Genomic DNA, 69205 nt, shown 5'->3' on the forward strand with positions numbered 1-69205 from the left:
TTCTTTCGGAAACTAAACTGGTGAGTAGTGCGGCCGAACGAGTTCGTATATTGTTGGGTTTTGACAATTGTTTCGCGGTGGACCGAGTAGGCCGAAGTGGGGGACTCATGCTACTTTGGAGGAATACGATCCGCTTCTCCCTTGGGTCGTATTCTCTGTTTCACATTAGCGGTGGGGTGGAGGATGACGACGGATGAGTTTGGGGCTTCTTGGGTCTCTACGGGGATCCGATGGCGTTCAACAGGAAATTTACATGGGAACTTGTGAGGCGTGTTATGGCCTCCTACAACGGGCCATGGCTTGTTGACGGAGACCTAAACGAGGTGCTTGAGGATCGGGAGCTTAGCGATGGAAGGGTCCGGGAGGCGTATCTTCTTAACTCCTTTCGGCACATGCTTGAAGATTGTGAGCTTGAGGATCTAGGCTACGAGGGGGCGGATTTTACATGGCGTCGCAGCTCGTCCCCGGATAGTATCGAGGAGAGGATCGACCGGTGCCTTGCCAACTCGGAGTGGAAGACTATTGTCCCGTTGGCGAAAGTCTTTCACCTTGAGTATTGGAGATCGGATCATAGGCCCCTTCTTCTCACGTCCTTCGGGACTAAGAGGGTGGCCAACCCGAGTAGGCCCCGGAGGTTCTTTTTTGAGGAGGCGTGGTGCGATGAAGAGGAATGCAGGGCCATCATCCGAGAAGCGTGGCCGGTCTCGGGAGAAGCTAGAGGAGCCCGTGGCCTCCTCGACTCCCTCCATAGGTGTTGCGTGAACCTCTCGGGGTGGAGCAAAGGGAAGTGGGCTGAGTTGAAGCATGAGATCGAGAGGCAAAAATTGGTGGTGGAACGTGCCGGAGATCGGAGGTAATCGGGGTGACTTGGGCCGGGAGCAACGCAAACTCGACTACCTTATTGAGAAAGATGAGGTGTATTGGCGGCAAAGGAGCCGGATGGCTTGGATGAAGTGCGGGGACAAGAACTCGAAACTTTTCCATCGCAAGGCCACCACGAGGAAGAAGAGGAATGAAATCCGGGGCCTTTTCGATGAGTCCGGTTCTTGGAGAGGCGATGAAAAGGGTATCGAGGAGGTGATCTCCACCTACTTTGAGGACATCTTCCGGTCTTCGAAGCCCGATCCTACTCGTATCGCGGAAGTTCTTGCGGGTTTGGAGGAAAGAGTCACGCCGGAGATGAATAGGGACCTCCTAAGGCCCTTTGACGAGGACGAGGTGAAGACGGCCCTTTTCTCTATGGATCCTATAAAGGCCCCGGGTTTGGACGGTTTTCCGGCCCTCTTCTACCAGAAGAACTGGGAGGTGGTGGGAGAACGCGTGACCGAGGTGTGCGTGGGTGTTCTAAACGACGGACAATCGATCACGGAGCTCAACGATACCCTTATCACTTTGATCCCATTAGTCTTTGTAACGTTGCTTATAAAGTTATCTCTAAATGCCTCGTATCTCGTCTAAAGGGCCACATGGAGAAGGTGATCTCGGAAAACCAATGGGCTTTCGTTGGGGGGTGCCAAATTTTTGACAATGTAATGGTGTGCTTTGAGGGGATCCATACCATGAAGCGTGGTCGGTTCGGGAACGGAGATTACGCCGCCTTAAAGATCGATATGGCTAAGGCCTATGACCCAGTGGAATGAGTTTTCTTAGAAGCGGTGATGTTGAAGTTGGGCTTTGATCGCGTATGGGTCGAGAAGGTCATGAGGTGCGTGACCTCGGTTCGGTTTGCCGTCAACATCAACGGGGCACCCCGGGGTCTTATCAAGCCGGAGAGAGGGTTACGCCAAGGGGACCCGCTCTCCCCTTTCATCTTCCTTTTTTGTTCGGAGGGGCTTTCATGGCTCCTTTTGGACAAGGAAAGAAGAGGACTCATCTCGGGAGTCAAGTTCGAGCGAGGCGAGCTCCGTGTCTCTCACCTCCTCTTTGCCGACGATAGCCTTATTTTCTTACGGGCCTGCGTTGAAGAGAGTGAAGAAGTTGCCCGGTGTCTCTCCATCTACTCCTCGGTTTCGGGGCAAGCCATTAACTTCACCAAGTCCGATGTTTGCTTTGGCCGATCGGTATCGGAAGAGTCCAAGCAAGCGGTCGCCGCTAGCCTCGGAGTGTCCATCACCCATTTCCACAAGAAGTACCTAGGGCTGCCCACCTTCACCGGCCTCCGTACTTGCGAGTTATTTGCCTTTGCGCGTGATCGGGTGTGGGAAAAAATAAATGCGTGGAGGGGGATTTGGTTTAGTCAAGCGGGTCGCGAGGTGCTCATTAAGGCGGTCCTCCAAGCCATCCCCGGGTACGTCGCGAGTTGCTTTCGCTTACCGAAGACTCTCATCGGAAATATCCACTAGGTCATCACTAAATTTTGGTGGGGGAATAGCGGAGACGAAAAGAAAGTCCATTGGTGCAAATGGTCGGAGTTAACGGCGCACAAGTCGGAGGGGGGTTTGGGTTTCCGGGATTTGGAGCGTTTTAATCAAGCCCTTGTGGCTAAAAATGTGTGGAGACTTTGTCGGAACCGGGGCAGCCTCGTGGAGAGAGTTTTTGAGGCTAGCTACTACCCTAACGGGTCTCTTTTGGAGGCTAGCTGTACTTCCGATAGCTCGTCAATGTGGCGCGGTTTGATGTGGGGGAAAGAGATCATCGATAAGGGTTGGAGGTGGAAGGTAGAGGATGGAGAAAGTACCTTTGTTATCGGTAGCTGGTGGATCCCCCGCTCCCCCTACTTTTCTCTCGCCGACCCTCCCCCGATCCCCGAGGATATGCGCGTTGCCGAACTCAAGCACCATAACGGAGAGTGGAATGAAGCCTTGGTCCGAGCAATGTTCGTTAGGCGTGACGCGGAAGATATCCTTGCCATTCCTACTCCCGAAGAGGGGCTGCCCGATACCATCCGGTGGCACTTCTCTAAGGACGGGGAATACTCGGTCAAAAGTGGCTATCGATTGGCCTCTAACCCGGCTCGGCGCGCCATTGCCTCCGCGTCCACGCCGGGGAGTACCGAAACGTGGTGGAAGACCCTTTGGAAGCTCTCGATCCCGCCTAAAGTCAAGCTTTTTGTGTGGAGAGTGTGTAAAGGATGGGTCCCGGTGAACTCGATTCTTCTTCGGCGGAAAGTTACTCTCGATGCCAAGTGCCCGGTTTGTCACGGCGGCCCGGAGTCGATCGGCCACGCTTTTTGGGGTTGCCGGTGGGCCCGGAAAGTTTGGAAGCTCACTAACTTTGACAACTTGGTTTGTTCTTTCCGGGGAGACGACATTACCTCGTTCTTCATATCCACCATGGAGTCCTTTGAGGTTAGTAACTTGGAGTTGTTTCTTGTTCTTGTTTGGGAAATTTGGAATCATAGGAACAACGTCTTGACGGGGAAGGATAAGTGGACTCCGGAGGAACTTGTGGAATGGACCGGGGGTTTTCTTGATGCTTACCGGAGAGCTAACCCCCCTAGGCCGCTGCCCCCCGAGAACCGAGTGCCACCGGCGTCGGATTGGCAGCCCCCGGAACCCGGTATGGTGAGTGTTTGTGTTGATGCGGCCATTGACTCTCCCGATGGAAAAATTGGGACCGGATGTGTGATTAGGGACCACCGAGGGTGGGTTATTGCGTCGGAGATTTTGGTAAAGAACGCCGGTTTCTCTCCGGCTCTTGCGGAGGCCTTTGCGATGCGGGGAGGCCTTCGGTTGGCGGCGGAGCTTGGGTATGACCGAGTGGTGGTGCAATCGGATTGTCTTGAAGTTGTTCAAGTCGTGAAGAGAATTGCTACCCCGGCTACGGAGCTTGGCACTATCATTGGGGATATCAAGGATTGTAAGTCCCTTTTTTATCTTATTGAGGTTGTCTATCTCCCCCGATCTAGTAATGTTGTGGCCCATTCTTTGGCACGTTTTGCGCTTAATTTTTCTTCGGCGTCGCGGTGGTTGGAGTTTGTCCCGCCATGCGCGATGAACGAGGTTCTCAATGATATTTCCCGTTGTAACCACGGTATTCCTCCGCCATAAGTGAGGCTTGCTAATGAATTTCGCCGTGGTACCGACCACGTTTACTAAAAAAAAAAAAAAAATTACATGTTAAGGAATACGTCTAAGACCACGCAACGTTCTAAGGATAGAAGTTATAATAACCTTAAAATTACAACTCAATGGTATTTTTATAATAACCTCAATTCTAAGGTGAATACATAGTTCCTTTTTTTGATTTCTTAGAATGTTTGATTTTTCAATGGGTAAGGTTTCAAGCTGAGGTTGATAACAACTCCATGGTTTAGTGGTATAAATATTCGTATAGAATTATGGGAAGCTATATCGTATTTGTATAATTTATCACACTAATTCGGCTCGCTTTGTTCATGTGAGTCTATTAATTTGGTCTAAAAGGACAATAATATGGTCGATAAACAACACAAAAAAGGACTAAAAAATGTCTTGGGCAAGATTGAAATAGGTTCGTGACATCAATTATATAACTTTTACACTTAGTTTTTAGCGACAATTTCTTGGTTTTTTTAAATAAAAAAAATACAATTTCTTTGTTTTGTTAGCAGTGACTAGTTGCCGCTAAAATAGAAGGAAAAAAAAAGTTTTTAAGTTACATGTTATTATTTAAAGTATTAGAGGTGGTGATAACTCGCCACTAATTAACACAATTATAACCGCGAGTACTCACTGCTAATTTTAGGTTTGCCCCCCAATTATATAGTCATCCACTAAGGTATAATAAAAAGCAACTAATTCGTCTCCAATCCAAAATAAAACAACTATTACATATAATAAAGCACTGACAAACACAAAAAAAAATTGAAATTGAAATTGAAAGAAATAATATAAAAATTGACACCAATATGACAAACTTATCGAGAGACGAGAGACAAGAGACGAAGACCACCAAGGAGACGAAGACTACTCAGCAACCACAAAAGATCCAAAGCTTCAGTATAATCTCCTACAGCAAATGATGACTAAACTGTTGGGGTAGCAACCCAAGTCCCACATCGAAAAAGTAGGCAAGAATTGCTTTGGATATAAGAGTCACGCCAACTCCATTAGTATGAGGTCTTTGGGAAGGTGCCCAAAGACAAAACCGTGCGGGCTTGAGCCCAAAACGGACAATATCATATTAATGTGGAGTTATGGTGGGTTGGCAGCCCAACACGATGGAGAACGAGGGTCCTACAAGTGGTATCAGCGCCAAAGGTTCAGGAGCACTGGGAGTTTGGGCTGTGTTTGCGATGTGGAAAAAGAAGCCCTCAATGTGATGACCTCGCGATGAGAGTGCCTTGTGTCGAAAGTCTTCCTGACAATGATGATGGTCAGGCGGCGTGTCCCGTTGGTGCCAAACGGCGGTACAAGATGATTTCGCTAGAGGGGAGGCCATGTGTATGTGGTTCTTGGTTTGAGGGGAAGATTGTTAGGGTAGCAACCCAAGTCCCACATCGAAAGAGTAGGCAAGAATTGCCTTGGATATAAGAGTCACACCAACTCCATTAGTATGAGGTCTTTTGGGAAGGTGCCCATAGACAAAACCGTGCGGGCTTGGGCCCAAAGCGGACAATATCATACTATTGTGGAATTATGGTGGGGTGGCAGCCCAACACGATGGAGAACGGGGACCCTACATAAACCCGAGCCATCAGACCAACCTATTTCTCTCGAGTAAAAATCTCTCTACTACCATTGTCCATGCCAAGGCTTGCCGCCCCAGCCACGACGGACACATTTATACAAGACCGATGACCGCCCCCATATTAAGTCGACCTCCATTGTCACAAAGGAAAAGGGTTAGAGAGTTACAAAGGAGCTAGTTTTTTTTTCCACTAAAAAAAACCTCCTTAGTTTATAACTCGTGTACTTATACATAATCACACTTTTATGTATATAGACCTGCTTAATATAAAGTGGAACAAATTAGGAAAATAGCATTTTTAGCGTCATTTTCAAAATAACGGCTATTTGAAATATTTTTTTAAAAAAATTGTTGCAACTAGTCAATTCTTTAGATTCGTTTAAGTTTATAGCAAAAAATTCATTTTATTAAGAAAATAGTCTACCAGACCGAAGTAAATTGATCAACTGTTTAGATTAATGTAATTTACTTTAGCCTGGTGAGCTAGCTATTTTTCTAAGTAAATTAAATTAAGCTAATCAGCACTTAATTAATTTTCTTCGATCTAGTGAGATATTTTCTTAATAAAATGAAATTTGACTATTTTTATAAACAGGGTGGGCTATCGAATTATTGGCCTAATAATTACAAAAAAAAAAAAAAAAAGTGTTTTTACAAGCAGTAAATAGTTATTCTCCTGAAAAATGACATTGTAAACAATTAAATAGAGATCAAAACAGCAAACGAACTAAAAAAAAAATTTATAAAAAAAAAACAAGAAAAATATATGTTTACAAGTTAAAAATGCTATTTTTGCAATAAACTTAAGCACACTACTCTAGAGATGAAGTACAAAAAACCATTATCAGAAGCAATCATTAGTAATATATATGAGACTACTCAAGAAATTCAAAGGAAAAAAAGTGCTAGAAAAACGATCACGGTAAACTCATAATAATGCTACTACTACTAATAATAATGATGATACCTTGTTAAAAAAAAGTAATAATAATGATGATACCTGCTTAAACATTATCTTGCGTTTCCTTGCAACGATTAATATATGAGTATATCAATGAAGCAGCATACGATCTTGTGTATATGGTGGTACACGTACAAAAGTAAATATTGATTGGTGGGCATGTTTTGTACGAGCGAGAGTTGGGAGAGACAGGGATTACAAGGCTTTTTCTGCTATTTAATAAAACATGAATAACACCATTCATATCATCAAACAAGGAAGGTCGATCGAAAAAAAGTACATAGACATTTTGGTGTTATATCATCAAACATAAACAGAAGAAGAGAGAGTGCATATTTCACACCATCCATATATATATATATATATATATATATATATATATATATATATATGTATATGTATATATAGATATGTATGTGTATGTATATATAGATATGTATGTATATGTATATATAGATATGTATGTATGATGAAAAGTAAGGAATATTGCGATCAACAAAAGGGTACACATACATAAATAAATATTGTGCGAGAGAGAGAGAATCTACCCCTTTTTGGTGTGTTAGAAAGAGAGATTCAAGTCTTTCAATTGGTGTTATTTCATCAGAGACAAATAGAAGAAGAGAGAGGGTACAGCTTTACACCATTCATGATCGAAAAATCGGAATTGATCGGCGAAAGCTGTACTCTCTCTCTTCTCCCACTGGTCTTGATGATGATGAATGAGACTCCACCGCAGTTTCTGCATATATATATATATAAGGATTCTCTCCCATAAGTATCGACGAAACATAATCACTTTTACACAATGTTACACATTTTTCATATTATATATATATACACACACAGAAGACAACATAACATTTAACATTATAAATCGAGAGATCAAATACAACCTGGTGTTTGAAAAGAAAACAAGGGCCATATATAGCAACAAAATAAGCTATATATTTTGTTTATCAAATAATTAGAAAATTAGTCATACTTACAAAAATTAGTTAACTTTTATTATGATTACAACTAATATTTACACTATTATTTCCAACTATTATTTACGACTGATTATTACAAAAATTAGATATTCATCAAATATTTACTAAAAATTAACTAAATAACAAATCATATATGTAAATATATTATATTTATTAGCGATAATTAAACTTTGATCTAGGGTTAGATTTATAAATATTTTTCTTTTTCAGATATAGTAGTTAGTTTAGAGTAGGTACGTACAATGCAAGGGATAGTCAACAAATCTGGGCCATGCTGTACACGCAAAACGACATCAACCAGTAAATAATTCAATGCCAGACGCAGTGCAACTTGAAGACTTTCTACGAGATGTCCTTGGGTCCCTGCAGACATACATCTATTATTGCACATATATACATACAGGGACACGAGGTCAGGAATATAATTTGACGGATATATATGAAAAAGAAAAAAGAAAAAGTTTAGGTGGGTGTAGGCCTGGCTTGGCGGGAGGTACCGCGACTCCCGCTCCCGCCAAGCCCGGACTCCCGTTACCGGGACTAACGGGAGTCCCGCCTAACGGGATTCGGACCCCGTTAGGCGTAAAAAAAAAAGAAAAAATATTAAAAAAAAATTTGAATGAAGTTAAATAATTAAATAAAAGGATGTAATTGAAAAGATTTTAAATTAAGTGGGTAGAAATGAAGATTTAAATTAAGTTAAATAATTATATACAAGGACTTAATTGAAAAGATTTTGAAGTAAATGGGCAGAAAAAATAATAAAAAAGAATGTGAAATTAAAAATGGGCCTCCTAAAAAACCTCACCGACCCCTAAAAAGGTGCGGCGGCGAGGAAAAAGAGCACCCCTTTCCTCGTTAATTATTTGAAAATTTATCCCGGACAAGGGCCGGGATATCCCTTAGTTATACAAGTTAGTCTAACCATTTATGTTTACATTTGCGAAATCAACTTCAAAATCGTCAAGGATATCGAAGCACATGAATGTTTCTTGTGCTCGATTTCTATGTTGAATCCAATCCTTACCGCACGTCAATGCTTCGACCATCTCCGGTTTCAAGCTACATCTTCTATCGTCGATGATACGGCCCGCGCTACTAAAAGCCGCCTCAGATGACACGGTTGAAACTGGGATGGTGAGGATGTCTTGTGCCATAGATGAAGACCGGGAACCTCCTCGCATTCTGTCTCCACCAAACCAAGAGGTCGATGGCTTCGTCATCCGACCTGACCCAATCATTCCGATCGTACTCTTGGATCTCCGGATGGGACCGTGCGTCGGTTGCGCTCGACCTCGTCTGACTTGTCCCAGCTTCTTGTTGTTGAGGCGATGGGCTGTAAGCGGGCGCGTTGACGAAGACTTTCGTGTATTGGTGTCTTCTCGGATACTGCGTCTGTGATGGAGATGGTTGTGCTCGATATTGCGGTAGGAGTTTCGCCTCGTATACCTTGAAAAGATAAAAAAAAAAAAAGCTTGCACGATCCTCGCGAGATCAAGTGCAATGTAATCTTGGTCCACGAAATGGTTTCTAATGTACTTCAGAAAAATTTTTAAACCACCAATTTTACATCGGACGTCTAGAATGGCTCCAAAACCGTATAATAATGGAACCTTTCCAGCCCCCCAATATTTTAAAAACTTGGCTGTCATTGCTTGAATATAATCTTGAAAAATTGGTTCGTTTTTATATTTATCAAGATGCACAGCAATTGCGGTTATAGTATGAAGACCAAGAAAAGAAGTAGGAGTGTAATAACAGCAGAGAGATAACAAGTTTCTTTGTAAAAAATGTCGAGAAAAGAAACAAATGATTCAGCCATCCTAATATCATATTCGGATATAGCATTTTTGCCATGTTCACTGTTAATGTAAGAAACAATAACATTGACCTAATGCTCGGATAAGAAGTTGGTCAACATGAGAAAGGTAGAATTCCATCTAATTTTGTTATCTAGGTCAAGGTGCGTTTTGGAGACCGTTTAGTCTAAGGCGTCTCTTAAGCTCATCTACTCTAGAGGTTGAACTATTTATCCAACTAATGTAATTCCTAATCTTGTTGATCGAATGGTCATAACTAGCGGCTCCGGCTTGAACTATGAGGTTTATGATATGTGTAGCACAACGTTGATGCAAAAGGGTATCGTCAACGTTAAGTTTCTCCTTTAACTCCATAATCATGGCGTTGTTGCTTGTGGCATTATCTAAGGTTACAGATATAATCCTATTGGTCAAACCCCACTCACCTATAACACTAACTATGATGTCTAAGATGTTTTCACCAGTGTGAGAACCTTCTATCCTCCTAAAGGCTATGATACGTTTGTTTAGGTTCCAATCGTCGTCTATATTGTGCACTAGAATGCTCATGAAATCCATCTTAGATTGACCAGTCCATATATCCGAGGTTAAGGAAACTCTATATCTACCAGATGATATTGTTTGTTTCCTTTGTTCCTTTTCTCCTTAAAACCATTTTAGGATATCGGATCTCAAGGCTTTCCTAGACATAATTTGAACGTTTGGAATTATTGTACTCATGAATCTAACGAAGCCTTGAGATTCGATATGACTAAAAGATTGATCGGTGGATACAAAATATTCTACTAAATCACGTCTAAAGCTTACAGGATCGATGTTACTTACCTGGGTTGACGAGGCTCCAGATTGATTCCCCTGGCAGTGCATGTGATGACTCCACAATAGCGACGTCCCGACTCTTGTGTTGTGAGCGCTGAAGATTTTGCCACAACTGTGACATTTTCCGGCTTTTTCGCCGTTCACAATCACCTCTTCAAAGAAGGTCCACACAACGGACCTAGCACGACGTCGTGGTGGTTGTTGTTGTTGAGGTGGTTGTTGTTGTTGTTGTTCTTGTCGTGCTCGTCGTTGTCGTCGTTGTCGGGTCTCCTCTTGTTGTTCACGTTGTCGAGGTCGTGGAACTTGACTTCGAAGTTGAGGTGGTGGTGGTGGTGGTAGGTCTTCTTCTTCTTCCTCCTCCTCCTCCCCCTCCTCCTCCTCTTCTTCATTTGGATTTTGGGTTTCATCGTCATCTTCTTCTTCATTTGGATTTTGGGATTCACGATAATGTTGCTCGAATTGTTGAAATTCTTGAAAAGCCACTTCGGATGGCGGAATTTGAGCTTGATAGGCTTGCTCGGGATCCATTTGAGGGTAGTATGGCACTTGGGTGTTTGGAATTTCGGTGAATTATGAATGGTTGAAAGTAGGAGCAACATAATTTGGATCGAAAGAGTATTCGGTATTTGGGTCAGGGGCGTTTTGAGACAAGTGCAACCAATTTTCTTCAAAACGGTGCATTCGTTCACCTCGGGAAGCTCTTCCCCTTCGACCTACTTGGTTGTGGGATGAGGATGCCATGAAAAATTGAAAGCATTTGAGAGAATTTCAGATTAAAATCGAGAGAGATTGAGAGAATTTGAGATTGAAATTGAGAGAGTTTGAAGGAAAGGTGTGAAGAAAATGAATGAAATGGGGGGGGGGGGGGGAGGGGGGGTATTTATAGATTTTAGAAATAAGTGGGAAAAAAAATTAAAAAACTCGGCCGAAATGGTTGTAACGGCCATATTCAAACGGCTATAAAAAAAAACGGCTCTTGATCCAACGGCCGAGATTTTAAAAAAAAAACGGGATCATCGGATCCCGTTAGCCAACTCTATTTCATTGCTATCTCCATCCCGCCGAGCGATTGAATTTGCAATATAACATATGTTGAGCAACCTTTCCAAAAAAAAAAATTGCTGAGCAGCCAACCAGAAACCAAGCTCATCATGAAATATGTATTTAATTACAAACAAATTCACACGTAAGGAGTTAAGAAGTGAGGTCACTTAATGTGATGTCACTCACTCATCACAAATCAATTGTTTTTTTTTTCAACATAGTCCAACTTTCTAACTTATTCAAATTTTAAAGCCAATTATTATTAATCTATTCATCTGCTTTATTTGAAATTTTGAATACCATACTAACCAGTAACCACGTTATCAAATCAATATAGCAGCTATACAATTGCCAGCTTTCCATTAACTTCAAGACTATATCTCACAAACCAACCCAAACTGTCTCATTTTAGGATATCTTGAATAACAGGTATCCAACGCCCTAAAATAATTGGCAACTACACCTTTAAATACATTAAATGAACTTTACATCATTCTTAAGCTGTTGAATGTCTATAAATTTTTTGACAAGGTCATTTGATGACTCAATAACACTCAGCCATGACTTGATCATTGGGCCTTGTGGATTAATTTCATTTCATAAGAATTTTATTGAAAATTCTTAATGGGCTTTTTCCATGTTGTCATGAACAAATGAATGAGCTTCTAGAAGCCCCTTCTAGAATGAACATGGGCGCCTACTACCCAAGGGAAAAGAGAGAATATTTTGTGCATAAATGTATCAAGATATTTGCCAAAAGGAAAAGAGGAAACAAATTTCCTATGCATGTCATAAGGGAAATTCGGCCATAAGGGTCAAGGGAGAAGCAAAATAAAAGAGGAAACAAATCCAAGGACTTGCTTGGCAAGTCTTGGCCGTGTGACTCTATGAAGGAAAAAGGGAAATTGGCTCATGAATATGTGATATTCTATAGAAGAGGAAACTACCTTATTGAAGGTGAGACCTCTCCTATAAATAGGAGTCTTATTCTTCTCATTTCATTCATAAAAAGTTTTAGAGATTGAGAGCTTCTCTCTCTAGACTTGGCCGACTCCTCTATCTCTCTCTCTATTCAATTTCGTTTTTGTTTTGTCACCTAGGTCCTCATTTGACCTAGAGTTTAGCTCTTCGACTTCAAGAATCGTTCTTAAGTCGTAGTGTTTAAAAGTGCCCACACACTAATTCTTTTTTCTCTCGAGTGATTTAGTGATAGAAACTTTCGTGGTTGCTCGAGTTGCCGAGGAAGGAAGAGAGACGTGCTGCGAGGGGAGACGAACGTTGCAACCTTTTCCAAAAGCTTCTCAACGTTCAAGCTTCTAAAAAGGTTAGTAATCTTTTATGCTCATATTAGTTTTTATTTATATGTGCTTGCTCTTTGTCTAGGTTAGAAAAAACTGTTTTACTTGTAAAAGAAAATTTTTAAAATTCCGCCGCTTACCGAAGCGTTAAACTTTTTTTTAAACCCTAGATCAATTCCAAAAGACGTCATATCTTAGCCGCGGCGAGATGCTTCTACAACGGATAATTATGCGTTGTAGAAATGTCATGAATTTTTTTAAAAAAACTTGCCGTGGCGACGAAAAAATATCGCCGCGGCGAGAGTAAGATTTCTAATTTGCCTGCTCTCGGTATCTTTTCTCGCCGCGGCGAGAATAATTTTTTTTTAATCCAAAATCTGTTTTTACACGGTACTGAAACCCGTTGTAAAAAACTGGCACCTGAAAATAACCTTCAATCCAAAAAATAATATATTCATCTTCAAAACATTCAAAAGCAAATATTTACATCTACAACCAATCCAAAATTCAATAAAAAAAACTATCTAATCATCACAGTTAATAAATGTTTGTACATTATTTACCCATTCTCATCTAACTCTCTCTAAATCCTCCTTTGTATAGGATTTATTATTTTCTAATTTTTCTACACCTCCTACGACTATATCGCGCATATAAAAAATCACAAAATACCCGCATTCCGTGTTTCCGGTTTGTCTCGGAGTATCCCAAGCCTTGATGTACGTTGATTGCCCGTTACTATGGGCGTTTTGGTGCTCGAGCTTGAAATCCACAAGAACCCTATATAACACGGAGATTATAAGAGAAAAAACCACTAGAACGATTTATAATAAAAAATTATTTAAGAAATCAAAATATTACCTTTTTATCAATCGAGTTAAATCGATTGGGATTTTATTTCTCAATGGGTCAAAGAACATAGCGCTATCTCTCCAAAGGTCAAGGACAACGAGCATCAAATGATTATCTTTGTTATACGGCATCAAAACTAGTTCACAAAATTTGCATTGTCGTACCACATTTCCAACGTCCTTGACTCGTTTTGACAAATAAGCGTCCTCGTCGTCATTTACAATGTACAAACTTAAGCTCGGATTTATAAAACAATAGTTTCGAGTCTTCTTCGCCTTTTCTAGCCTTGAGCGTAGATAGCTATGACAAACAAATATTTAGTTGATCAAAACACTAAATATTGAATATTGATATTAAAAAATGCATATAAAGAAAACTCTTACTCCATATAAACCGTTATGCTCCCCGCGCCAATTTCCAAGTATTGCAAAAAATCGGAAACATCTTCAAACGACACCGGAATCGGCATAGCTGCGAGACTTGGACTAACATTGACCATAATCACATCCCCTTACGGTAACATTACTTTGTTGGCATGTTGAGCGAGCAATCGATACTTGGGATTATAATCACCTTGTACGAAATCTTCTTAGCATCATCGATGCTAGCTTCACTCTCAAAACCGAGCTTTGAGAGTTGTTTGACAATCGGACCGCGACTCTCTATTCCCGTGTCCATTTCTATGAGTCTCTTTGGCCACGAGACAAACCCCCCTATAGCATCTTCAATGGTTTGAGCTTCTTCGGTGGGAATTGGCAATTTAGCTTTTTTAATCAAAACCCCCAAAAAGGTCACGCGTAAATTTCCTTCCTCCAAAGGTGAGAAGTGAACTACGCCTCCATTCATGTACGCTCGCCCATTTGCAACATGAATTGTGCCTCCTTTCACAACATCATCAATGAAAAGAAGACACTCGACGCTTTCATCTGAACTCGGTGTCACCGGCGTGGTTGGATTCAATGAGCAACTAGCACGAACACTATTGGGTTTTTCCACAACGATAGGATCGATCTTCGGACGATCATCAACGACGTTAGGATCAATCTTCGGACGATCTCCATCATCGTCGTGTTCTAAGCAAATCTCGAATAAATATCAATATCTTAATACCAAAATATTTAGCTTTATAGATAAAAAAAAATGAACATACCTAAAGAGACCGCTTCATTGACGTGTTCTTCAACATTTGCCATCTCTTCATCATCAACAACCTTGTCCTTGAGATTCTCTTCCACACGCTCGACACTAGGTGACTCAATATTAGCATCTCCGACATTAATGCTACCATTTCCACCGAAGGCTTTCATCACCAAAGATTTCAACTCGCTCATCTCCCGACGCATCCTAATTAATTCTTCGTTCGGCGTTGGAGGAACAAAATACATGAAACGCGAAGTGTATTTGGATTGACCGTAAACTCGCGACGTTCCCAAAGTTTTTTGCAAAATGCTCTTTCCCGATTCCGGCACCCATGTCCCTTGCGTTGCTTGTTGTGATAACGTTTTCTACACACAAAATTATTTGCAAATAAAATTACAAGATTAATTGTTATAACAAATGTAAAGTACTTATGATTTTTACTCCCATTAGTTTGTCTTTCTCATCCTTGTAGTTATCTACGTCTTTCATTCGCGAGTCAATCCAAAGTTCCTCTTTCGTAGGCCATTCCTCCGTTTTGTCGTGCTAGTAAGAAGTAATTATACAATAATTAAAAAACAATGACAAATTTGGAATAACTAAAAAAAAAATGAACCTAACCTTTTTCTTGATCAAGCTTTCGATATCCATTTCGTCCCGTTCGAGATTTGTACACACTTTTTCCGGTATTTGCTTTCACATGTTCCTATGTTTGTTTGAACACTTTGGTTCGTCTATACTCAACAAATGCTATCCAATCTTCTTCGGTGACACTTGTGTAGAATTTCAAAACACAAGCCGGTCTCTTTAAGGCGATTGGATCGTTGATGATGTCTTTGAGTAGATCGTTGTATAAATCATGACGAAATAACGCTGCCGCTTCTCCGACTCTCATAAGGCAATTGTGCTTTTGTTCAATAGGAATCGTAAATCCTTCTAACATTTCGTTCCAAATCCGTTCTTTAATTTGATTATTATCTTTACATCTCCAATCGCGCATCGAAAGTGGAACGTATTCTCTAGCTAGCACACCAAAGTAACTCGACAACTCGTCACCCTCCTTACCCATTGGTTGTCCCTTATCATCAAATTGTACCGGAATTTTTTTACCTAGAGTTTTGACCTTATTAACCCGACTCATAAGAGTGTTTCTTCTTTTTCCTTTTTCATCGGAATTTAGTGCTAGTTGTCTTCTAATTTTTCTTTTACCACTATCGCTAGAAGTAGTAGTAGTGGACGACATTGAATCTAATAAACGAAATTCAAAAGATAATTTCAATTTTCAACTCAAATGTAATCAAAATTTCAACTCAAACCCTAAACAAAAACATAATTTGAAACTTAATTCAATCTAATGTAAAAGAAATATTCCTAACTTCAAATCAATATCAAACTCAAATGCAATCACAATATAAACTCAAATCCAATCCGATTCTAAACAAAAACACAATTCCAATCTCAATTCAATCTAATATCAAATATCTTTCTCAAATCAAATCAATATCAAACTTAAATTCAATAAACTCAAATCCAATACAATATCTTCCTAATTTCAAATCAATACCGAATTCACACTAAATAAGTCCATGTAAAAATGTTCAAAAACATTACCCGGAGTTGGACGAGCACAAGGGCGGCGAAGAGAGGGCGGTGAGATGAGGGCCGGAGAGGTGATGGCCGAATGCGGCGAGGTGAGGGCCGGAGGGCGGCGAGGGAGGGCACGAGTGCGACGAGGGTGGGCGCGCGGAGAGGTGAGGGAGGAGGCGGGGGCGCCGAGAGAGATGAGTGAGGGACGGCCCGCGGCAAGGTTAGGGCCTGAGGGCGGCGAGAGAGGGGTGGGGCGGCGAGAGAGATGAGTGGAGAGAGAGATGAGAAGAATGAAGTAGAAGATGAATGAGAATGAGGGAAAATTGAAAAAAAAAACGCTAAGTATAGAAAATGAAATGGACAGGTAGTTTAAAAAAATTGAAATTTTTAGATTTCAAAACGCTTATCATAAGCGTTGTAGGAGCTCGCCGCGGCGAGGTTGATTTCTCGCCGCGGCGAGATGCTTCTACAACGCTTAGAATAAGCGTTGTAGGAGCTTCGCCGCGGCGACAACAAATTCTCGCCGAGGTGATACTTACCCAGAAAACTCTTGCCGCGGCGAAAACGTGCCTTCGCCGCGGCGATGCTAACCCTAGATGTCCTCGCCGCAGCGATTTACAAATCTCGCCGCGGCGTGACTCTTCTACAACGCTTACCTAAAGCGTTGTAGGATCCTCGCTGCGGCTAAAGAGATTTGTCGCCGTGGCGAGTAATATTGTCGCCGCGGCAGACAATGTATGTTGCCGCGGCGAGACCATTTGTCTGAAACATGGTGCTCTCGGTATGAGGCCTGCCGTGGCGAGATGTGTACCTCACCGTGGCGGTATTGTCTCGCCGCGGCGACCGAATTTTTTCGCCGCTGCGAGGAGATTCTACAACGCTTATGGAAGCGTTATAGAATGTCCTTGCCGCGGCGAAGTATAAATGTCGCCGCGGCGAGTGACACGAGACTGATGATATAAATTCTTATTTCTCATCTTTTTCACTTATAACTCTCATAACCTCACTCGAAAAAAGATTTCCAGTGCCTTTTCGACTCATTCTATCGCGTCCTCATTTACTAGTCTCATATACACATTCATATCTTGTAAGTTCTTCTTTAACTTGTTGTAAATGTTGTTCTCTTGATAGATTACTAATTAGAATGGGCAATTTTTGGTATAATTAGGGTTTTTCTATGAAGATGAGAAAATGGATGTGGGAGAATAGATTGAACGAGATATATCGTAAAGGTATAGATGAGTTTTGTGATTTTGCTAGAGAGAACATGGTAGATGTGAAATCTATTCGTTGTCCTTGTATTAAATGTGGAAATCATAGACATTTTTCGATTGATGTCGTTCGGACCCATTTGTTTGCATATGGAATAATGACCTCGTATCAAGATGGTTCTACCATGGTGAGGTTTTTCGTTCTACGGCAAACAAGGATGATGTTGAAGATGATATTGATGATATGTGCGGAATGATGAACGATTTGGAGGACGATTTTGTTGAGCGACCAGAATATTGTTTGAGTCCATGATGAATGATGCGGAGACACCATTATATGAAGGGTGTACAAGCTATTCGAAGTTGTCATTTTTAGTTACATTATTTCATTTGAAGGCGTCGGGCGGTTGGACAAACACTAGTTTTACTCTATTATTGGAAACACTGAAAGAAGCCTTTCCAAAAGACAATTAAGTACCTTTAAGTATGTATGAAGCAAAGAAGACTTTGGGTACATTAGGCATGAAGTACGAGAAATTTCATCCGTGCCCAAATGATTGTGTTTTGTATAGACACGAGTATGAAGATCTAGATGAATGTCCGACGTGCAAAGGAGTCGCGGTGGAAGAAGGGTAAAATTCCATGTAACGAGGTTAAAGGAGTTCCAATCAAGGTACGTACATTTTCATCACTTGATTATGAAATACATGTAGCTCACACTACTAGAAATATTATATTTTAAGACAAAAAATATGACTTAAAAAATATTTAAAGTCGTACAAAAAAACGACCTTTATGTGAGTGACTTAAAAAGTCCATATATTTTAAGATATTTAATAAACGTCTTCAAATCACTAAAAAAAAGGACTTCAAATCTATAATAAAATACTTAAAAAAGGGTCCACGTAGGCAAACGTTGCTTATGTGGAAACAGTTATTATGACATTTAAAAAATGTCACTAAATCTCTAAGAAAAATGTCTCCAAATTTAATTAAAAACGACTTCAAATAAAAGTCCATATAGGCATAAAATTATTGACGTGGACGTCTATTTAATGTCTTATGACTCGTATAAATAAATGATTATGCAATATCAAAATAATATGATGACGTGGGCGCTAATAAGCGCCAAAATAACAGTAAACATAAAAAACCAAATTTTGAAATACTTATACAATTTGAATTTACAGGAATAATAAAGAAATTTACATAGTAATAATATAAAAAGAAATTATTGAATTCTATAGGAACATCTATGTCTTCTGACCCAATTTACGAAGTAAATTTTTTCTTTAATCTTTAGACCCAACGGAAGCCCCCGACATGAAGTAATTTCGTAGCACAAATGAAGCGCCAGTGATTGTCATTAACAAAATTGAAGCCGCAACCAATTCCTTTGATTTTATCAATCACCTGCCACAATATACAAAGTGATCATATATTTTATTCCAAAGTGCTCCCCACATCAGAATATGTCACAAATCTTGTCCATAAAAATTAAAAAAATGAGTTATTACCTTTTGATGATTCTCAACAGTATTCACCATAGCCGTGCGCACTGTAACGGAAACAAAACGACATCGTTGCTGTCGCTCATCCACATGTCCTGCTTGTGCTTAAGTGGGTACTTGTCAGAATTGGAAACTATATGTTATGTGGGGGGAAATTTTTTTTTTTTATAAAAAAAGTTCCAGACAAACGAAAGTTAACTCGTCTATCGACTATAGCTAGAGAGTGGAATCCGATAATAAAAATCACCACAACCTAACCTGCTATACCTCATTATCTAGAGAGAGGAATCCGATAATAAAAATCACCACAACGAGTCGGGATGTTGAACGAACGGTGGCATTGTCAGCCGCAGTATTTCACTCCCTCATCATCCGATTAGTAATAGAATAAGAATTGTTCCTCTATATTTTCCTCGATTCGATTGGCAAGGAGGTAGCCAGACAAGAATAATGGCATATCCTTGCTAGGGTTTCCAAATCTTCTCTTCCTTCACCTAGAACTCGTATCTTCTGGATTTATTGGCTTTTGACCGACTCTTCTACTAGGAAAGAAGATAATTAAAGAAATAAAAAAAATGTTTGACGGTTTCAACATTAATAACACTATTTTACGGTTTATAAACAAATCGGTTTAGGTTTATTTAAAATAAATATGAGTAAAATACATATAATTATAATATTTTAAATTATGCCTTAAAATCAACTTTCTTAAAAGAAAAAAAAAAGTTATGGAAGAAAGAAAATTAGTTTGTCCACGTACATGTTATAAATACGTGTTAAAGTCGTCATAAAAAAAGACTTCATATAATATATTATTAGATACATTTTTTATTGGGTAATTAAGCTAAATAGCCTCCTGAAAATAGCCAATTTATTTTTAGCCAACGTTCTGTAAATAAGTGGTAAATAGCCCGGATGATTTATTAACAGCCAAAATTTGACTAGACTACCCTTTTCTTTTTGCCGCCCAGTTTCTATCAGCTTAGTCAACGTAATCAGCTCAAATATTTCGTTATTAATGCTCGTGAAAATTAAGGAAGTAATTAAAACCGCCCACATTAATACTTTCCATAAAAAAAAAGAAGAACCCAAAAAAAAACGCGAGAACGCAGCTGTCCAAATTTGAACCGAAATTAAAATCCAACCCCTTTATTTACAAACAAAATCGAAGCCCGGACAAGAAAGCATCAAAAACAGCGACGAAGAAATTGGATGAACCGAGGTTAGTAAATAAATCGAATACCTAGAATCGTATTGTTCTTCTTTTTTTTAATTTTCTTTGCATGGTTAAAAAACCGTCTCCTTCATCTCCTTCTCCTATCTTCTTTTTCATTCCTTGCGCGCCATCAATGGCCGAGACCGAGCACCACCCGCGCGTGTTCCAGCCGAGAAAACGAGGACAGCCACGAGCCGCCAAGGATGCCGGACTGAGAGGAGACACCGGGAAACGATGCAGAGAGCACCGGAGAGTTGATTTCACGACCACCACTAATAATCACGACCACCATCACGTCACCACCGCCGTCAAAGCGTTCACTTCGTCCTCGTCTCCGCGATCTGCGTCCAAGGTCCCGATCTGCGACACCGCGAAGAACAGTTTTTTTTTTTTGGTTGGTGTTCATAGAAAACATATTTACAGTATATTCGTGTAAATAAGAAGCCTATTTACAGTATATTCATTGTAAATACAAAAACATATTCAGTATATTCATTGTAAATAAGAAGCATATTTACAGTATATTTACAGTATATTTGAACTGAAAAAAAATTCTGGAAATATTTTGAGCACGAAAATTCTGGAAATTATGAATATATGGAAGACAAAATAATAAATATAAATGAAGAATATATTTACAGAGTTTAACCACGAAAATAGATACTAATTACCTAAAGTCAACGCTAAAAACTTCCAAAAACATAACAATAAATGGGCTATTAATTATTAACAGATTTTCAGAATATATTTTGTAACAAAATTAGAAACTAATTTCCTAAAAATATGCGTTCATAAATAACTACATGCACGAATTCAAATTCAAAATTTTGAATCAAAACTTTCTACAATCTCGCCAAATTGAATATTGAATAATTAAAACTTGCCGAAATTTTTTTCAAATTTCAAACAAAAGAATTGCCTAAAAAAGAATTAACAAAATCGGTCAAATAAGGGCAAATAAGTAAAAAAAATCCTTCTTAAATGAGCTGCCACGTAATCATCTAGGCTATTTACAGCATATTAACGAAAGGTTGGCCAATTTTAAATTGCTACACGTTACGTGGCTTAAGCAGCCAATTTTTTGTTTTTTATTAATGTTGCTATTTTTGAAGACATTTATAAAAATGACCTAAAACAAATATTTTGAAGACATTTATAAAATAACTTCAAAAGATATAAAAGGACATTCATAAAATGACTTAAATGTAAATACCTGTTTATATAGTTGTTTTGAAAAAAGACTTAGAATATTATTTAAAGTCAAAATTTAAACATCTTGAAATCATGTAAGTATTTGAAGTCATTTTTTAATTGACTTAAAATATTTTATATAGACGTTTTTAAGTCATTATTCTAACAACTTGTTGGAGTCATTTTTTATACGACTTACCAAATCATTTGATAATTTGGACTATTGAAGTCGTGCATTTTATTGAACGTCTTAAATTTCATGACTTTCTAATGTAGTATATGCAGTAGTGTCATATTCATTATTTATTATTGATTTTATTTCAATATATTTCAGTCGTTATGGTACATTCCTCCAATGCCGTGCTTTCGTCGAATGTTTAATAGTGTCAAACACGTGAAGAACATGGTTTGGCACTTCGAAAAGCATATCGATGATGGTATGTTGAGACATCCTGCTGATGCTACACAGTGGAAATCATTCGATTTAGAGTATAAGGATTTCATTGTTGATACTCGAAATTTGCGTCTTGGTCTAGCTTCTGATGATATGAACCCGTTCAGCATGATGAGCAGTAAATACAGTGTTTGGTCGGTTATACTTGTGAACTACAATCTCCCTCCAAAGTTGTGTATGAAGAGAAAGTTCTTGATGTTAACGCTTTTGATTTCAGGACCGAATCAACCAGGAAATGATATTGATGTCTATTTGGCACCGTTGGTCGATGATTTGAAGATGTTATGGGAGAAAAGGACGGAAGTCAAAGACGCTTACCGTGGAGATTCGTTCAACTTAAGGGAAATGTTAATGTGGACTATTAACGATTTTTCGGCCTATGGAAACTTGTCAGGATACTCTGTGAAATGCTCGATTGGTTGTCCGATTTGCATGAAAGACACATCTTCCATCCTTTTGAAGCATGGTAAGAAAACTGTTTTTCTTGGTCATAGAAGATATTTACCAAGAGATCACTCGTATAGAAGATTGAAACAGGCATTTGATGGAAATTCAGAAGAACGACCCCCTCCTAGAATTTTTTCTGGTGAAGATGTCTATGAGATGGTTAAAAACGTCAATGAAGTGCTTGAGAAAAGAAAGCGGAGTGCTAGTACTAAAGAATCGTTCAAAGAGAATCCTTGGAAGAAGAAATCGATTTTCTACGACCTTCCTTATTGGAAGACACACTACGTCCGGCATTGTCTGGATGTTATGCACATCGAGAAAAATGTTTGCGAATCGCTTATTGGTACACTTCTTGATGATCCAAATAAATCGAAAGACGGAATAAAATCTCGATTGGATCTCAAAGAGATTAATATAAGAAGCATTTTGCATCCCGAGGAGAGGGGTGGGAAAAGAACAAAATTACCACCGGCAAAGTACACTCTAGATCGAAAGGAGAAAAAGAAAATGTGTAACTGGTTTGCTTCTATTAAAGTCCCCGAAGGTCATTCGTCAAACTATAAGAGGTTCGTGTCTTTGAAAGATTTGAGACTTATTTGAATGAAAACGCACGACTGTCATGTGCTGCTACAACAAATGTTGATTCTTGCTTTGCGAGAAATTGTGCCAAAAGATGTGAGATTCGCAATATCAAATATATGTGTATTCTTTAACTCGATTTGCTCGAAGGTCATCGATCCAACTCGATTGGATTTAATGCAGTCAGAATTGGTGAAAACTCTATGCTTGCTCGAAAAGTTCTTTCCACCTTCATTTTTCGACATCATGATCCACTTAACCGTCCACTTGGTACGTGAAGTGAAATTAGGAGGGCCTGTGTTTTTACGGTGGATGTATCAAATCGAACGTTATATGAAAGTATTGAAAAGCTACGTGAAGAACTACAATAGGCCGGAAGGAAGCATAATTGAAAATTACATAGCAGAAGAGTCGATTGAGTTTTGTTCAGAGTATTTAGCTAAAACAGATGAAATTGGGGAACCCAAGAACACCAATTTTGATTCAAAAGCTCTATCTACAGGTATTTTTTTTTACACTTTATTTGTTTATTTAAATTATATATGAACATTCTTTTAAAGTATTTGTTTCTTTATAGGTACTTATTCGAGCGTCAACCGAAAAGAATGGGAGCAAGCCAACGACCTAATCATTCATTTTTTTCCCATATTAAACCTGTTCTCCAACTAAAAATGATCATTCAAATAAAATTTCTACAATCAATGAAACAAACCAAACGAGTCTTAAACATAACATCAAGTTTCAAACACACATGAAATAAAACACACCAAACGAGTCTCAAACATAGAATCAAGTTTCAAACACACATTAAACAAACCATACTTGTCTGAAACTTAAAACAAATCAACTTAAGTCAAACAAATTTGTCTTAAAATTTTACTCGTCATTCGGTAGTGGTGGTGGTGGTGGTGGTGGTGATGAGTGCGCCGGATAGTGAGGAGGTGCCATATACGGTGGCCACTGTGGTGGTGGGTACGGATACTCAGAGTACTGAGGATATGGAGGAAATAACACCTGATTCTCCTGGTTGATGTCCCACCGAGAGTAGAGATCGTTCAATTGATTGATGTGAGAGGCGCCATACTCCGCTTATTGGTGCATGTATTGTTGCGTGTGTTGGAACCCGCCGACGAGATAGTTAGAGCAATGAGCAATGTAGTCAATGGTGACGGAGTCGACTACCGGAGGTGCTGGTAAGCGCAATAGGGGCTCGTTGAGTGGTGGTTCCTCTTCCCCTCTTCCTCCGCTTCCTCCGCTTGTGGTTCCTCCCTAATCTTGTACCGATCGATAATGGAATCCGTAATATGCCCCATTGGACTCTTGATCGTATCCCTTTTCGAGTGTGGTACCCCCGCATTTGTACAAAGGCCGGTAATGATCGACGGATATGGCAAACCGTGTCGTTCATTAGTATAGTCGAGTTTCTTCATCCAAGTATAGATGAATCGACCGACGTTAATAGAATGGCCTTTAACAATGCAGAACAACACCTGGATATGATCCTCGTCGAGAGTGGTGAAGTGCTTGATCGGATAGAGACGAGCGCAAACAAAGTAAATCCACGCTTTAGCAATCCTGGTGAGTTGGTCACGCTTGAGTACCCTTTTTCCTTTTTTAGTGACCCAATCCTCTCCCGGAATGCACAACACCTGCGACATCTCCTCATGGCTGCCACTTCTTAGCCATTCTCGATAGCCCTCGTTCTCGAAAGGCACGTTTGGGGTCCCAAGAAAATCGTTGATAGCTTCGACACTCACATCGACCGGTTTCCCACGGACCGTCACAACATCACGTTTGGAGTCCGACAAGTTTGCGTAGAATTCATACACGAAGTTGACGTTCGCATCGAACTCGAGTACAGCACAGTACCTCCCCCAATCATGACCAACTATGCTGTTGCGGATTAGCTTTCCTATATCCGACGTATTGCTCACATTGAATCCTCTCTCAAGGATCACGTTACGCGGCAAGATTTTATCGTAGCGTTCCTCCGCGACCTTGCTAGTAAAGATACTCGAGTTGTATTCCTCTTCGGGAGACTATTGACGAGGTCGCTTACTTTTTCCTTTACTCTAACCTCTGGAAGAGCTCGGAGCCGTGGAGCCCGCCGTATTTTTAGCTCGACGCATTTTCAAGCTCCTACAAAACATAATCATAAACAATTCTACAATTAACATAACCATTTTAAATACTAACTATGTCACACATATAACAAATTATATATCAATTCCAACTATATATATTTAAACATGAAAAATTCATAAAACAATTCCAACAATCACAAATTCATAAACAATTCGACTAATCACAAATTCATAAACAATTCGATCAATCACAAATTCCTAAACAATTCAATCTCAACATTAATCAACATAACCATTTTAACCACTAACCTATGTCACAATATGTCAAACTACAATCCGGATATTTCAATCTAACTCAAATTCTCATTCAAATTCATTCTAACATAAATTCATTCATAATATGTCAAACAAAATCCTAATTTCGTGTTCTAAACAGAGAAAATCAAACAAAACCCTAAATTTGTGAATTAAAAAAATCAAACAATATGCAATTCGGGTAAACAACACGAAATCCATATCAAAAACACGAAATTAAATCAATAACCGCCTTAAAAAACTTTGAAAAGCATACCTAACAATGTTTAAAAGAGAGAGAGGCGGCAAGAGAGAGAGGTGCAAGAGAGACGGTTGGCGAGGACTTGGCGAGAGAGAGATGGCGGCGAGGACAAGGCGACGGCGAGATTTGGGGCGGCGAGGGATTTTGGAAGAAAAAAACTGGATAGATGCGGCCGAAAATGGTTGTCTCACGTGTGGGTATCGGAAAAAATGAGAAACAAAACTGAAAAACGGCATTTTTTAGTGAAAACCTAAAACGCCTCGCCGCGGCGAAAATATGTCTTCGCCGCGGCGAGATGCTCCTACAACGGATATTATAACCGTTGTAGGAGATTCTCGCCGCGGCGAGTTTCCTTCCTCACCGCGGCAAGACAGTTTCTTAAAAAACTGCTTGGCCACAGTATCCTCCTCGCCGCGACGGAGAATATTTCTAGCCGCGGCAAGATATTGTCGCCGCGGCGAGATTTATACCTCGCCGTGGCGATTGGTTTCTACAACGCTTTTATTAAGCGTTGTAGAAACCAGTCGCCACGGCGAGGTATAAATCTCGCCGCGGCGTATTACATCCTTCTACAACGCTTTCACTATGCGTTGTAGAAAGTTCTCGCCGCGGCATAAAACACGTGGCGCCGCGGCGAGGATTCTACAACTGATTGTCTAAGCGTTGTGGGAAATCTGAAATATATTTAATTCTACAACGCTTAGCCAAAAGCGTTGTTGAGTGTTTCTACAACGCTTATCCATAAGCGTTGTAGAAACACCAAGTTTCTACAACACTTGTGATAAGCGTTGTAGAATCCCTAGTTTCTACAACACTTATTTTAAGCGTTGTAGAAAGTGAGTTGTATAATCCAACATTTGTAGTAGTGATTGATCTAATTATGTTTACTGGATGGCACAAATGAGTGCAATTATCAATTCCATCAACCACGAGACTTGGAAAGCAGTCATTCATGGATGAACAAACCTGAGAAGGATTAAGATCCCACAACAGATTAAGCTTCCCTTGCAAACTCTAAAGCCTTGAATGCCATATACAAGGGAGTTGACAAGAATGTATTCAGGCTCATCAACACTTGTGTCAGTACCAAAGATGCTTAGAAAATTATGGAAACCTCCAATGATGGAACCTCTAAAGTGAAGACATATCGTCTTTAACTGATGACTAAAAAATTCGAGAACCTCAAGATGCATGAGGAAGAAACTATCAACAAATTCTATGTTCATCTTTGTGATTTCTTTAACGAATCACATTCTCTGGGTGAACCTTTGTCATAAGAAAAAAACTTGTGAGAAAAATTCTCAGAGCTCTTCCAGAACTCGGAACGGAATTTCGACGTTACGACGGCAAAAAATATAGCATCAGGATTTCCGTTCCGGTGACACGTTGGAACGGAATTACGTTAACGAGCAGATATGTTTTTTCTTTGGAACGGATTTCTGATACCATCAGTATGCCCGGGATTAGTTATAGTTAAGGTAGCAATTCCTATTCAATTATTCTTAAGTTCAACATTTACATTTTTTTTTTTTTTTTTTTACTGCTGACTCAAAAATGCAATATATATCCGTCATTACAGCACCTTAATCCTTGTACTGTATCAGTTTACATTTACTTTTCTAAAAATTAAAATAAAAATATCGCGCTCCTGTATTGTCACAAGATATATTTCCATTACCAAACAAAAGAGCCACAGGAGGGGACAGGACTATATATATATGATTTGCCATCTCCAACTTTTTCTTCATCTCCCTCTCTCTCTCTCTCTCTCTCTCTCTCTCTCATGGAGAGACTTACTAGTAGTGTAATATGGATATTTGGGCTGCTAATTAGTAGCTGTACTGTATCAAGAACAATGGGTCATCAAGAAGAAGAAGAGAAGGTTCTGAATCTATCAAAGCTGATAATGTTTGTGGATGAGCTTCAAGACATGCCTAAGATCCGAGGTTTTCACATCGTCAATGGACTCCCTAAACCCAAATCACTCACCATCGGAATGTTCGACAAAAAATGGGTAACCCAATTAAACAACTACTACTTCACTTCTAGTATTACTTTTGTGTATGGTGAAAAGTATGGTAATTTTTTTGTATTTACAAAGTACGGCAATTAAACTAAGCCTATTGGTCAAAATACCACGGAAATATTGAAATAAAATCCGAGGGAAAGTTGTTCAAAAAGAAATTTTGGATGCATGCGAAATGGAATATTTATTATTTAGCCAACTTCATTATATGCTTTGATATGTGCTTCCTTTTCTTTTTTCGTCTTCCCTTTTTCGTTTATGATTCTTATTGGCTATGTGCTTTTACCTTTAGAATTTGAGGCAATTTTGTTTAAAATTTAAGAGTTGGCTATGTGCTTGACCTTTGGAGTTTGAGGCAATTTTGTTTAAAATTTAAGAATACAGCTTGCACATAGACGTATAGTTTAACTTTAGGGGATAGAAGGAAAAAAAGAGAAAGAAGGCTTTTCCTAAAGTCTCTTTTTATATACCACCTTTGCATTTAGTATCAGATTCTTGATTTTTTCAAACTATTGAAGGTTTTTTTTTTCATGCTATGCTATTTTTTGGTAACTTCAGGATATAGATAATCTCAAGGTTAGTTTAATTTTTTATATATATATATATATATACGCAAGATTAATTTATCAAAAACTTAAGGAAAAGGATACGTTTTTTAAAAAAAAGATTATTGAAGGTTTTATTAATGTTTTTTGTGGTAAATTCAGTATATGTATACTCAAGATTAGTTTATAAAAAAACCAAGAGGAAAATATGTTTTTTGTGGAATTAATTTCTGTTGAGAGAGAATATATTTGCTTAATTTCCAATAATTGAGGCACACTTTGCCAGTTAGGCGTTTTAAATAATAACCCACATGATTCATGAAAATAATTGCGGTTTACTGCAGAAAGTTAAGTGGGGTGGACCTAAATTAAATATTTTGGAATTTTTTTTTCCAGTTAACCATATAAAAAAATAATATTTCGGTTAAATTTAACTCGAAAATTTTAATTAATTAATTTTTACCGTATTAAATTCAGTACATATAATAAAGGACATAAGAGAACAAATTGTACCTATAATTTTGATAATAAATAAAAAAAAATAGGTTTTGCTAGTTGATTGAGAGGCTCACTCTTCATATTTGAGGTTTTCATAACTTCATACTTCATGTAATTGACACAATCATTAAACTAGTTATCACGTATTGCTAATGAAACGTTACGACGTTCATCCTTTCTACACATAAATTATAATAATAATCACCATTTGGGTGTTTGTTGCAGAAATTCCACCGCGACATTCCACCGACAAAGGTGTTCGCGTACGGAGAAACGAAAGAGACGGCAAGCATACCGGGGCCCACGATAGAGGCAGTGCAGGGGATCGAAACCCTTGTGACGTGGCAGAACCACCTCCCTCGGAAACACATCCTCCCGTGGGACCCGACGATCCCCACCGCACATCCGCCCGATCGTGGCGGCGTCCCCACGGTAGTGCACCTGCACGGCGGCATAGAAGAGCCCGGCAGCGACGGCAACGCCAACTCCTGGTTCACACGTGCCTTCTCCCACGTGGGGCCCACTTGGTCCAACAAGACCTACCGCTACCGGAACCTCCAACACCCCGGGAACCTCTGGTACCACGACCACGCCATGGGCCTCACACGTGTGTCAACCTCTTAGCGGGCCTCATCGGAGCCTACGTCATCCGATCGCCGCCCATCGAGTCCCCCCTCGGCTTGCCAGCTGGCGGCGAGTTTGACCGCGTCCTCGTCCTCTTTGACCGGAGCTTCAGAGCAGACGGCTCTATTTACATGAACGCCACCGGGAACAACCCGGAGATTCGTCCCCAGTGGCAGCCGGAGTATTTCGGCGACGCTATCATAGTCAACGGCAAGGCTTGGCCGAGGTTGACCGTACGGCGGAGGAAGTACAGGTTCAGAATAATCAACGCAAGCAACGCGAGATTCTTCCGCCTCTTCTTCTCCAACGGTCTCCGATTCGTCCACGTCGGATCCGACTCGGCGTACCTGCAGAGGCCGGTCAACGCGAAGCGAGTCCTTCTGGGGCCATCTGAGATCACAGACGTCGTCGTTGACTTCTCGAAGTCAAGGGGCTGGGATGTCATTCTAGAGAACGACGCCAAGTACCCGTTCCCGTCGGGCGATCCAGCGAACGAAGCGAACGGGAAGGTCATGAAATTCTTCGTGGTGGGCCAATCGGAAGTGGACACGTGGAAACTGCCGAGGAGGTTGGTGGATTATCCGGACCCGGATGTATCCTCTGCGACGCGCACACGGTATGTTGCGATGTACGAGTACGCGAGCGCGTCGGGCGAGCCAACTCACCTGTACCTGAACGGGAAGTCTTTCGAGGATCCGGCGACGGAGACGCCTCAGGTGGGGACCACGGAGGTTTGGGAGGTGATCAATCTGACGGAGGACAACCATCCGTTACACATACACCTAGGCCTCTTCGTGGTAGTGGAGCAGACGGCGTTGGTCCGCCTGGAGGAGTTCTCGGCGTGCATGACGGAGCGCAACGACGCCGTTAAGTGCCACGTGGGCAAGCACGCGCGCGGGATGAAAGTGAGCGTTCCGCGTCACGAGAGAGGGTGGAAGAACGTGTTCAAGATGATGCCCGGCTTCGTCACCAAACTCGTTGTTCGCTTCTCTTACATTCACTCCAACCAATCCTATCCCTTCGACGCCACCGCCGAGCCTGGCTACGTCTATCACTGCCACGTAAGCACTCACGAGTTCAACTAACTTATTTTGCATGAAAATTCAGGCTCGCCTTTTTATGATAATGCTGCAGATTTTGGATCATGAAGACAATGCTATGATGAGACCATTGAAAATGGTTCGTTGAAGATGATGACGACGACGCCTGTGCCTAGGCAAAATTGTAATTCATTTCGTTCAACGGGTTCATGATAATATTACATTGATCTGGGTTAAGTTTTATCCTTTCTTTCTAATCATTATTAGATATATGCCATGATTGCAGTGGCGGATCCAGACTTGGGCGGGGGGGTGCAGGGGCCAAAACTGAATTTTGGCCGAAGAAAAAAAAAAAAAAAAAAAAAAAAATTAGCCTGAATTTTTTTTTTTTTTTGGGGGGGGGCCCAGGCCTCTTGGGCCTTCAACGTGGGTCCGCCCCTGCATGATTGTGCAGAATATGCATGGATAACTATTTGGATATCGTCTTATCAGTGCCAGCCATCATTAAAGAGCATAAATTCAAAGCAAGGAAGAAAAATCGGAGAGGCGCCCTTTTTTTTCTTTTTCTTTTCTGTACTTCATATTGTATTTTAGACAGCTGTTGACAATTATGATAATAGTTTCTTAAAATTTATCTAGTCTAAACTTATACTTCGTTATCCACCATGTTGATGTACGTTTTATCCACTACACAGAACAATTATATATTTTTGAAACTCGGGGCTGCCACTAAATGGTGGGCATCCAATTAAAATTAATTAACTTTAATTTTAATTGTTCCTTTTAATCGAAATTAATCATGGTTAACACCAGGTATTTAACATACGATGCGCTCATGCGCACAACAAGAACACATTAAATGAACCCGCGACACTGGTGACCAATGTTCAATTAAAAAAATAAATAAATTGTTGCTAAAGACTTTTATATCTTAAAGTTTTGTTTTTTTTTTCTTCGTAATATACGTCACACAGTTTTAAAAGATTTTTTATTTTTAACGAAAAATTCTCATTAACACATAGAACACAAAACTAACTTCGATCATACAAAGGTTTCGGACAAAAGTCAAACCCTAATTCAACGAATAGATGTCCTGAACTACAAATGAGAAGCAAAAGACAGACAAAACAATCAAATGAGACAATGGTCTATTCTGACCGGAATGACAATCCCGACAACGAACTCTATTGAGCCACTTTAATAGAGATCTTCTGTAATTCCTTGAGCGAGCAAGGAGCACGGTCTAGTAACCGAAGAGCACTCAAAACCATCGCCAACCTCGACCACTCGAGGCACTCCGAACCTGACAAAATACTAGACAGAAAAAAGATCTTCCACCAACTGCACTAACAAAGTAGAAAACTAATCCAACCCTAAACGTTGGCCTAAACCAAAAACTTAAAGATATAGAGCTGAAAATTAAAACTGAACAAAATAAACCTCATTCAACAACGTCAATCCTTCGGCCAACCCCATCCCCGTCCCAACCTAAAACCTCTTATGAACATAATTGTATGGTCTCGTCCGGCGAAGAAGAAAGGGAATGTGTCACGACCCGTGAGCGATAGCTTGCCCACGAGCCGCTACTGGTCGTCTCTAGATCATACATAACTTATAATATAATACATATTAAACATGATAACGCGGAAGATTTTTATATATATTAAAGTAGTTTGCGAAAATCCGAGGAAATGTTTCGCTTTTAATAAAAGCTTAGAGTCTTATAGCGACTCATATACATATACGTTCCGGGATGCATTAACAAATAAAATTAATCCCCCGGTTGTGAGACCACATAGCCCATAGGTCAAGGCGATACAAGCTTGGTCTCGGTCTTCAACTTCGGTTCCCGTTTAGACCTTTTCCCTTATCTACATTACCAAGGGTCATAAAGCTATTAGTCGAATGACTGAGTAAGTGGGAGTCTATCTAGAAAAGAAAATAAACTAAATGCCATGACGTGAAAACAAGCATATTAGAATGTAAGATGCATATCTAACTAGTTCTAGACCACGACTAATGTGTTCACACTCTAATTGGTACTTGTCGTTCTGCAAGGTTACGCACATCCCATGCTATAACCCTCAGGACAACAAGAGACCAGCCTTAGACTTCGAGCAGCAGTCTTCCGGTGACCTAAGTGTTTTATCGCTTGTCTAGGATCCCCTAGTGGAACTGTATTCATCGTGACGTCGGCTCGTGCTGATCTCGTGCAGCAATGAGCTCGTGATTCACAACCTTCACCCATTGCTACACGGGGCGTTCAAGGCAGCTCCCGTTTGAGTTTCCAGCTCGGCAATGACACTACTACAAAATTGATTTTCTGATGCGCAAGACTATCAGATGCGACTAGTTGCATCTAAAAGTCGCATCTAAATAACTTTTAGATGCGACTAGTCGCATCTGATAATCAATCAGAAACCGAGAAAATTCGCTCAAATTGTCTTTTAATTTTGACAATCCGATGCGACTAGTCGCACCTGAAAGTATGTTGAAACTTTCAGGTGCGACTATGTCGCATCAGATAGTTTTAAATTTTTAGGCGGGCCTCATCTCCCCCTCTTTTATTTCATTAATCTAACATGGTGAATGAAATTTTTATTTTTTTTAATTATAATCCGGTGCGACTAGTCGCACCTGAAGAATTATCAGGTGCGACTAGTCGCACCTGAAGAGTTATCAGGTGCGATTACGTCGCACCTGATGATTAGAGTTTGTTTAAAAACCCAGGTCGCGATGCTTTCTTCTCCAGCCGCTCAAACACCATTTTTTCACTCTCCCTCTATCCCTCTCTTCCGACCATGCAGCTCTCCTCCGTCCCTCTCTTCTCGGCCTCTTCCTTCGCCGACCACCACGCCACGTACCCGTACCCGGCCACCGGACCTCTGCCTCATCCGGCCACCGGACCTCGCCAGTCACCACTGTCTCTCTCTCACTCGGTATTTCTCTCTCTCACTCCCTCTCTGTCTCGCTCCCTCTCTGCCTCGCTCTCTCTCACTCGGTTTAAACTCACAGCCGTCGTCTCGATCGTGCCTCCGGACCTCGCCGTGCTCTCAGCCCCGGCCCCGCTGCCTCCGAGTCACCACTGCCTCTCTCTCTCACTCGGTATTTCTCTCTCTCACTCCCTCTCTGCCTCGCTCCCTCTCTGCCTCGCTCTCTCTCACTCGGTTTAAACTCACAGCCGTCGTCTCGTGCCTCCGGACCTCGCCGTGCGCTCAGCCCCGGCCCCGCTGCCTCCGAGTCACCACTGCCTCTCTCTCTCACTCGATATTTCTCTCACTCACTCCCTCTCTGCCTCGCTCCCTCTCTGCCTCGCTCTCTCTCACTCGGTTTAAACTCACAGCCGTCGTCTCGTGCCTCCGGACCTCGTCGTGCGCTCAGCCCCGGCCCCGCTGCCTCCGAGTCCCAGCCACCGAGCCGTTGTCCCCGAGTCCCAGCCTCCGAGCCGCTGTCCCCGAGTCCCCGGCCGGCCGTCCTAGCAGGTTAGTGTATATATTAGTTTTTTTTTTATAATCATATATTACTTAGTTAACTAGGTTAGTTAGGTTGATAAATATATATTAGTGTATATATTAGTTAGTTAGGTTAGTGTATATATAATATGTTAGTTAATATGTTAGGTTAGTTAATTAATGTGAAATATGTAGGTTAATAATAATGTGTAACTTAATTAGTATTAATTTGATAATTAATTTAACATGTTTAGTAATTTGGTTAAGTTTAATAATTCTATTAGTTTAGGTTAAAAGTTTAAATTGATTGTAAATTAGTTAGTATTAATATGATAATTTCACATGTTTAATAATGTGATTAGTTTATATTAGGTTAAAATTAAGTTTTAATTGTTTTTTGACATGTTTTGATATATAGTTTGTGACATTTTTAAATTTTTTGCTTTTAATTAATTTAGATTAATTGTAAGTAAATTATTACCTAGAAATTGTAATTAGTTTAATAATTACATTTATGTTGCTTAGTTTATAATTAGTTAATTAATTTGTGATAAGTTTGTGTAGTTGATTTAACATGTAATGAAATTGTAATTTAAATAAGAAAAATAGTTTTCTGACATGCGTTGATAGTTTGTGACATGTTTTGATAGTTTGTGATATTTTGTTTATTTCGATTTTTCATTTATAAATGTTGTGATCGAACCACGGAGGTTCGGTTTAGGGCTGAGCTAATTTATAGGATAGTTCTGGATGGTTTGTGTATGTTTTTAAATAATTTTGCAGGTTTTTGGTTTGTCAGTATAATAGGGGAAACTCTGCCGAAATTTCGGTAGAGTTTCGAATTAATTAGTTTAAAAACTTCCAACTTATTCAATCCGAGCTCAAAATAACATAGAATTCATAATCTCTCTTTCATTTTGTTCTCCGTCGTCCTTTATCAATAACTCTTCCAAACTTTCATTTCTCGCTCTCATTCAGCGAAATGTCCAATCCAAGTAGAGATTGGATCACGGAGAATAATCGGGTGACATTGCAGTACAAAACCGGTGTTAACGAGTTTATTCGCGCTGCAAGAAGATTCCCTAAAGAAAATGGCAAATATCGGTGTCCTTGCAAACCTTGCAACAACGTGAGATGGCACGACATCGGGGTTGTCAGGAATCATTTGCTGAACAAGGGGTTTACTCCAGGCTACACAAAATGGTATCATCACGGCGAGCTCGAGCGTGTCGTCCTTCCTCATGAAGAAGATTCCATCGGAGGAACAGATCAGAGAGGAATAGGAGGATTGCACGGTGCTGTGGAGGATATCAGGGATCACGAGGATTTCGACGATGCTACGGAGCCGACCCAGAGCGAGGTGCGTGCAGAGGAGCAAGTGGAAGACCTCTTCGCCGAGTTGGAAGCAGAATTGTACCCTGGATGCAAAGAGTTTTCTTCTTTGTCGTTCTTGGTTTCGTTGATGCACCTCAAAGTCACGAACCATTGGACGAACAAGTCGTTTACAGAACTCTTGCAGCTCTTGAAGAAGTCTCATCCAGCTGGTAATCGAATTCCGGAAAAGCATTACGAGGCAAAGGCGAAACTGAAGCGTTTTGGCATGGGATACGAGATGATCGATGCGTGTATTAACGATTGTGTCCTATTTCGAAAAGATCTCGCAGAAGTCGACGTGTGCCCAGTATGCAACGAGAGCATATGGAAGCCAACTGGGAAAATGATACCGCAAAAGATTTTGCGATATTTTCCCTTGAAAGATCGATTGAAGCGGTTGTACGCGTCTCGACACACGTCGCTTCTGATGCAGTGGCACGAAAGAGATCGCGTCAGGGAAGTTGGTGTTCTACGACATCCTGCGGATGGTACGACGTGGAAAAGCCTAGACGAGAGATACCCAGGCTTTACTGCAGAGCCTCGAAACGTGCAGCTTGGACTATCTGCGAATGGATTCAATCCGTTCGGAGAAATGAGTTTATCGTACAGCATATGGCCTGTGGTACTAACTGCGTACAACTTGCCGCCTTGGTTATGCATGAAGAAAGAGTACTTGATGCTGACGCTTTTGATCCCGGGGCCTCACTCACCAGGAAAGGACATGGACGTGTTCTTGCAGCCAATTGTCGAAGAGCTGAAAGAACTGTGGGAGACCGGATTCCGCGTTCGAGATGGCGTCAACGATGAAGTGTTTCGATTGCGTGCCGCGCTACTTTGGACGATTAACGATTTTCCAGCTCGATCCTATTTATCGGGATGGAGTGGCCAAGGGTATCTCGCTTGCCCGACGTGCAACCTTGACACGCCGTCTTTGAAAGTCAGAAGCAGGATCGTTTACTACGACCATCGTCGATTCTTGCGTATGCGTCACCGATTGAGAAAAAGCACCGATCACTACAAGGATCACCACGAGAAACGTAGTAAACCCAAGAAGTTGACTCCGCAAGACATACTCGCTCAGTTGGCTAGTGTCTCTTGCACGACAACTGGCAAACATGCTGGCTCTGTGGGCAGAAAACGAAAGCGAGCCGAGTGCGAACTAATTGGGCCAAGAAAAGCATCTTTTACGAGTCGTCGTACTAGTCAGATTTGGAGTTGAAGCATAACATGGACTTCATGCACATAGAGAAGAACGTGTGCGAGAATCTTCTCGGAACCTTGCTCGGCTTAGAAAATAAGAACTACGACACATATAAGGCGAGGTTTGATTTGATGGACTTGGGCATCAAGACCGCTTTCCACTTGAAAAAACAAGGGGATTCCTGGTACAAACCGCGAGCATCGTACACCTTAACCCTTGTTCAGAGGCAGCGATTTACCGAGTTCCTCCAATCTGACAAATTTCCAGATGGGGTCGCTGGGAATTTGAAGAAAAATGTGACTGCTGATGGAAAGCTCACAGGTTTGAAGTCGCATGATTGCCACGTGATCTTGCAGAGGTTGTTGGCTGTTGGTATTCGTCCTTTTGTGCCAAAAGAAATACATTAGACGATCTCCGAGCTTTGCAACTTTTTCAAGCTGATAAGTTCGAGAACCTTGAGAGTAGAAGATCTTGAAAATGCGCAAGAGTCTATCATCGAGATCTTGTGTAAGCTTGAGATGATATTTCCACCAGCTTTTTTCACGATCATGATTCACGTGGCGATTCATCTACCAGATGAAGCGTTGTATGACGGCCCGGTGCATATGCGGTGGATGTACCCATTTGAGAGATACCTTGGGACGTTAAAACATTTTGTCAAAAATAGAGCTAGACCAGAAGGCTCTATTGCGGAAGCTTATGTTGTAGAAGAAGCTCTAACGTTCGTTGCAAGGTATCTTGAAGATAAAAAAAGTGTAGATGAAGTTCAAGTGCGAGAGCTCTCTGTTTTTCGATCCGAGATGTATGTGCCTTATGGGATGATGAAACCGATAGTATTAGACGATGAATAGAAAGAGGACGCGGAGTGGTACATATATACCAACTGTCCTGAAGTGGATCCATATTTGACGTAAGTTATCGTTGGGAATGTGTTTCAATTCATTCTTTTTATATATTGCTATTGAAGTAATGTTTTTAATAACAGCGAGCATTTGGATCTCTTGAGCGAATCTGGAGTTCGCGATATTGAAGCGGAGCATAGAAAGAGGTTCAAAATTTGGTTTGAGAAGAAGGTAATAACACAATATCAATGCAATTTTTTGATAAACGCACAAGTGCTAATCAATGCTTTCTTTCGTAATCAGATTTTTGATATGAAAGCTAGTGGTTCTGACGTGTCTGACGAGCTCTATTCGCTTTCTATCGGTTCCCTTCACGTCGCCTATCAATATCCGAGCTGCTTTGTAAATGGCGTGAAGTTCATCACTCGTCGTCGCGATAATCAACGAGTCACTCAAAATAGCGGTGTATGTGTACTTGTGGATGATTTCACTTACTATGGTCGAATGGAAGACGTCATCGTCGTGAACTATAGGCATAACTGTAGTGTTGTATTGTTCAAATGCATTTGGTACGGTGACAAGTATCATGCAAACCGACTAGTGCACACCGATAAGACTACTGGAGAAACGAGTGCTTATACTGCGAAACAGTGGTTTAAAGAGGAGCCGTATGTACTCGCGACTCAAGTCAAACAAGTTTTTTACATCGAAGATCTTGTTAAAGGCGGCGACTGGGAAATCGTCCAGGAATGCAATCATCGAGGGATTTTGGACATTCCTGAAGTTGACCCCTCCAACTCAGCCTCGATCCCATTGACTATAGAGTTGTCAAACATCGAGCATTTGAATCATCGACACGAAATCGATGAAGCTGAGTTAGTGACTGTCGTTGACGATGATGAAGAAGACTGTGAGAACCGCACAACCCAACTGCCTGAATGTCATCTCTCTATGATTCTCTCTCTCGGAAATAAATAAATGAGATTATATCTCTCTCGATTTGAATGAATTATAGACATTGAAGTTTATCGAGTTAATTTAAAATATTTTAAGGTAATGGAAAATCTCGGAATAAATAAAGGATTTATCGGGTTCGTCTCGAATAATAAATTATTTTCCGATGAAATATTTCGGAATTTAATTTAAGAAAATAAATTCTCAAGGACGAGAATTAATTCCGAGAAACCTTAAATATATTTTAATTAATCGAGAACGAACGAGAAAATTCTCGGTTCGAATCATATAATTATAATCCGTTCGGTTATGGATTTAATTAAATAATTATATGAAGAGGACTTGGTTGTAATGTTTTTTAAGGGACCCATTTGAAAAAAAACAAGGAGAAGAGGTGGGTTTGTGAATAAGAGGGTAATTTTGAGCTTGCCTCGTCATCACACATGTGTCATGGTGAGACTTGTTCTTATCTTGCCAACTCTTCATTTATCCTCATCAATTACCTTCTTCATTAAGCCTTAGCCGCAGAAAATAAAACCCACCAGCCTAAAAGAGTGAACAAACCCACGAAGAAAAAAAAACAGAGAAAGAAGAAAAGAAAAAAAAAAGAAAAGAGAAGAAGAAAGCACGGGAGAGAGAGAGAGCCGAGAGAAGAGAGATCGAGAGAGAGAGAGAGCGAGAGAGAGGAAGAGAGCGGGGGAGTGAGCTCGCGGAGGAAGAGCTCGACCGAAAACCACCGAGACCGAGACCCGAAGTCACTGGACGCGCGCGCGGGCTGAGAAGGAGCGAGCGCCGCCGCGAGCACGCTGTGGCCGGCCGACCGGGAAACGAGCGCCGGGAGAGAGGATACACCCCGGAGATTCCAAATCCCCGAAAAAATTGGGTAAGAAATCAAAACCCAAAATTAATTTCGCGATGTTAGGGTTTGAAGTTGATTTTAGGGTTTTGATTCTCGTGATGGATTTTTGTGAAATTGATCGGTTTTAAGTGTTCTTTGTGCTTAATTGATCGTGTTTATGACTTGAATTAGAGGTTTGATCTCGGTTTTCTTTGGTTGGTATGGATTTGGCCGAAAATCTTGATGAACAAGGGTTTAAGGATTTGATTTTTGGGGCTTTTCGTTTCTGAAGGTTATTGATGATCTAGAGACGTTTGTAAACGTGTTTAGTGTTTGGGTTTTGGTTAAAAATGGCTGTTTAGGTGTTGATTAAATTTTTGGACGAATTTTCATTGAAGTTGTTAACCTGCCGTGTGTTTGATTTCTGTTATGGCCGTTTGAGTATTTTCAGATTTGGAATGGATTTTCAATTGATATTATTTGAGGCCATGACGATGATTTGTGAGCTGTTGAAATTGTTTGGTTGATTTGGAAATCTTGGCCGTGTGGTTGTTATAGCAATATGACTTGTTTTGGCTGTGTGCTTCGGTCTGACTATGTTGTCATGATTTCTGAGCCTCGCGTTACGTTTACTAGAATTGGTTCGGGTTCGGGTTTGAGATGTCAGGGTTTGGATTTCGGAATTGATACGAGTTTGAAATTGTGAAATTGACTCGTTATCGGATTCGGTGACTTGATTGCAGATTCACACGGATGGGCGGGAACCGGACGAGTCAAAGGCAATGAAGCCGGATTTTGAAATTTTCGAGAAAAGAGTTATCGTAGTTAAAGCTCGATAAACTCGTGAGTTTTTTAAATCGCTTATAGCGTTTAAATACTCTTGGATTTGGTTATATGATGTATTTCCTATATTTAAATAAATAATTTATGATTATTTATTTAACGTTTAAGAAGTCAATTTAATTCGCTTTGGAATTCTCGGTTTGTATGATTTTTCGGATTATTCGTTTAATTTATTTAAGACTCGTTAATCAATGATTTGGATTTTATTTCGTACTCATTCTCTGGTACGAATTCGTACGAGTCTTGAATAAGTTTAAATTCCGAAAAGCCGGGAAATAAGTGAATTAAATTCTCGAACCCTTGAATCGACTCGCAGTGAATCCTGATAACAAACCTTAAGCTTGACATCACCTCCCGAATCATTGACTAATGAGATTTCAATTTCGGGTTTAGTTTCTCGACGCTTCGGAACGTGTTGGCGCTTCAGGACGTGTAGAGTCTCGGAAAGCGTGTAAAGCAAGAAAACTCCGGAATTCACCAAGTTCTCCGACGAACTATTCCGGGTAAGTGGGATTTAAGTTTGAGGCGCCAAAAGGGGAATGGTGCCTAGTAGAATAATTGTTTATGTTTATTCGTTTAATCCTAAAACAAAGAGAAACCCTCAGTTAGACAAGATGACCGAATAAGGCTTCGGCCACTAACTAGTAAGTTAATGAAATGGTAGGGTTAAACGATTAGCAAATTAAGAACCTTGAAGCCTTTAAAACTTTGTTGAGCTTCTGTAATAGGTTTTTAACCTTTGTCCTGATGAGGAGGACAACAGGAGGAGGAAAGACGGTGTCCTCTGGATTCAATCCCGAGAGGAACTGTTCTAGGAGAAGGTCCAGCCTCACAGCTGTTGACAACTTCTTCTAAAATACTTAAAGAGCCATACAGTGAAATTAATAATGTGAATGACGGGCTTTATCCCGATAAGATCTCCTCCTGTAATAGGATAGGCAGGTAGGCTGTAGACAGCTCCTGTAAAACATAACGAACTCTTGTCGGCAATGTAGCGAGTGGCATTCCCGAAGGCCCTTTAATGGGAAGTCGATGGGTGGCTTCAGGTAAGTCGATGAGTGGCTTACCTGTCCTGAGGGAAATATGAACCCTGGACCAACCGGGGATTGGTGAGGGTTTGCTCCCCTCTACCATACGCGCGTCAAGGCCCTCTTACATGTGCTAGTGGATCCCAGACATTAAAACTTCGGCCTTCTGATGGCTAGGCTCAAGTTCTCAGAATGGTTTACTCATCTCTCAGGAACGGCTGCGGACTGAAGTGTTGATTGGCCAGTCCACTGATGTAAGGCGCCGATATGAGTGAGATGGATGAGTTTCTAGGAAGACGGTTGTTAGCCGGATTCCTATATGATTATGTGTTTGATTGTTTTAGAACGGGGTTCTAAAACTGAATATGTCTCTGTTGATGGAATGAAATTTTGTTATCCTGATTGAATAATTGAACTTCTTTATTCTTCTGAATCTATCATCTGCTGTCATCTGCATTTTATTATCTGCAACCTTGCATCTCATGTAATGCTAGGTTAGATATCCTGCTTACTGAGTCGGTGTGACTCACCCCATAAATCCATCTCCTTGTAGATAAAGGAAAAGCTCAGGCGAAGCAGGAGTACTAGTCAAGGTAGATCTCATGACGACCTGTGGCATAGGAAATGTCTTTTTGGGAAATGGGTATCAGGTTTTTAAAACCGAGCTTATGCGCTCGTGAAAGTTTTATATGGTTGTTGAAAGAACTTTTATAATATAATAACGTCTAGATGATTGGCCTGAAACTCTTTTTACGTTTTGAACTCGGTAAGCACGATTATGGGCCTGTGCTTACGAATAGCAACCTAGAATAGTCCGCATTTTGTAACTCTTCTAAAAGCGAAAAATTTTACCGGTTTTTAGCGGACTAGCTCTAGGAACCCTTGTTATTCCTTATATGTAAATTAATTTTATTTCCGCTGTTTGTTTAATAAACGTTTTGTAAATGACGTTTGAAAATGTTTTATGTTCATTTCATTTGAAAATATAAATGATTTATGATAATGTTATGGGAAAGGTCGCGTTCCGAGGACGACGGGTGTCCTGCGGGTCGTGACAAAGACGATGATGAAAATGAGAGACTGGTCGTTTTTGAGGGAGAAGATGTTGATGTCGATATAGAAGATGATATTAACATTATAGGCATAGATGACGATGAATGAGTAATATCTTTTTTGTATGTTTATTTACTATATAATGTAACCACGGTTTTACTCCGCCATATGTGAGGTTTGTTAATAATAAAATCCGTGGTGCCGTCCACGTTTTTTTTAAACAGAAAACTAATATTTATTTACTAAAATTGTTCACATCTTACAGGATGTCAGATGCAGGTGGAGATGAGTCTCCGCTACACCGTCCAGGAGCAGGTGGAGATGAGTCTCCGCTAGAGACACCGGGTTCCCAAGGTCCTAAGAAAACAAGGGGACCAACAACCGGCTCTACTTTGGCAAAAGTAGCGCTTGAGGTACCCGGTGCGAAAGTTGTTAGGTATGACCCAATCAACCAAACTTTCTACCAGGACGTAAGAAAAACAATAAAAAAAAGGTAGGAGTATTCAACAACCGCGTCGGCGCTTTGGTGAAAGTCCATATCCCGGTCACACTTCGTGATTGGAACGAAGTGACGCCCCAGATGTTAGGCAATATTCTGAGCGCACTTCATTTCGAGTACACTTTCGTGTACAAGGATGATGAGACCGAGGAGCTGCTTCCGGCGGATTGCTATCGTCATCAGATTGACCAGACTATCATTCGCGATGCAAAGCGAATGAGGCGCAACCAAAAGTCTAGATTATCAGGGACTTTCTTAGGAAAATGTTGTGGGCAAATGAATGTCGCCAAGAAAGAAATCCCAAAAGGATATCAAAAAGACGATTGGGAGAAGGTGATAGAGGAGTTCGCAACTGACGATTGGAAGGTAATGTATAATTCAAAAAAATTATGTTATCTTCCATGAAATCGAATTATGACGCAATTTAATATGTGCAGAAAAAGTCTACTCGCAACAGAGATAATTCAAAGAATAAGAAAACGAAGTCCACACAAGGGTCGATTTCTTTTTTGGCTCATCGACATTTAAACGTAAGTTTATTCTAATTTTGTAATATTTTTTTTTTTGCAATAAATACATTACTCATATTTTCATAAGAACTGCAGAGTAGGGAAGATGGGACTTTGGCCTCGGCGTTAAACACGTGGGAGAAAAAACATCAAGATGATCAAGGCAATTGGACGACAGCTTGGGCGCAACAAGCATTTGTAAGTTACTTGTGTTAATTACTTAATAATCAAGTTTCGATAATCTTAATAATTTTTTTAACATATGTTTGAAGGCGCGAATTATGACTCAAGTCGAGGATATACAGCGACAACCAGCGGAGTCAGGCCAACCGTTTGACATAGATCAGGCGGAGCAGTACGCGATGGATACTGTTCTCGGGCAACGTCGAGATTGGTATGTCGGGATAGGTCCCTCGATCCCGAGATCCTCGTATCTATTGGCTCAAGCTCAGGACGACAGCTCGTCCTCAGGTTCTTCATCGAGGCGCGTTCCAGATCCAGTGGTTAGCGAGCTACATGCAGCGTTGGCCGCACAATAGGCTGCAATGGAAGAGATGAGGCGTGAGCAGCGAGCTGAGATGGAGACGTTTCAGCGACAGTTCTTTGCCTACACACAGCAGCATCCGTCTCCCATGCAGACATCCCCCGCGACGCTGCACCCTGGGACGACGCCGCCATCAGCTTCAATGCCGAATGTTCAGACGCCGCCGTCCGCTTCAATGCCAAATGCTGATCAGACGCCAGGTTCGGTAGAATTTCAGCGACATCGTTCGAGCGCCAGCGCACCAGGCCGCCAAGGCGCACAAGGAAGATCTGGCGGACGAGGAGGCCGTGCATTCCAGAATTGGAAGACTTCGAGTGAAAAAGGGAAACAAACAGAATAGATTGTAATTTTTTTAATTTATTGAACGCAAATTATCAAATTTTATGAATTTAATATTAGAATTTCTATTAAATTATTTATATAATTATTCTAATTAATATTATTCAAATTATTTATTTAATTATTCTAATTAATATTATTCAAATTATTTATTTAATTTAACAAAAAAATTATTTAATTAATTTTGAAATAATTTTTAAATTATAATTTTTAAATAATTAATAGGCTGATTATATTAGAATCAGCATTTAAAAAAAAAAAACTTCAGACAATCAGATGCGACTTGTCGCATCTGATACCTTCGCGGGAAAAATATCAGATGCGACTAGTCGCATCTGATTGTACTGTAACCCGCCAAATATTTCGCGGGGAATTACTATCAGATGCGACTAGTCGCATCTGATACGTTTCCCGCGAAGGTATCAGATGCGACTAGTCGCATCTGATACTTTTAAATAACTTATTTTGGAGGATATTTAGGTGCGACGTTTGGTGCGAGAAGTCGCACCTAAAATGTCGCACCTGATAGTAATGACTTTCAGGTGCGACAAGTCACACCTAAAATCGTCAGGTGCGCACTTTCAGATGCGACTTTGTCGCATTTAAAGTCGCACCTGATGATACTTTCAGGTGCGACATTGGTGCTTTCAGGTGCGACTTTTGTCGCACCTGATGCTATTAATTGTACTAGTGTGAGCTCGCAATTTGTGACCTTCACCCATTGCGGAACGGGGCGCTCGAGGCAGTTCCCATTTAAGTACTCAGCACCATTCGGACCGGTAAAGTCCTCGATACAAGTCAGTGACTTGTAAGTACCACCTACAACGATTTCATTAACATTTGGATACTCTGCAGCACACAGCTACTTACATGAGAGCATCTTTGGGAAAATCCTGAAAGAATTATTGTTTCCCTTTTATGCTCGTTAATTATTCTAAGTTGAAGACTAGGGATGTGAGTACTCAGCGCCATTCGGACCGGTATGGTCCTCGATACAAGTCAGTGACTTGTAGGTACCACCGACAATGGTTTCATTAAGATGTGAGTACTCTGCACCACACAGAATATACACCTATGCTACTTACAGGAGAGCATCTCAAGATAAACCCTGAAAGAATTATTGTTTCCCTTTTATGCTCGTTAAGTATTTTAAGTTGAAGACTAGGGATGTGACTCTCGATACATTGACCCTCAATTTGAATCTATGAGTCGATCTATGCTCTCGTGTCTCCCTCGTTCTAAGAGGTCAAGCACAGAACTTAATGGATAATTGTTGTTAATGGTGCCTACAAGAAGAGTAGTAGTCTTTATTTATGTACATTTGATGCAATAAAGTCTCACGAAGACTCTTGCTTGAAACTGCTGAATTATTAATAAAAGTTTAAACGTTAATTCATTCTTCCTTGTCTGTTTGAAGTTTTATGATAAACTATACTAATTAGTCGTTAAACAAACCTAACAACAAATAAAGAGTCAAATATAGATTTGCATGAACAAACTCTTCATGGTTTGCTTAAAACAGTACATTCACAATCTAAGGATCAAAGGGCTATTGATCCCAGTATGATTGTTAGGAGAATCTATGATGTCTGGTTATGGAACATTGAGATTTGGAGACTCTATAGTTCTTCTAGGTATCTTCTGAAGGTACTGAATTGATCAGTGCGCTTCTAAAGATAGAATAAGAACAAACCATTTAACCTCTTATGTCTCGAAGTCACTACGTATGAATTGCATCGTGCTTACCTTAATCATGAAATGAGACATGTCATTTCATAGTTTACGTATTCTCATTTGAGAAAGTCGGAGCTCTAGACTCACTATGCGATATAGACAATACCTATTGATGAAGTACTAAGTTATGAAGATGTGATGAACAACTTTGTGACGATAATACAGTATAATTATTTTTTATTGACATTATTATTCCCTTATCATGACGCTGCTGCTTTTCAATAAATCATATTATATCCGTTTTTATCATGTACGCAAAATATATTAGTCATTTAATTAAATTAGATCAATACAAGGGAAACTTGAGTATATAATTTATTTTAAAACTCTTATATTAAATTTTTAATTCAAATGTTAAATAATTAAAAAATATAACCTAGTTTTAGTTCATTTACTTTAGGATTGATTACACGAAAGCCCCTTGTATTCGTGCATACAAGTCACAGCATGTCTTCCGTTTTTTTTTTCAAATTGTTTACCTGGAATTTTTGTTGCAAATCTAGTCTTTCTATCTAATATTTAACAGATTCATACAAACGAAGCTAAAATCGTCAAAACTCATTTTTTTAATTTCTTTTTTAATATATATATATATCCCTATATGTAAACGTTTAACACAAACATTGATAGATTTGACTTTGGGTTGGAATTTCTCAACATTTGTAAGACAACAAATTGCACTCAACATACAAAAGAGAGAGAGAGAGAGAGAGAGAGAGAGAGAGAGATTAGAACACCAAAGCTTAATTATCACATCGACTTCGATGTGATTCTTGTGGCTGCTAAACTTCTATATGACTTAATGAAACCGACAAAGCCGAATTCATGATGCTGACATTTTACTATAGGCTGTTAAATGTCCAAACTCTGCACATTTAGTCATTCCATAAGGGACGTCTAAGAAGAAAGACCGACCTCGTGACCTTGGTACTCTAAAAGGTATGTTTGGTTGGGGGGTAATGTTAATCACATTCCCAAAAATCTTAAATATTATATTGTTTGGTATGAGTTAATGTTAAAAAAAAACATTATCAGGAATGTAATAAAACTAAGTAATGAGATTATTTTAAAATGAGGTAATTCTAATACCACCAAATAGGTGTTATTCAGATTACATTCCCATGAGAGTCTTTTTTTTAATTATTTTCATCTATAACATCTATACTCTTTTACGCACATATTTAATTGTTTTTGCTCAAACGTATATAAATATATACATATGCACATATTTAGTTGTTTTGTTTAAAATACAGATATTTATATATACTATATATTCACATGCAGATATGCTATATTATATTTTTTTTATTATATATTATATAATATATGATATACATATATATGTATTATATGATATACGATATACATATTATTTATTATAATATATACGTAGTTATATATATTATTTATCATACTATGTACGTAGTTATATATATTATACATGATATTATTTGAAAATATCATGTCAGTACTTAGATACCAACTATGTAATATATTATATATTATTGTTAGTTAAATTATATATAATTATTTTGTATTAGTATGATATGTCTTTAATTAATAATTTCCTATATAATTATCTTTATTTCTAAATATTGTAAAAGAATTATGCATGATAAATTTGTGTGTTGATTTTCGTTTTGTTTTTGTGGCAAAAATTTATATTTCATATTATTAATTCGTCTCACACTTATTGTATGAGAAGGAAAAAAACTTCAAACACCATAAATCTAATTAATCAGCATAAAAAAAGACAAAAACTTGATTTATACATTAGCTGATAAATGCATATAAAAATTATAATGATGAAATTGAAAAAAAAAATACTAGAAGTAAAAATTATTTTTAATATTATTATTTTTTTATTGTTTCAAAATCATTTATTTATGTTTGTATTAAATCTAATGATTTGTATATTTATACGAGGTTTACTATTTATAATTTTGACTAAACATTACTTTACTTTGTCAAACCAAACGCATTATTGTCATATTCCCAGGAATCTGCTTAAAATATTAATTTTAGAACCTCACATTCCTGGAAATCTGATTACATTAATCACATTCTCAGGAATGTGATTACAATGCATTATCTTCAGCCAAACACACCTAAACAGAAATGCAATAAAATCATTGGTTGTGGTGAAGAACAAACAAGCACAACTTGGTGATTGAGAAGAGACTGAGAAGAGCCCAGATCCATTGTATATATCGCCTACGAACCGATCGATCGTATGTAATCGGCCGCTCGTCCTCTCTCTCTCTCTCTCTCTCTCTCTCTCTCTCTCTCTCTCTCTCTCTCTCTCTCTCTCTTTCCCTGTAAACACTAACCACACACACACAAACTCATTCCATCTCTCGATCCGGTTCGGCCTGATCCGCCATTCACAGCCATGAAGCTTCGACTTTCCTTCAACAACATGCAAGCTCCACCACCGGGGATTCCTACTCGTCGGAGAAAAAATAAACTCTCAAATTCTCAAGCTCCATAACCTTGAACAATACACCTGCCAAGTGTTTGATCAAATTCCCGACTCAGAATGGTAGAAGACTCTAATGCCACATTCTATACATTAACGGATATTTTTTATAAATATTAATTAATCACATATAAAAAAAAAATAGGTTACTTCAATAAATTTGTATAGCAACACATTATAAAGATGACATGTGTCCAATTTCAGTTAGAAATTAGACGAAAGGGAAAACTTTGAATGAAATGTGAATAACAGTTGACAAAAAAAAATTGGGGGGGCATGCGGTGACTCGTGCAGGAGTACATGAGGCTTCCTTGTAATTAATCTTTTACTTTATTATGATGATTAATTCAACTCATTGTGATAATTAATTTAAGGGCGTTCTAGCAAACCACCTTTTCTAAAACTTATAATTGTGATACATCCAACGTTCTAGTAATATTTGGTAATTAGTCAATCTTTGATACAATAAGACAAAATTGCTCTTTTTTCCCCTCATTCCTTGCCAAAAATAAATTAAATAAAAACAAATTATCTATACCTAAATATCATATATATATATATATATACATATATATATATATACATATATATATATATATATATATATATATCTCTCTCTCTCTCACACATTGTTAGCCATGGCAGAGGTTAAAAATAACAGTATCGCAGTTAATAGTCGGTAATAACTATTAAAAAGTTTATGGAACTAGAAACCTATTAATAGTTATTAATGATTATTAACTGAAGTAAAAAAAACTATTAACGGTTATTATCGACTATTAACTGCGGTTTTAATGTTTTTTACATTTGTCCATGGCTAGAAATGTGGCGGAAGACCGGGGGGGGGGGGGGGGGGGGGGGGGGGGGAGAGAGAGAGAGAGAGAGAGAGAGAGAAAGAGAGAGAGATAGATATATATATATATATATATATATATATATATATATATATATAATTGAGATTCCAATAATTAGGAATTTTGTGTAGTAAATTGAGTTTTTTTTGTTTGAAATAAATTATAATTATTAATTTATAAATGTTAATAGGTTTATGGAACTAGAAACCTATTAATAGTTATTACCAACTACTAACTGAAGTAGAAACCGATTAACAGTTATTATCGGCTATAAATTGCGGTTTTAATATTTTTGACATTTGTCCATGGTTAAAAATTTGACGGAAAAGGAGAGAGAGAGAGAGAGAGAGAGAGAGAGAGAGAGAGAGAGAGAGAGTAAACGTGAAAAAATAGATAATTGAGATTCTAATAATTAGGAATTTTGAATAATAAATTAAGTTTTTTAATTTTGAAAATAAATTATAATTAATTAATAAGGGTAATAGATTAATAAGTGTATAAATTATGTGCCACGTAAACCTGTCGACTATTTGTTTAATATTTTTAAATTTTGGCTATAATAGAATTTGGTTTAGTTGGTGATGAAAACTTTTAATTTATTCAAGAAAGTTTTCAACGGTAAACATGAAACTCACAACAACAAAAAAAAAAAAAAAAAAAGTTTGATCGAGAGACCGTTAATTAATTGACTTAATAAAGCCATTAGAGAAAGAATAGCAAACTATAGTTTTTAATATTTATACTATAATCTTAATTGAATTAGTAACTATATCAAACAATTCCTTCTAAATATAATTATGTGTTACGAGATACGCATCTGTAACGTGTTTAAGTCAATCCTCGTTGATAGTTAGTCTCAGAATCCAACAGTCTGATCATCGGTTTGTTATTTATTTATATTTTGGGACCTTACTCTTGTTATCAATTACTTTTTGAGCTCATATTACGCCAAAAGGTTTACAGACTCTAACCCAAGATAATTATATAGATTTTTTTAGAAAAATTCCAATGCTAGATATTAAATCTCTAAGACGCATATTTTTACATTATAATTGTTTGAGATAAATTAGGAATCTCATGTTAAAAGACAAAGAGAGCTAATAAATATTTATAAAGTCACAATTTACTCTTCTTATCATCAATTTATTCCTTGCTTTTCTGCATCTTATTTCTCTTGTTTACTTTATCTCTCTAAATTGAATCGTAAAAATTCCTTAAGTTCCTTAGGTTCTTCTACTGAACAGAGATATGTTTAGCACAGTAAAAAGTGCAGGCGATGTATTCTCTAATTACCGGCAAATGTAGTGAAAAAGAGAGAAAAATAATGTATAATTGAGAGTGGTATACAATAGAGAAGAGTCCTGGTAAGTTCTAAGTTTGAGAGTGTGGTTTTTTCTCTTATTATTATTTTTTTTCGTTTTATAGTCGATATTTTTCTTAGTTTGGTTAGACCCGCAATTCTAAATAATAATAATAATAAAATCAACCAAGTACGTATTTTTATCAGTTCCTGAAATCTCAATCATCAAGTCACGGAACTTCGAGTAGTTATTTCTACTAGTTTGTGGCGACATTATCTTTCTTATTCAACTAGTTTTATAATTTTGCTTATTTCTCATTATTTCCTTTACACACTTGTCTTTCTTCTTAAATCGTCGATCCTCGCCCTTCATCTACTTGGACCTTTCTGTGTATATTGAAAATAGCTTTCACTAGCTGTTTTTCATAAAAAATTTCAATATTAGTCGCTGAATTTTTTAATTTTCATAAATAAACGTTTTAATTTTATAAGTGTCTATTTTGCACATTTTGATCTTGATAACTGTTAATCAGATTTCAATAATTGTTGACCAAATTTCAGTAGTTGTTAACCATATTTTAATAATTAATAATTAAATTTCAATATATCAATATTTTGTACCAGATTTGTTGACCATATTTCAATGATTGTTTACCAAATTTTAATAATTGTTGATCAAATTTTAATAACTATTGACCAGATTTGAGATACAAGAGTATTTTTATCCAAAGAAAATAGAATTTGATACTATCGAAATGTTTTGAAAATATTACTGAGATATAAAAGTGATAAATGTTTTAAATTATGTAATTTTTCTTATTGTATATAGAGTACGATCTATTTTTAACCAATATTATCTGTTATAAATAATAATTGTTGTAGGTGGGAGAGCGTTAGTGCTCCCTTAAGTCAGACTTTCCCTTTTCAGCCACTTTCGTATGCGTTCTAAGAAAACACACAACATGATTCGTTAACAAGTGTATGTTCGATAGGTTATAGTCTTATAGAGGTTCCAATCAAAGAAAAAATAAATAAAAAAGGTGAGTAGAGAAGTAAAAGGAAAAGGAAGGTTGAATAATCGGTATTTGGTAGATGCAATGTAAATGGAATTAGTTGATAAAACTTTGACTTATAAAAAAGAATGAATGAATTCCCAAATTAAAGAAGTTTGACTTTGAATTCTATTTCTCAACTTTTTTCTTTCTTTCTTCTTCTCATAGTTACATTTGTCCTTTCTTTCACTTAAATGCCCGGTCAATTGTCAATATCAAGAGCAACGTGGTCCATCCCACAATACACTCTTGTCTTCCTTAGACGGTTAGACCACAAACCAATCAGAATGTAAAACTAAACCCTGATTTTTTACAAATTCTATATTCGCCGGAAGTTCACAAAATTTTAGATTATATATCCTTTACTTTCTTTACTTCAAGAATTCACTTCTTTGCATTTGAGTTAAGCTTTGAAATTTTATATTTCTTTTAGTAGAAACTTTCCAAAAACTAATTATCTATTGAGATGAACATAAAAAACAATATCATTTGAGCAAATAAAAAAGAGAATCGCTTTGAACCTTTGCGTATCAATTCTTGTTTTCCATCGATTTAGATTGATAACCCCTTTATTGTATTTCTCATTAACTATTGTCTTCTTCTCTTTGAGAGGAAATGAAAATCCATCTTTCCCTACAAACAAATATTTCGTCCTCACTTTGGCGTCTCGGTGGTCAAATTCAATCCATATCCATATTTTATGTTAGGACTCATGTACGTGTTAACTGCGTTTTTTGGTTGACACTTAGAACTGTCTGTGGTTCTATTTAGGACCAGACCTTATTGTCGCACGTAAATTGGGTGCGGTGAAGTTCTTCTCTTCTCGTCATTTTTGTCTCGTCACTTCGTCAATAGTTTGTCTTCGTGTTCTTCGCGTTCGTCGCATTCATCGAGTTCTTCGGGTTCATCGTGTTCTTCAGGTTCTTCGCGATCTCCGAGTTCTTCACATTCTTCATATTAATCGAGTCCTTTCGAGTTCATCGTGTTCTTTGGATTCCTCACGATCTTTGGGTTCTTTGTGTTCGTCATGTTCTTCGACTGAAATGACAAGAAACGTGAACTAGAAGGACGCACATGATTTTTCCCTGGCGCGCTCTCCGACGCCCAACATTAATCGTGTTGTATTACATTCTTGGTGAATGATTTTTGTTCTCTCTATATTTTATAGAGAGAGAAAGAGTCGTGGTCTCAATTGTGTAGAGTTTTGACAAATTGAGAGAGCTTACCTTGTGTTGTGAGTGAATGAGGTATTTATAATAGTCAATGAGTTCGGTGGTGACGGATGAGTGGTGGACGGCCGAGTAGTTACAGTTGAGTGTTGATGAGTGAGTGGTCATGAATGAGTGGTCGTGGCTGAGTGGTCGAGGCCGAGAGATCTATTTTTCTCTCTTGGCCGAGTTGTTGGAGTAGTCTCCAAGTGGTTTGGAGCTAGTGGCCGAGTGGCCATTTCTCTCTCCCGGCTGAGTGGTTGGTCACTTTTTTTTGGCGGCCGAGCAATTGATCACTTCTTTGACGGCCGAGTGGTTGATCACTTTTCTTGACAGCCAAGTGGTTGGTCACCTTTTTTAGCGGCCGAGTGGTTGGTCATTTTCCTTGGCGGCTGAGTGATTGGTGACTTTTTTTAGCAGTTGAGTGGTTGATCACTTTCTCATGATGGCCGAATGGTTAACTCTTTTGGCTGGCCGAGTGCTTACTTTGTTCATGATGGCCGAGTACTTGACGCCGAGAAGGTCTTAGCGCGAACATGTTTTTGAATTTAAATTTTCTAACAATAGGCATGAGCCACTACTACAAACAGAGGATTCCACAACGGTACAATACCGTTGTGGAATGATTCCACAACGGTTCTGTACCGTTGTGGAATCCTCTGTTGTGTAATGATTCCACAACGGTACTCGTACCATTGTGGAAAAATTTAACAGATTTAAACATCCCGCCGCGGCAACGTGTATAGTTCGCCGCGGTGAATCTTTCCACAACGGTACAATTGTACCATTGTGTAAAGTTTCGCCGCGGCGAAATATACACGTAGCCACGGCAAAATTGTACCTGAGAGCTATTTTTGTAGTTTTCTAATTAAAAAACCTGAAATGAAATTATATATCCACAACAAAATATTCATAACATCCAAAACCAAATATATATATAAAAAAAACATCCAAAACAAATATCTATATCATCCAAAATCAAACTAATATTCACATTCTATAAAAGTTTGTACGTAAAATACCCACTCTTCTCGAACTTTTTCTAAGTTATCAGATATATATGACTTCTTCAATTGTACGTAAACTTTGATTGACTGTTACTTCGAGCTCCTTGGTTGTCAAGCTTGAAATCCGAAAAAAATCCTTATACGCACAACAACAAAAAACATTAGAAAACAAATATTCGTGTAAATTCAATACTTCAAATAACATGTAATTAATTTACCTTTTTATCAACTTCCTTGGTTGTAGTAGACATAATCTATGAAAAAAACAAAATTAAATAATCTCAATTCAAACCAATTCCAATACAAACTCAAAACGAAATTCAATTTCAATTCAAACTAATTCCGACATAAACTTAAACCGAAATTCAATTTCAATTCAAAACAATTCCAACACAAACTAAAACCGAAATTCAATCTAATATTCTAACTCAATTCCAACTCAAACTCAAGGTAATCAAATATTCTAACTCAAATCCAACATAAACTCAAACCAAAATTCAATTCCACACTCATTTTCTACATAAATATCAAATTCAATATTCAATATCTATATAATTTAGACACAAATAAACAATTCTAACCTAATTTCAACATAAAAATATAAATTAAATAAAAAAAAATACTTACCCGGAGTGAAGACGACAAGCATGGGGCGTGGTGAGTCAATGAAGTTGTCGGAGATGTGGGTTGTGGTCGGAGGCAAGGTTTTTGTCATTGTCTACTACAACAACAAAAAACATTATAAAACAAATATTCGTGTAAATGAAATACTTCAAATAACATGTAATTGATTTACCTTTTTATCCACTTCTTTGGTTGTAGTAGACATAATCTATGAAAAAACAAAATTAAACATAATCTCAATTCATACCAATTCCAATACAAACTCAAACCGAAATTCAATTTCAATTCAAACTAATTCCGACATAAACTTAAACCGAAATTCAATTTCAATTCAAAACAATTCCAACACAAACTAAAACCGAAATTCAATCTAATATTCTAACTCAATTCCAACTCAAACTCAAGGTAATTAAATATTCTAACTCAAATCCAACATAAACTCAAACCAAAATTCAATTCCACACTTATTTTCTACATAAATATCAAATTCAATATTCAATATCTATATAATTTAGACACAAATAAACAATTCTAACCTAATTTCAACATAAAAATACAAATTAAATAAAAAAAATACTTACCCGAAGTGAAGACGACGAGCATGGGGTATGGTGAGTCAATGGAGTTGTCGGAGATGTGGGTTGTGGTCGGAGGCAAGGTTTGTGGGTTTGTGTGGGGGTGGGTCGGAATGTTTGGTGGGTTTGTGAAGAGTGGGTTTGGTGGGTTTGGAAGAAGGAGAGACGGAGAAGAAGAAGGGGGCGGAGAAGAAAATGAGGACGGGGGAGAAGAAATGGACGGAGAAGAAAAAGGAGGGCGGGGAAGAAGAAGAAGGGCGGAGAAGAAGGAGAGGGTTGCGGGGAAGAAGAAGGGCGGGGAAGAAAAAAAGGTGAGAAGAAGAGAATGGCGGAGGAAGAAAAGAGAAGGGCGGAGAAGAAGAAGAGAGAAGAGAGAGAGAGGGCGTCGACAGCGGCGGAGGAAGAAGGAGGGGCGGCGAGTGGGCGTGGGTTGGAGAGAGAGAGATAGTGGGTTTTGGTCGGGGAGAGAGAGAGAGAGAGAGAGAGAAGAAGAAGAGAATGAAATTTCTGAAATTTTTGAAAAAAAATTCGAGAGGGAAGTTTTTAAGTTTCAGTCTGCGACATGTCGCCGCTGCCAAATATATACGTGGCCGCGGCGAAATGTTTCCACAACGGGTTATTGTACTGTTGTGGAAACATTTCGCCGCGGCCAAGGCTTAAGCTCGCCGCGGCGAAATGTTTAGTTTTACAGTTCTTCCACAACGGTACAGTGTACCGTTGTGGGATGTCGGGGATTCCACAACGGTACCACAGTACCGTTGTGGAAGCATAAAGATTCCACTACGGTACAGTTGTACCGTTGTGGAAGCATATAGATTCCACAACGGTACTGTGTTCCGTTGTGGAATATCTGTTGTGTAATCCAACATTTGTAGTAGTGAGCCCTTGTATTATGGTTTGTCTTGTCGTTTTTTTGCTCGGGGGTTGTCGTTTTAACTTTGTGAAAATGACAGCATAATAATTTGTATTCCTGTAAACTCAAGATTTGGAAAATCCGTCCAAAATAGAAGAGTTTCGGGGATGAGACGTGGCAACGTTATAGTCGTCACATAATCGGATGCTAGTCGGCTTTGATTTTTGTTGTTATGTTTTAGCAAATACTTATTAGTCAATCTCCCAAGGATATTTTGTCTTCAGATTCTTCCCAAGCCATAAAAAACAAAAAATAATAATAAAATTGAGCAAACAAAGGTTATGCTTCTTATAAAGGTTATGCTTCTTATAAGATAACTTGTCACTTATATATCTTTATATTGAAAGTAACTCCAACGATGTGTTTGGTCTTGAAGTGATAGTGAGATTTGATTATGGGTCCTTATATTTCAATTACTTTGTTTCAACCCAAAGGCATAAACACGAAGAAGCCGCTAGGTAGAATGCCGGATACTAGTGTCATATGATTTCATTCAAGGAAAAATATCGTTTTCGTTCCGTATATAATCTTTTTTAATAGAAAATTGTATATATATATATAATATTTTATAAAATTGTATATATATATATATAATATTTTATAAATGTGTGCTATTAATAATATTTAATATATATATAATTTATAAATGTGTGATATTATCTATTAGGATTGTCTCATAGTATGTGTGATATTATATATAATAGAATTGGATATTATATATAATTTTTAAATGTGTGATATTATATATTAGACTATGTGTGATATTATAATTTATAAATAAAGGTTAGACTATGAGACAAATATCTAGTTAAAAAAAGATGGGTAAAAAAAAAAAACCAAACCGACAGCAAAAAAAAAAAAAAAAAAACCGACAACAGCCAAAAAAACGACAAAGAAAAAAAAACGACAAACAAAACGACAGACGACGAAAATCGATGAAAAACGACGACGAAACGAAAAATATAGCTTTCGTCGGCCGGAGACCTTCCGGCAACGACTTTTTCGCCGGAAATCCACGATTTTCGTCGACATTTGATTCCTTGGTTTCATTTATAAAAAAAAAACCCCGACAATCAATGAACTAACTCGTGATTTGCTGAGATTCTTAACAATATTTCCCTTAAAATAATGGCTCATTCTCACTTATCTTGATCGGATTTTATATTTGAATTGAATACTCGATTAAGTGGATTATGTTACCATATTAAGTATATTGAAATTTAATCTAAAAATATATTATTAAAAAATAAATAATGATCAAAGTAACTCACGATATCATAATGTGGAGGGAGGGACCATATAATTTAGAGTAATTTAGTAACGTAGCCAATTTTAAATATGATTTTAACGATGTAATCAACGTTAGATAAATTTTATAATTTAGTCATTTACATAAGTAAACAGTTATAAAATATCAAAAATAAACATAAGCGTGTAAAATAAACGGAAAACTTAAATTAATAAAAGAAAACTTGATATCGGAACTAATTTGACTACAAAAAAAAGAAAATATTATGAAATAAAGGGGGATCAAATCGTGTATTAAAACTGCATTATTTGGTTACGATCAAAACAAAAGTGTAAAAGACAATTCATTATTAAAATCAATACATAAATATAATAGGTAACCATGTAAAAATATAATAGGTAACAGTGCAAAAAATAACTACCCACTTTATCTTTCTTCTCGGTTACCGAACATTTCTTTTCTAACGTCTATAAAATAAACGGAAATTAAGCAAAAAAAAAAATTGATACAATAACTAATTGGACTACAAAAAAAAAGGAAAGAAAGTATTATGAAATAAATCAAGTTAACGTGCATTAAAGCTGCATTATTTGGCTGTGATCAAAACGTTGACTACATGTTTATGTTCAGCCGATTTTAATAAAGATTCATGTAGTAATTTGTTAAATGACTAATTAAGCCCCGTCATCATTTGTGGCTATATCTGAAACTTAAATGAAATGTTGGTTAGATTGTAATACCAACGTTTTAAATGGCTTAGTCCGTGTAATTTTTCTATAATTTAAGGTCAAACTTGACTCCAAATATAGAGAAAAGATAGAGGAATTGATATTTTTTTCTTTAAGCATAGTTAATTACATTAAAAAATCATATTTAACTACAGTAATATCTCTTATAAAATAAACATGTGTATTGTAAATTGATAATTTCCATATAATTATAAATAAATGGAAGTGGACACAATCTAAATAGATTCTCAAATCCGGGGACCAATGCAAACAATATTTATTAAAAGCGAACAAAAACATAAATAAATCTATTATCAGGGGTTAAAATATAATCACATTCCGTCATTACGCAATCAAAGCAAGAAGCTACCGAATTCAACTCTTCGCATTGTCCGTATGGACTTTCGTCAAAGAGTTCTGCGCATATCTATAGAGATATATGAATATAATATATAATATATAGATACGTAGAAGATACGTTCCTTTGTACTACTATGCCTCAATCGATCGTTCGGTTGCTCTGCGAAGTCTAACTAACTAGTTTTTTTAGGCGGCCAGAGAATAACTCCGATGAAAATGGGTTCGTCGGAGCGTTTTGTGGAAGAACCAGTCGGACTCAGAGCCATGGAAGCTCTGGGAAAAGGCTTCGATCTGAGCAGCGATTTCAGACTCAAGTTCGCCAAGGGCTTGGGTCGCGGCGGAGGAAGGTTGGTGGTTCTCGACTCGAAGAACACAAGAGACGTCACGATTCCCGGAAGTGACGTCACGATCACAGGAGTCTCGGAGGATGTTCGAATCGATAAAGGAGATCGGATACGGTTCAAGTCCGACGTTCTTGAGTTCAATCAGGTGAATTAACTTTATATTTTTGCAAATTCGTTTTGGTGTGGTTTGTGTTTTGATGACTGCGAATTCGCTTATTTTGTTGAATGCTATGTGAGATTATTGTAAACTTTTTGCGAGAAATGTGCCCAATAATTATCAATTTTTTTTTTTTCTTTCTTTCTTAAATTAGGCCATATAGATAGATTTTTCTCAGTGATTCAAGGCTCAAGAAGTAAGGAAACAAAGCAAGTTAATTTTTTCATCTTCTAATTAGGATTTTTCTCATCCCACAACAATTGACCTAAATTCGATTTTTAGAGCCGAAGAGTTAATAACTAAAGAGCTGAGCAAAATCCTACCATGTCCTCCATTGTGAATGAATACGATTCGTGTCATCAATCAAAATCCTACCATGTCCTCCATTGTGAATGAATGCGATTCGTGTCATCAATTAGCCATCGCTGTGTTCTTCCTTGGCAGATGTCGGAGTTGCTGAACCAGAAATCTTGTGTGCAAGGAAAAGTTCCGTCGGGTTACATGAACGCCATGTTTGAAATGAACGGGAATTGGTTCCAAGACGCAGCGGACACCAAATACTTGGCGTTCGATGGCTACTTTATCTCCCTCTACAACTTGCACCTCACGGCCTCACACATGGTTTTGTGCGACGAGGTTAAGAAGTCCGTTCCATCTCATTGGGACCCACCTGCCTTGTCGAGGTAATTTTTTGAACTTATTTTTTTGGATGATGTTTCGTATGAATCTAGAACATTCCTCGGAAACGTGTGCTAAATTGGTAATTCGATACACATTCCTCGGAAACGTATGCTAAATTGGTAATTCGATACACATCGTGTGTAAAAAAAACTGCACTCTCCAATGGAGCCCCAGTTGTTGTCACGGAAGTTGGAAAAACTTGAAATCGGATTTGTAAGTTTTGAATCTCAAGAAGCTAGATCATTGGACGTGGGTCCCACTTTGGAACGGATAATAGCACTGGTTCATAAGTAATGAAGAACTTACGACAATAATTCACGCTGATCGATTGTATTTCGAGCTTGTACTTGTTAGTCCAAGTTTTCCTCTATTTGTACTCTGGGCGCCAATGTTCTCTGTAGAGCACATGAGAGAATCGTAAGCACAACTCTCGATTTATGTTACAGTGAAATTCTTAGCTGCAAAGTGGAGCAGCTCTGATATCAAGCGTGAACCATATTTGCTCTTTGCTGATTTTATTGTATTTTTAGATTTGATCGGATTTGGGGCTCAAATTCTAATAGCCCAAATAGGAATATTAAGTTGTCTCCTAGAATTCGATGTTAGGGTAAATAAAGTTCATTTAAAAAAATTGGCTTCATCATCACACACTTTAAGTTCCAATAGCAAACAATTATACCATAATGCTATGTTTTCCTTGTTCCATTTGCTGAAATATGATGATCAGGTGAAGTGAATACTAATAAAAATTACCAGGCAGGTTTATTGAGTCATACGGGACTCATATAATTGTGGGGATGGCTGTTGGAGGTCAAGATTTGATATGTGTTAGACAAACTCCCACGTCACCGATCCCACCAGCTGATCTGAGGAGATTCCTCGACGATCTCGGAGATGTTCTTTTCTCAGACTCTAGAAGCCCTTCCATGTTGCAGAGGAACGCAGGAGATGGGAAACACAAAGTATTACGGCTTCTTTTTAATTATATTGATTTCTACTTGGAATAGTAACAAATATTTTTTTTTTTCCGAGTTTGGTCGAATTTCACTTTGTGCCCCTGCATTTTTCAAATTAATACAAATATATCTCATGAACCCACTTTTTCTAATTCTTATCACTGAAACATGAGATGTTGTGAAATCTCGTCAAAGCCGTGGATAGCATAATAATATATTCTCAAGGTTTTGTGAAATAGTCAGTTTTCTTTTTCAATGTTTTTCGAATGTTGAATAAAATATTTGAACAATGGGTCAAGAAGGGTATGAATTCGAATCATTTAATAAAATCAGGGTTAGACATTTCATATTGAAAATGATGGGAACAAAATGCCAAGTTTGACCAGACTTCGGGGATATACTTGTTATTTTTCCTTTCTGCCTCGATATCTTAAGTTTTAAGAGAATATACAACTAATGTATTGAATTGATGCTCGCAGGTTCCAGAGGTGTTCAACCGTATATTGCAATCAAACACCATGCAACTCACCAGCATTTCAGAAACATCGAGAAAAGATGTAAGTTGAGACCATTCCCAGTAACATATTGCCAGTCAATTGGTTTCGGAAATTAGCTTTATGAGACAACAAAAAACCGAATTTCGTAAATAAATTGCATCACATATACAACAAGCTAAAAATAATAGTTTTTATTTTTATTTTATCGCATGAAAACAAGTGAAAATGGCTTATCCTATTTGAACGCTTTGAACAACACAGGGTCTCACTGTCATTTGTTCGAAGAGAGGAGGAGATGTGTTCTTGCACAGTCACACCAGTTGGCTTCAAACAGTGGCTGCCAAACCCGAAGCTCTCCATTTTAAGTTCGTACCAATCATTTCTCTTCTCTCTGGCGTTCCTGGCTGCGGTTATCTTAGTCACGCTATCAACTTGTATCTACGCTGTAAGGGAATTTTATTTTTATTTTTATTTTTTAAAGCTATGGGTAACTAGGTTGTGTGAGTTAGATGAGAATTTCATGTTTGTTTGGTGATTCTGATTTCAGACAAGCCTCTTATTGGGGATTTACTTAACTTCTTGGAGTTCCAAGTGCCAAGGCAATGGGCTCCTATGTTTTGCGAGTTGCCTCTTCGGCATCAAAGACGAAAACCTACTTGCCCGTCTTTGCAATTCAGTTTCATGGGATCAAAAGTCAACGTCAGCTCTACACAGGTATACTTACTACCCAAAAAAAAAAAAAAAAAATCAGACTACCCGCAAACAGGGAATTAGGCAGCTATTCCTCAAAAATGATTTTATTTTTTATATTTATAATTTTAAATTATTCTATTTGTAAATTTTACATTCTAGCTTCCCCTAGGAATTTTTTTTTTTTTTTTCAATTAGCCCTCCTCATATTTTTTCTTGAACACCCGAGAAACATTATATATTTTTCTCAACGCGGCCCCGTTTCAGATCTCGACGGACCAAAAACCAGTCGTGGGTCTACGGCTGTACTTGGAAGGGAAAAACAGCAACCAGGCGGCGATCCACGTCCAACACCTCTCGAGCCTCCCCGGCTCGATGAACGCGGCCGGGCGGTCCACCTGGCGAGGCTCGGACGATTACGATCTCGGTGACCAGTTCCTCGAGCCGGTTCGGTGGAAGAGATACTCCAGCGTGTGCACTTCGGCCGTGAAGCACGACCCGGCCTGGCTCGCCGGCTCCGGCTCCGGCGGGGCCTACGTGGTCACGGGCGCCCAGCTCATCACGAGAGGGAATTGGCCGAAAACCGTTCTCCATCTCCGGCTTCTCTTCACCCACTTGCCCGGAGCCTCAATCAGCAGGACCGAGTGGTCCGCGGCGCCCGAGTCGGGCCACAAGTCGACGTTTTTCGCGAACTTGAGCACGACTTTCGCGTTCAGCACCGCCAGAGCCGACCAGCACAGGAAAAACCAGCAGCCTCAGGCGTTGCTGAACTCGGGGGTGTACCCGGAGGGCCCGCCGGGTCTGGGCCGGGCCGCGAAGCTGGGACGGTTCGTTGACACGTCGGAGGTCTCGCGGGGCCCGCACGACGCCCCGGGACACTGGCTTGTCGTCGCAGCCAAGCTGGTCAAAGACGGGGGCAAGATCGGAATCCATGTAAAGTTTGCGTTGTTGGACTAGGCTTCGGCTTGTAAAGTTTTCCTGCGAGTTTTATTTTTATTTTTATTTTTTAAATAATTATATCAGGCTTTTTATTATTTGTTGTGTTCTTCTTGTGAGAGTATCTGTATAGGTGTATAAATGAATACTTTCATACTTGTGTATGAATTACTTGAGATCTATAATCCATGTCTCTGTAGATGTTTAAAGCTGTGAGCTTCACATATTATACTGGCCCAGAAAATATTATTTGATGTTTTTCAGGTTTTGGCTCTCACACCATTTACACATGTACACATATAATATATGTAAAATTGATTATGTTCAATGCACATATAACAGAGGATACCTCATATACATACTTGGAGATATCTCTAGGGAACGTTTTTATTGTAAAATTTTAAGAGATACCAATGTGGCATTGATATGGATTTGTTTTTGTTTCCTTTTTAGACCGACCATAAAATGAACGACATTCTTCATGCTACTGTACTTGTGACATGCTTGACATTTGTGTCTAAAATATAAAATTTATTAGGGTCTATTAAGGTATATAGCCACATGATATTCTATATTTTGCAATATAGCTCAACTTTTATATTTTTTTGGTAAATAGCCATCGGCTTTTATTTACAGCTGAATTGACGTTAATACCCAATAAAGTTTCCCGCCTACTCTGTCCGTGAAAATTAAATTAGAAATAAAATAATAGGGATTGATTATAAATCCCGAGAATCGAGGCTAAATTGTTGAACCATTATAACAATTTACACACAACATTTACTCACTCTCGAACAGAAAAAACAACCGAGAGAAAAAATGCAACTCGCGAATGATTGAAGATCGGAAAAGGTTTGTTTGTTTGTTTGTTTTTTTTTGTTTTTTTTTTTAATATTTACGACTGATTTTTGTTGTTAATATGTTTGCTTATGGGATTTATTTTTTGGGTTTATTTTCGTGATTTGAAAATTAGGATTTTTTGTTTTTAGATTACCCAGAAATCCTCCAACACCGGCGTTTCGGTATAAGCAGTGGCGTCCGATAGAGTATCCTCTTCCTCCTCATCCACCGCCTTCTTCCCCTTCTTCTTAGCCGACTCCAACGAATCTTCCTCATTCTCTAGCGCCGTGGCTGGAGCCTCAGTAACGTTCTTAAAAAGCTCTCTCAGAAGCAAAACCTCGTTGATCGCGAAAACCGCATCAGGATCTTTATTTGAATGTTGTAAATTTTTTCTTAATATGTGTAAACAATTGTAAATTGCTATAGATATCTGTTAATATATATGTAAATCTGAACTATGATCATATGAACACAAAATAAAATAAAAAATAAAAAAGCAACTAATGCGTATATTTTGGGCACATATGATTTTAGTCATCCACATAAATATGTAGAAATAACTATTTGTTATATTTTTGAAAATAATGACTCTTAACACGATTAAGTCAACTGAATAATTAATTTCTAAATTATGTTAACATGTGTCAATAACTGTAAGTTTTTTGTAAATATCTATTTATATGTATAAATGTGAATTACGATTTTAATGAACACAGAATAAGAAAAATAATTATTGCATATGTGAAATAATTGTTGCTATATTTTTGGAAATAAGAGAGAGAGAGAGAGAGAGAGAGAGAGAGAGAGAGAGAGAGAGAGAGAGAGAGAGAGAGAGAGAGAGAGAGAGAGAGAGAGAGAGAGAGAGAGAGAGATGAATTTAAAATTTAAACTGAAAAAAATTGCCTTACAAACACTACCGAATTTTTTATTTACAAAAAATTAGCCAAATAAGCAACCGAAAGTCTAAGAATTGCTAAATAACCAACCTTTTTGTAATTTTTTTTAAATAACCACCTTAACTTATTTACGGCACTCAAAAAGACAAAAAAATACCCAAAAACATTCCATCCTATTTTGAGTTTTTCTTGTCTTTTTAAGTGTCGTAAATAAGTTGAGGTAACTATTTACAGAAAATTTATAAAAGATTGGCTATTATACAAAATACTATAAGTCAAATGACTATATAACTAAAAGATCCTAAAATATATTATTACCTAAAAGTAAGTAAGGGCAAATATGAAAGTTGAAAACTTACCAAATGATGCTACGTCATGTCATGTCATCAAAGTAGCTCTTTACCAAAAATTTACGATGTGTTAGCTATTTAGAAATTGGTTTAGTTTTGGTGACTTAATTTGTTAATTATTTGAGTTTATTATGTCTTTTCAAATTCATAGTGATAAATTTGATTTTTACGAAGTAATCAACTTTTTGTATATATAGAAATTAATCATCAACCAAAATAAACAATTTTTTTTTTTTTTTACAAAAATATCCTTGTTAACTATCACTTCTACTTTAGAAAAACAATAACTAAGATAAACCTTCTGATCGACTTCCAAAATTTTAAATTTTGTACCGTGGAAAACCACTCATGCACAATTCAAATCAAATCAGCTAAAAACAAATGAAACCCTTTGAAACTTCAAACTCCTAAATTCAAAGGTTAGCATAATTAGTTAGCATATGATAATAACGGTTTGTAAAGTATACATTAATATCTATCAATTGCGAAAAATAAATGGATCCAATTGAAAGGGGTTGGTTTCTAGTTTCAACAAACCTCTACCTCTATTAGAGATGTTTTTCGTTGTGGTTGAGTACAACTTTTAGGAGAGAGAGCAGACCTTCGGAATGGTTAGGGTCGGCCTTGGGATGAGTTAGGTTGGCCATGTGACAACTCTCTTTGGTGAGGCGAGGCCTGCCTTAGCTATCCGCCCCTCTTTCTTTTCTCTTTTTTTGCTAAGGTCTTCGAGGTGATGAGTGGCAAAACTATGGCCACGGAGACAATTAAGTCTTTCGAAAGCATTGAGTGATGACGGTTGCGTGGCTATTTGAGATAGCATTGAGCGATGAGGGTAGCAGACTTCTTTGTAATAATCTCGTGTCAATTTAATTTACTTTTACCAATTACAAGTCAATTTACTCAATTAGTAAAGTTTACATATTTCGCTATCTTGATAAAAAAAAAAAGGCACTCTAGTCAACTAACCATTTTGAAACGTTATAATTTCAATATGAGCAATATTTTAAAAGTTTAAAATAAATAGTCAACACGTGTTAACATTTTATTACCTAAACGCCCTTAAGTGTTTATTTTAAGAAATATAAAAAAAAGAAGGTAACTATAATCCCACAAATCAAGGAATCGGTTATATGCTAATAACTACAATTAAATATTTTATTACAAATATAAAAAAAAAATCACAAACTCCGAGCCAACGATTAAAAAAAATCGTAAAAAAATCGAAAAAAATTATGTAAAGATAGTAATTTGATGTTTACAATCGAAATGAATTATTGATGATAATTAACACAAACTAACTGACGATTCAGCAGGTAAAAATATGAAATCATACAAAAACGAAGGCATATTAACGATAATTAACACAAATTAACTGACGATTGAGAAGCCCAAACAAGACATACTAACGATAATTCAGAAGCTAAAAATCTGAAACCATATAAAACAGTGCATATTAACGTTAATTAACAGAAATTTACTACCGGTTTGGAGAGGGAAAGACCTGAGAGAGAGGGAGAGAGTCTACACAGTGAACCCTATGGACTGTTATTACCAATTATTAACTAACATGATTGAAAAGACAAAAATCAGAATTGTTGTGGATGATCTTCGCGTCGATCTTGTAACCCTAACCCTAGTTTCGATCTTCGTACATGAGTCTACAACAAGCAATCTGCAAAAAAACAACAAAGAAATCAAAAGCCCGAATTTTTCTAAATCGGATAAAGACTGGAATACACAGTTTTGGAGCACAAAACGGCGAAATTTGGCTATAATCATTGAATGCTCGTGACAAAGTAATGAGGACGTTTATTGTTGATGTCGAGATCTCAATAATCACAAATACTATTTAAGATGTATTTATTTTATTTATTTAATAGGTCTCAGAATTATTTCGTATAAGACACAAACAATATTTAATTTAAAGAAATATTAACACGAATGGGCGAGCTCAACAAATGACTGAGAGAATTTGAATAAATATGAATTATAGAACGTAAGCTTGTGTGTGAAAAATGAGTACAACGATTATTATTTATAGACGAAGAAACGATCATCTCTAGGACACGTGTTGATCAGTTCATCTCCGATACGTCGCAGGTTGATCAAGTCTTAGATCCGGTCTTCTCGGTGACATTGCGGTTTGACTACGACTTCGCTCCTTGACTGGATCAACATGGGCGAGCTCGATCACTTCTCTGCGGACTGGGCTTGGGCTTTTTCATTGGTCAGACTGGATCATTTATTAGGCCTTCGGTCGAACTGAAGCCCAATAAATAATAAAAAAAAATATTATTTTTACACCCCCACATCTATGTTGGCCTGTTTCCCCTAAAAAATCTATATTGATTCGCGAAATTCCGAATTCGTTCTTGTACTATAGCATAGAGAGAGCGATGTTGGAGAGAGATATGAGAGAAAGAACGCGAGATCCTATTAATTAGGATATTTGAATAATTAATTGGGTATTTTTTTAATTTCAAAAATCTTATTTAATTAACTAATAAAAACAAGGGTAACAAAAAACTGCCACATCATGATGACTATATAAAAAAAAACATTGACTAAAATAAAGTTCATACGTTTTAAGTGGCTTAATCAGTAATAAGTACTTGTAATTTTCCCTAAAAGAAAGTACTTGTAATTTTCCCTAAAAGAAAGTACTTGATTCCGTAATCGGATTGCCTAAACTAATATTCAAAGTTCTTAACCGAAAACTAATCTAATCTTCAAATACTTGCTTATTTATAAGTTTGTATACAACAAAACTGAAGAATCCAGTTGAAACTATATCGGTTGAGGATCTAAGCATACAGTTTTGTTTGAAATCAAGAAACCTAGCACAAATGTTGAAATAACTATCGGCCGCAACATATTGGAGTTTAGAAATCTATCATATACATTGTATGCTTTTCTTCTTAATATTATTTTAAACAATATAATAAAGACCATGAGAGAAAGATTCCAAACAATAGCCCACTTTTGGATATTTAGACTGTTCAGAAAGAAAGAAAAAGAAAGAAAAAAAAGTGTTGCGATATTGCTCTTCATTATTACTCAAGACCCTTTTTCATATGTAAAATATATTTTTTTAGCGTGTTTATAAGATATTAGGTTATTGTTTATTTATGATCAAATTGGCTTAGTATTTTCATATTCCTTCTCTAGTGGTCTGCCTCTGATACGCGAAAAGAGAAATGAAGTGGATTCAAGCTTTGGAATAACGTTTATAAAACTAAAAGTTTGATAAATGGGTTGGTTGAAGCAAATATAATATTAATAAAGAAATATAATTCTTAACAAAGAGAGGAAAAAAAATGATAATAAAAATGTACAGTCGGACCTTTAAGTTTAATTGATTCAACTCCAAGTTAAGTTCGAGGGTATGATAGTTCTAACGAAAATATATTAGATTGTATCTGAAACTAATTAATTAACAAATTATATAACTATTTATTTTTTCAGTAATATAAAGATTTTTGTGTTTCTTAGCAAAATAGTCAGAGTTTATAAACTTTTGATATTCTATCTATGATATTTAGCTTGGTAGATGCATTTATCACATGAGGATAAGTGATGTGAACTCATCGGAGTTTAAATTTGAGCGGACCGTACTCTATCGGAAAGTTCGGATATAGACGAATCTTTCGTGCTCGAAACTTTTAAATTATGATGGATCAAATGATGTCACGATGAGTTGCGAAATTTTCGTCGATAAATCGGACGAACGTCACAAGAACTCGAATACAAATTATTGATAAGTTCTAAAATTAAGAGAATCCTCTCCAAAACACACAAACACACTTTTCTATTTTTTTTTTCCAAGATGCACATGTACTTGAGCTTACAAGCCTATATATATAGTCTAGATAATAACTTCTAGACACAAACCTTACATATTCTAATTCAATGGTTATAAAACCAATTGAATGAAAAAAAAACATAATCACAAAATACCAATCAGAAAAATAAAACCACCAACTAATGAAAATTAAAAGCTAGAGATTATAAAACAAGTAAAAAGAAATGTCCAAATTTGTTGATGAGTTCATTGGCCTTTCTCCACATTAGATGCCTGTGATGTCTTCATCAGTAAGATTTTAAATGACAGTTGGTAGCACTTTTTAAATATTGCATATAAAGTTGATTTTAGACGAACCTTGTCTTTTTAAGTTTTTATTTTTCTATTTAGTTAGAAGACTTACAAAATATTGAATAATAATAAAAGACTTCCATGTTGAAGCTTATAGTCTATTCATTGTAATCTATACTTAAATGCTAACTATACTGACTGTGTACTATATATTCACTACTACAAATTAACATTTTTGGTGCGAATAGGTATTAGGTGCGACATGTCGCACCTAAGAACATATTAGGTGCGACATGTCGCACCAGATAGTCCTCCAGATGACTAAAAATTCCGCTAATGTTTAGTGGTATTCGGTGCGATATTGTCGCACCGGATATAAAAATGTCGCACCGAAAAGTATTAGGTGCGACAATTGTCGCACCCAATGGTTTTAAAATTTAAAACGGTTAGAAAACTCCCTCCGAAATTTTTTGGTTATGTGATTTAATATTCGGTGCGACATTGGGTGCGACATGTTGCACCGAATATGAGTATTAGGTGCGACATTGTCGCACCGGATGCCTTTATTTGTTCTCCAGATGCCTTTATTGGTTAAACTATTAGGTGCGACTTTTGAGCCATTAGGTGCGACAATCGTCGCACCGGATGCCTTTATTTGTTCTAGTGATTCTTTGAGGATGAAATATTAAAAAGAAAACGTTTAACCAATTCTTTTCCAAAAGTGTGCAATTTAATCAAGTACGTACATTATTTGTTGTTTTATTTTCGCTTTCCAAAGGCTGATTAGATGCTAATCATAATCAGCGAGAATAATACCATTTACTTCTTTATCGCCCGTGTGATCAATCCCCGGACCACACACTGTTTAAGATTTTCATTAGCTTCCTTTGAATTAATTACAATTAAAACGGTCCTCCTCCCTTAATTAATATATTTGGCTGCGTTAAAGTTATAATTAAAATAGTTAGTTGGTAAAGACTAAATGCTATTATAATAATAAAAAGGCGCAAATAATATATTTACCATTATAGCACATAAGAATGACAAGAGGGGCACGTCCGTCGGTAAACACTCAGACTCCTTTAAATGAGTATTTAGGAGAAG

At 38.0% G+C, this 69205-nt stretch overlaps 2 protein-coding genes, 1 long non-coding RNA gene and 1 pseudogene across 4 annotated transcripts; 3 read left to right on the forward strand and 1 right to left on the reverse strand.

The window, feature by feature from the left end:
* Positions 1-230: 230 nt before the first annotated feature.
* On the forward strand, positions 231-857 carry LOC149394128 (uncharacterized). The gene has a single exon (XM_089618265.1). It carries the CDS (start codon positions 231-233, stop codon positions 855-857), a length of 627 nt encoding a protein of 208 aa, XP_089474391.1.
* A 26240-nt stretch (positions 858-27097) lies between these two features.
* Positions 27098-30860, forward strand: LOC149394129 (multicopper oxidase LPR2-like; annotated as a pseudogene). The gene is made up of 4 exons (XR_016299810.1): positions 27098-27383; positions 28664-30123; positions 30197-30286; positions 30557-30860. The product of XR_016299810.1 is annotated as a multicopper oxidase LPR2-like (transcript).
* Positions 30861-57681: 26821 nt separating this feature from the next.
* On the forward strand, positions 57682-62185 carry LOC149394130 (MACPF domain-containing protein At1g14780-like). The gene is made up of 7 exons (XM_089617291.1): positions 57682-58150; positions 58607-58845; positions 59604-59805; positions 60279-60356; positions 60558-60741; positions 60844-61010; positions 61254-62185. The coding sequence occupies exons 1-7, from the start codon at positions 57872-57874 to the stop codon at positions 61941-61943; spliced, it is 1839 nt and encodes a 612-aa protein (XP_089473417.1). The 5' UTR covers positions 57682-57871; the 3' UTR covers positions 61944-62185.
* Positions 62186-62758: 573 nt separating this feature from the next.
* Positions 62759-64843, reverse strand: LOC149394131 (uncharacterized). Its single transcript, XR_016299780.1, has 2 exons — positions 64552-64843; positions 62759-63099 (listed from the first exon to the last, which is right to left on the reverse strand). It is a non-coding gene; the product is annotated as an uncharacterized LOC149394131 (long non-coding RNA).
* Positions 64844-69205: the final 4362 nt, after the last annotated feature.

Source organism: Urtica dioica, chromosome 6 (genome assembly GCF_054948205.1).
Source record: "Urtica dioica subsp. dioica isolate 48M chromosome 6, U.dioica_male_clone48M_v1_H2, whole genome shotgun sequence".
In the NCBI taxonomy this organism is placed as follows: Eukaryota; Viridiplantae; Streptophyta; class Magnoliopsida; order Rosales; family Urticaceae; genus Urtica; species Urtica dioica.

Coding starts and splice junctions, on each gene's coding strand:
- LOC149394130 (XM_089617291.1), top strand. CDS start 57,872: ATGAAAATGGGTTCGTCGGAGCGTTTTGTGGAAGAACCAGTCGGACTC. Junction 60,357..60,557: donor CAGAAACATCGAGAAAAGAT/GTAAGTTGAGAC, acceptor TGAACAACACAG/GGTCTCACTGTCATTTGTTC. Junction 61,011..61,253: donor TCAACGTCAGCTCTACACAG/GTATACTTACTA, acceptor GCCCCGTTTCAG/ATCTCGACGGACCAAAAACC.
- LOC149394128 (XM_089618265.1), top strand. CDS start 231: ATGGCGTTCAACAGGAAATTTACATGGGAACTTGTGAGGCGTGTTATG.